The 60,948-nt window shown below is 37.7% G+C and overlaps 1 protein-coding gene across 1 annotated transcript; it reads right to left on the bottom strand.

Moving 5' to 3' along the window:
- Positions 1-9,236: 9,236 nt before the first annotated feature.
- RBBP8 (RB binding protein 8, endonuclease) lies at positions 9,237-42,749 on the bottom strand. The gene is made up of 19 exons (XM_041477665.1): positions 42,644-42,749; positions 39,856-40,076; positions 34,639-34,681; positions 32,175-32,270; positions 30,005-30,117; positions 28,380-28,455; positions 25,122-25,288; positions 23,599-23,700; positions 22,801-22,898; positions 22,046-22,173; positions 20,222-21,107; positions 20,009-20,135; positions 18,055-18,155; positions 17,557-17,662; positions 16,495-16,647; positions 15,828-15,897; positions 14,797-14,893; positions 11,298-11,439; positions 9,237-9,419 (listed from the first exon to the last, which is right to left on the bottom strand). Exons 2-19 carry the CDS (start codon positions 39,965-39,967, stop codon positions 9,322-9,324), a joined length of 2,715 nt encoding a protein of 904 aa, XP_041333599.1. The 5' UTR covers positions 39,968-40,076; positions 42,644-42,749; the 3' UTR covers positions 9,237-9,321.
- Positions 42,750-60,948: the final 18,199 nt, after the last annotated feature.

Genomic DNA, 60,948 nt, shown 5'->3' with positions numbered 1-60,948 from the left:
TATCTTACTTTTCTACACTCTGTCCTTGATATTTTTCCACTTGCATGATTGGCTACTATATGGCATAAATCTGTACAAAAGATGTAGGTCCCTTTGTCTGAGTGCTAAAACCATAGCAAATAGGCAATAGGATTCAAAATACAGTAAGCCAGTTTGAAGCATTTGATTCAACAGCCATCAGTTGGATGATGGCACAAGGAAAGTTACTAGAGTAGGTTTTTACAGAGGGGTGAGTTTTGAAAGTGGCAGTAGAGTAGGTCAGGATCTGACCAAAATGGTCTTGGAGCATCCTAAAGTTAACATGCTTCTTTGAGAAAATGAAATATTTTCACACAAAACTCCCTCCACATGAGTTGCCCTCTGCCAGTGCCCCAGCCTATATCCAAGCTTTCTGCAATGGGATGTGAATTACAGCACCTTGCTTTCTAATTGCTGAACTCCATCACATTTTAGGGCATCTTGAGTCCTTTGCCCTTTGAAATAAGGGCCCCTTTTTAAAACACTTCAAGTTAGTCTGAGCTGAAAGCCCGAATCCAGAACTGTGGGAGATGGGGAATTGTGAGGGAAAAGATTTCACCACCAGGAATGCAGGCCCTTGATGGTCCTTGGTTGGCATCATCGGTTTTGTTCCTGGAAATGGATGTACATCTAGAACTTGGAAGAGCAAAATAAAGCAGGGTGCTGACTCTAGGCAGCAAATTAGAGTGGCAGAAAGAAGAAATGTTTGGTTCTGGGAGTCTCGTGTGAGTCTCATAACTGCAAATTGAAGGCAGTTCCCTCCAGAATGTCTCAGTGTGTGCTACAGCTCATGGGTGTCCTTGCTGAGTGTAAAAGAGCTGCCATGGGTTTTGGGGACATGGGTGAGAGCCCCTAGAATAGGTCATGTCAAGTCTACAGACTCATTTGGAATAACAATTTGTAGCCTCTCTGGGTAACAAATGCCTTAAATCTTACTGTTCCTCTTCTCATGTCCTTCCCAGGTCAGTCCTAGGATAAGCAGATTCTGCAGAAGTTTTCTTCTGAGAAAGCCATGACAGCTATTTTTATATATACTGAGTTGGAAATTGTTGACATCGCAAAGGGAAACATATTTTAATAGCAATTGTTTCAGTGCCAGTTCACATTTGCTTTAACATAAATGCCTTTTTGTAAATGAACCCAGTTCTGTGAGAAAATCATACATGCAGTAACTTCAAAGAGCTGGCACTGCCTGGAAACCACCAGTCTCCACAGCACATACCTGTCTTTTAAAAGAAATATTGATCAGATTTAATGACTTGTGAAATGAGTCATATATTTCCGTATATATTTCCACAATACTGTATCAGAACAACATGGGCATTTAATGACTTGCAAAAAAAAAAGCCTCCTTTGCTTATCCTTGGGGTGAAGTGCCACCAATCCCAGAGCTCACTGGCTCAATGCTCTCTGTTAACCACAGCAGAAGATGGAACAGATGAGACATAAATGCAATTCTTTTCTTGGGAATGCATAATACTTTTCCAGGATTGCTGAGAAAATATTCTTTGTCAATACTCAGAGGCTGAGGAATAAAAAAGGCTTTCTCACACCCCCCCTGAACAGCTAACTCTTCCAACACAAGTTTGAGAAGAAGAGAATCATATTTCCAAAGATTTCATGTGTTTCTCTATTACTGACCAAAAAAGAAGTAGAAGGAAGTATGGCTAAAAAAATATTCTTTACAACATTTTACATTTATTTTTTTCCTTCCTGAAGTCAAATTATTAGGATTAAACTTCAAAAGTACCATTGGTTTCTCTGGATGGTTTGCCAAGCATTTACTGATCTATTAGAAATTAATAGAGTGTGCTTGGCAGGCTAGCAAGCTGGAAAGTATTCATTTCATATCCAGCAAGCAAAACACTTTAGAAACACATATAAAGAGCACAGTGAGGGTTGTCATGATGAGTTTGAGTTTCTTGCCGGCTTCTATTAATTTGACAGTAATGATATAAGTTCAGTTGCTAGGGCAGAGTGAAATACTTCAAGAAGTCTAATATTTCAAACCAAATTATTTTAGATTTCATTTAATGGAAAATTTTGCTGTTTTGTTCCAAAGTATAAGACTACTACAATTTGAGATGCAGGATATTTCCATGGAATAGAAATAGAATATTAGATTTTCTGACTTGCAGCTATAGCGTCTTGGTTCTAATTATATTCATCCTTACATTTGTGTGAGAGAGTACCTGTATTTTTGCAAACTGGCTTAAGTAAAAGAAAATTTGAATTAAAATAATTGCCTCTTCTAGGACATCTGTTCAACATTAAAAGAGTATCAACTCATTATCTGATACACATTATCCAAGATAATGTTAGCTTTTTTTTCATTTTATGCCTCTTTTCAATTGCAGCTTAAATTCCCAAGCTCTCTGAAATGGTGAGTCATTAGGAATGTAATTTCAAACACTGTATTTAATCTCTTTATCTTTTCCCACAACTGATTTACCCAAGGGCACAAGTAAAGCACACAAAACATATTCCTAAAGGCCCCTAAATTGTTATTTCTTTCTTATCTAGCTTTATTTTATTCTCACTTTATTTAAAACTGTTCTAAAAAGACTCAGAGTTGGTAATTTTGACTGTGAGGGAATTGTGTGGCTTTTATCACCATATGGATTTGAGCTGATGACTAGATCTGAATTTTGTCTCCTCTGCTTCTTGTTTAATGTGTGTTTGATCCACAGCACCGTCTCCTGTCTATTCCTATTGGCTCTGGAATACAGGCATGTAAAGGTTCTGTCCTTTGTATCACTACTTTTTTCTTAAAGCATTATCCACATGAAATTGTTGTCTTAAGTAGTAACCATGCCAAGTAAGTTAATAAGTAACTGAAAATAAATTAATTCAAAACAGTTGTTAAAATTAGTGACTATCAAAAGTAAAAAAAAAACCCCAAACCCAAACCAAAAATCTAACTGATCTCTTCTTTGAAGTTTAAAGGCCTGGGTAGACCACTCAGAAATAAAAAAGAGGGGGAAAGGGAGATCTTCTGTATTTCTAAATTGTTAATATTTTATTTCTTGTGGTACAGTACCTGAAATATATTAATGTGCATTATCACCACATGTGTGTAATATCTTTGTAGAAGACGTGGTGTAGAATAGAAGTACACATGGAACTCTTCCTGCAATTATTTCTGGGGATATTTTCCTCACTTTTCTTGTCTGAATGTCATGTATGTATAGCAGTTTGTATTGATAACTTTGTTGGTGCATCGGTTAGTTCCAAGTGTACTTACTTACCAGTGTAGCAAGTATGTACCAAATGTTAGCATCCTGATTTGGTAACATGCTCTAGTTTGAGGATGTCTTCCCAATAAATACACACTTTTAGCTTAAATCAGCTTTCCTATCTGTAATGAAAAAAACCTTTCTCCCATGTTGACTCTAACTAATTTTCCTAATGAGATGCTAAACAGGAGCCTTGGTTATAACTGAGGTTGATAAGCCTTGTTCATGGCTGCAGCTGGAATGCCAACAGAAGCCACCCAAGGACAAGCAGTCTTCAAATGTCCTTCTCGAAGTTCCTGCTGGGCAGGGTTATCTCCCACCATTGCTAAGTGTGGGAGACAGACCTCGCTGCCCTTGACTGGAGGCTCTCTTCACAATGAACGCAATACATGACTTCTCCCAGAGCCCAGGAAGTCCGTGTGGCTCTGCTGTGATGGTGCTTGCACCTCAGGCACTGTGCCCAGGATGCAAAATATCTAGCCACATATATATCTTAAAAAATATTCTAAAAAGAAGAACTAGCTTTTAAAGGAGTGCAGTGAGACAGAAGACAATTGCAATTCAGAAAAAACCTCATATTTATCATTGAGGGGAGATTGATGTGTATTTAGAGGAATCATAATTTGAACTTGATGATCAAAATGAATTGTATATTCTTATAGCACATCCTTGTTCTAAGACACAACAACCCAACCTGTGCTGTCACTTTGTAACCTGTAAAATAATTCACAGAGGACAATGCTGTTTTTATCATTTACAGTACATTATTTTTTGATACAGTGACATACAGTTTGCAATGCACAGACTAAAGAAGCAAGCTGAAATAAATCTGAGGAAAACACTCTACATTTTAGGTTTTACTGAAAAAAAACCTAAACCTAAAGTAAGGTCCATCTTCCAATGAGGTAAACCTTGGGTTTATTTCTGCAGTGTCTTGCTACCTTTTCTTTCATAATTAGGTGTCTGTATTTGTACACAGAGAACACTCCTGGAAACTTTATGCTCCGTGCAGGAGCACAACAAAGACAGATTATGTTGAGACCAAGGAGTCTTTCTAAGAGACACACGGGACAAAGGAAGTGGCAGCTTCTTCTTCCAAATGCTGCACAACTGATTTGTTTGAACACAGCAAACCCCTTCCCTTCAGGATCAGGGCTGATGTTTATTATTTCTAAAAACAAGAGTCCACTGATACCCCGTGATGTATCACCAACAAGAGCCTCATCATGCTCTTCTGCTCTCTCCTGTTTTTCCCTGGCCTATGATTTTTCTGCTCTTGTATTATTTTTCTTTTTTCTTTTTTTTTTAATTACCAGCACACAGACATAGTTTTCCTTCTGCTTCATTAGAGACAAGGCATTTTTCCTTTCTGCATGAGAAAGGCAAAGTTCAAAAGCACAACTAATTAAAAGCAACTAGCAGCCAAGTTGGTCTCATAGGCAGCACAGGAAACAGCTTGCCTGTGGACATTTTACCAGCAATTTGACTTCTGTGCTCCAAGCAGTCTAAAAAGCCTTTTTTTTTGATCAAAGGCTTCCTTCTCAGGCTGGGATTGTTTGCAGAGGGCACAGATAACACTTTGGAAGTGCTAAAGCCATGACTTTGCCATCTTTATGTTTTTGGGAATGACACTAAGCCACCAACATGAAGTTGTACAATTGTTGGGTCCACACCAGCATCTGAATGTCACAGGCTGGAATATATGCTAAGAATCACTAGGAATGTGTGTATTCCAGCAGGCCATAAGCTCAACTGGAAGAGGTTTACCTTGATCTAAGTTCAGAAAAATTCAGAAGTCCATTCCAATTTTCAACCCATTCCAGGGAGGGTGATTTTCGCTGTTGTCAAATGGATGAGTTCCTAGAGATTACTCTTTCTTTGGGGGCACTTCCTACATGAATGTCAAATCCTCAAGCTCTTGCAGTCATGACCAATATTATATCAGTATTTATTTACATAACTGCAAGATGCACAAATCCTAGCATTGATTACTAAGTTTTCCCTTATCTCATAAAATGAGAAGAGGCAGCATGAATCCTAAGATGTAGTCCCAGCCAAAGACAGGAAACTAGAAGGCAGTTGTGGCTATCCTGGCTGTTCTGCCAGGTGGTGGATGTATGACCCAATAGGCACTGCTCTTCAGAGATTCCCATCTGGATGCTCATACTTCAATACACCTGAAGAAATTTCTCCCACTGTCTCAACTTCTGAGTAATGCCTTCAGGTAAGAAGCCATTGAATATTTAGCTCACAAACATTGGTTTTAGCCCCAATCTCCTCCAAAGACAAAAACCTACTTCAGCTTATGGTTTTTTATCTGATTTTTTTTTTCCACTACCAACTGTGGAAAACCCCACAAATCTCAAAGAACACAGTCCACTCCTCTTGACAGCACAGCTGACTGCAATAACAATGTGCTGCCATGCCATAAAGAGGACAAATACAGCCAATATGTTTAAATGTAACAATATTTACAGTGATTCTTTTTAGCAGACTTTCCTTGCTGGCTCTGATTTGCTCTCTTTTTTTCTTCCATTCCTTCTGGGCAAAAGATGCTTATTATTCCAAGAGTGTCCTAAAAATGCAGGTTAGTCATAATTAGCAACTTCTGCAAATAGAAATATTTAACCAAATGTTTAAAATGTATAAATTCCAATAATTTTGGTATACAAAAGTTGCTTTGTATTTATTAGAAATACTTCAGATATTTCTGTATTCTTATTTTTGGAGGAGAAATCAGTCTGTTTCTCTTCTTTTTTCTTGATATTTACAATTGATTTCTTGCTTCTCAAGCTGAAGCAAAATAGTTTTTCTGGCGTTAGAAGAGCTAGACAAGAGATCTACAATTTTAAAATCAATATAAATTTTATAAAACTGGCCAATTATCAAAGGGTAAGAAAGAGTAATTCTTACACTGCTTTAAGCTCAAAAGCAGTTCCTTACTGTCCTCTAGTGGAGCAGTAATATCCCCATAGACACTATGTGCTCCTTTCTTCTTGTAACTAAACCTGCTGCCTTTGGAGAGCAATCCTTGCTCTTTTCTTTCCTCTTCATGACTTCATCAGCGTCCATCACATCCCTTCTTGTGTGTGAAGGGGTTCTGCTCTGCAATTTCTTCCTCTTCTATACCCCAGTTCCACTTGTTCAGTTAATAATTTAACAGATTTCTCCCATCACCCTTTCTCAAAACACAAATAGGCTGAATAAAATGGTACTTAGAATCCCACTGTAATGTCTTATGTACCTTTCAACAGGCATCCTCTAGGAGAGAACTTCTGCACCAAGACAACTTAGTTCTACTGTCAGATAAATCATATTTTGACATCTTCAAAGAATCTAAAAGGCCATCAGAATGGCAGCTGTAAAAAGTCATCCTTTCACATTGTATTTATAAAGGTCTGAAAATCTTCTTTGTTACACTGATGCGAATTAGCCCAGCTCCTGTGACTCCACAAAACTCACCAGGCTGCAGCCACACTGATCTCCTTGGAGTCTTCTTTAAAGCCTCCAGACAGGATTCTTACTTTGTTCTCCTTCGCCACCACAGCTGGTTTGACTGTCACGTTCCATGCTAGAGTGAGGGATTTAGGAGTTTCTTCTCTCACCTTCCAATCCATGGGAGCAGGCTCCAATCCTGTCCACTTGTCAACACCCACATCATTGATCTCTTCTGCCATTTCAGTTCCCAACAGCTCTGCCCACCCACCCTGCAAAGAAAGGCTCCCAGGCACTTCCATAATGAACATTGCTGTAAAAATCCCATCTGCTCTTGTCATCTTACCTTTAAATGTTCCCATTATTGTTTGACCTTTTACTTTACCTTTCACTTTATTTCTTTCAGAAATTGTCTCAAACTGATGCCTTGAGAGGCTACCTAGAACAGAGGCTAGACAGTGTTAAAGGAATAAAGTAGGTATTTATTAAAAGGCCTTCAAGGATACACCTTGGGCTGTACAAGAGCCCTGCCACGGCTCCAGCCAAGATGGATGGTGGGTCCTGAGTTTTCACACTTTTATAAGTTTTGGTCCATTTACATATTTGGGTGAATTGCCTAATTACAGCTTCAGGTTATGAAGTCCCATCCTCCCAGCTTGCTCTCCTCAATTTGCTGTTGTTTATACTTTTTGGGCCTGAAGCTGCAACAGTGTTGTCAAGCTGGAAAAGGATTGTTTTGTCTAACTAAGCTGTGAAGAGAACTTGCTAACACTTTATATGAAGTTCAGAGTTAAATACTAATGCAGTACAGAATCTGGAAAATATGAAAGCTAAAACTTAAGGCATCAAAACAGCCTACTTCATAGCAAAATTTACATTTGACAAGTTACAGTGTTCTACTTTTCTTTTGGTGAATGTAGCTTCTACTGTGTAAAGGCTCTCCCTAGTAAAAAGCAGTCTCCTACCCTATTGTTCTCGCTAAAACTTATTTTTCAATGGATAAATATTTATGCAGACCATGTAATAGTTGTTCTAAAACAATTTTCAAGATACCTGCAAGAATTCAATTTTTTTTTTTTCAATTAAAAAAAATTCCAGGAAACCAGACTTACCTTGGAACGAGTTCTTTGACTGTCTGTTCCAAGAAATGATATTACCGTGTTGTAAACATTTATTGTCAGCATGTTCTATGGGAAGGACTAAAGACTTTCGTTGTTATTTGGCTTTATGCCTTTGGCATTCCTTAGGATATACTCCTGTGAAATGCTGAAGTAAACCAACTAAGCAGGTAGGATGGGGACAGTGCCTCCTCTCACCCCTTCTTCTACTTTTCTGCAAGGCCTGTTACTTCAACCTTAAAGGATTTTGTGTCTCTTAGAGTTACAGTTAAATTGATCACATGTGATTTAGTTTTTTCTTGGGCCTATGCTATAACCTCTCCACCAGCAGAACCTGCCACCATTCCTATATAAATACAGCTGAATTTAAATGGTCCTATCCACCAAGTTTTTAAATATATTTTTATACCCATACATAAAGTATAAGAACAGAAATTACAGATACATTTTTATATATAAATATATATACAGATAAACCCCCAGATGTATCTGTACTTTCTATTGTTTTATTTTTATTTCAGGCATTTCAATAGTTGCTTGCTTTATGATCTCTTTTTAAAAGGGTTCTCAGTGCTTGAACCCAACTCTGATTATAGCTTCTTTATTCCTAAGGATCCTATGGTGATCTTTGGCTTGCCTACCTATGTAGGTATTATCCTGTCTCTGTGATACTGTATGATCTTACTTTCCCAATACAAGTATGGAAATATATCCCCTGCTACAAAAGATTAATTTAAAATATCTCAGGATAATCATTTGTAACCTAGGTGATGACAACTGCTGTCCACTAGGAGAACTCTGGGCAGAGCCGTCACCCAAATTTAGAAATAACAATGCTTATCTCTATCAATAAATGGGACACATATATGCAAAGACATTTCAAGGGAAAAATAAAAGGAATATTGGACATTCTAATTTAAACACTGAGGAAAACATGGTGCTATACATTTAACACCAGAATTGAAGAAAGACACTTAGACTTCCTGGTTTTCCAAACTATGAACAGTAGATACATTTCATATTTAATACAGCTTTATTCCAAGTAGATACAACCATTATTGCAACAAGAGAAAAGAAATACAAGAAAATCCAGAGCAAAATAAAAGCACCCTAGAAAATTGTTATTTCTGTTCCCATTGACAGACATTTACTCTTGCAAGAACAACTGATTTCAGTAACTTCAAAGCAGTTACTCACTGACACAAAGTTCAGACAGGAATTGCTGGAATTTCAGCTGTTGGCCTTAAAGAAAAAAAAAAGTAGGAGACTTCTCTGACAGGTGCAAAAACGAATACAAAATGTATTAACACAATATGAAACAAACATACATTAAATAGTTTTGTTTCCTGGTTCATCAGACTTGCAAATGAATTTTATAAAATTTACATATTCAATTAAACAATTTATCTATAATTGTGGAAAACACAGTTCTTTATTTCAAGTTTATATTAACTATAAATATCTACGGACAGGAGAGATCCACTTCAGGCTGGCACTTCTCACTTCCCCATCCTTTATGTCTTCTGCTCTTTTCCTTTTGGGGAAAACATCACTGCATAGGGCTGCCGCCTTTTTGGACGTTGACAGGGAGCAAGGTCCTCTTTAATGTAGCCTTAAAAAGAATAAACCTAGGGTAAGAAATACTATATAAAAACAGGCATAACTTTAGCTTTACTGTGTGTTTAGTGTCAAAAAATAACTTGTGAATTTTTTTCTCCTTTTGGGGCAAGTGGTTCTGACTTGACATAAAAGTTTTGAGATCCCACTGTGCAAATATTATTCATTAAAATACACAGCTGCTTTCTAGTAGGTGACTGCACAGTAATGCAATACAGACAGTTGACAATGAAAAACAGAATGGAAACTATGAATTGTTCATCTATTCAAAACAAAACTGCACTTCCATTTTCTTTTACCAAGGTATGCAAGAACTGCTAATTCAATTCACTAATAAAAATCACTTTTGAAAATGTAAATCCTAGTCATATAGAGGAAACTTCAGGCACGTGTGTTTTGTAGGTATAAACAGTACCTCCCTCTGTTTTAAGAGCACCCAGGTTTATTAAAGACTGGGGAAAGCTGAACATGAGCCTATAGATAAAACACTGTGAAAGCTCTCTGATAAGAAAAGTGAATAGAAAAATTCTATAACATGCTCAACGTAGCTAACGCTGACAGTGAACAGACGTTTTATGCAAATCAGTTTCAGCACCTGGCTTTTGTCAATTCCTTACTGTTGATCAGCAACAATATCCACCAAAATGAGAGCAGTAGATTTCCACTTCATAGTTAGAAAATTCTGTCTACATAACCCAGTTATTTAAAAAAACCCAAAACAACACAAACAGATGGTTCAAGATACCAATAAGGAGTAGAAAATACCTATGTTGTACCCCACTACACTGGAGTGGCAGGAGCAATTGCTCATCATGGGAACTCTCTCCTGTGTTTTAGTTCTCTTGCTGCACTGCTATAAAATATTTCCTTTTCCAAGGGTGGGTTGATCTAAATTCTGCCTCTGATATGCTGTTGAGACCATTAACTGGACAGCTCTTACTCCAGAAGAACAAGGAGAGAGCCAAGAAGCTAATTTTTAACGAGGCTGCAAGCAGATTCCAAATGGCTAGTAACAAGTTATATGGTCCATAAAAATCAAAGCTCCCTGTTGTGAAAGATTAAGGATGATACTGCAACACTATCACACAATACACATACACAATTCTGGCTACATTTTCCTATGCCTGACCGGACACTGTTACAGGAACAGATAAAAGCAAATGTTAATGTTTCACAGCTAATGCACAAGTAAAGATATAAGGAACTCAGAGAGTTCCTATAGGCCTCCTCACTCCAGCACTTCACCACTTCTGAAGAACTGTACATAGAGTATACTACAAACTCACCGTGTTTTAACATAATTTGTAAAACCTCATTTTTACACTAGGCTCTAAGATTTTGAAAAGTTATTTAGAAAGAACAAACTTCTATGTGAAGATGAGTTTAAAAAAAAACCCCAAAACCAAACACCACATCTTTTCATTGTCACTAACAAGCAGGGTATATGTATGAAAAACTGTTTCACTACACCATACCTGCAACATTTCCATTATCACCTGGTATAATGATACACTAAAAACACTGACAAAGGACATCAGTGCTGTCTCTCCTAAGTAAGTACAATCTCTTGGCCTTTACCTCTGAAAATCCAATTGCTGCTTATGGTCAAAAATATATAGGGTTTAAATTAAGTTCTACGAAAATCCCCATTATTTCTGCCTTCTCTATCTAGACTCTAAGAAATTCTCCTTATATTCCTTTCTTAGTAGTACAGGAACTGCTAAAGCCAGACAATGGTGGCTGCAGTGGCTGCTGATAAACAGACCTCAACAAGAATGGGTGAGAAAGGCTGCTATATGAACTAGAGATAATTTCAGGGAGAAAAAAAAAAAGAGCTTTAAAAAGGACTTTTCAAGCTTTTTTTGGCACAAACCTCTTTCCACACAGGTTTGGGTGGAAGGAAATCCAACCTCCCAGAAATTTTCAGGAGTATTTGGAGGAATGTAGCGAAATCTATGTCTTGAACAGGAAGCTAGTTTCTTCTCTCTCTCTTCTTCTGGAATGTCTGCATAATACTGAATGTAACGGGGGGAAAAAATCCCATTTAACAAATTTATACATAATAGAGCAACTGCTTTACACAATTGACATTATCAATCATTGTGTTTATTAACACAGTTATCTAAAAACAATGGTGAGGACAGCCAGAGTAGAGATTCATTATCCAAGTGACAAACACCTGGCAATTATCCTAAAAGCTTACTGAATTTACAGACTAAGTATAACAAATTTATCGTGGCAAATTTGTTAACCTTCTATCTTTTAACATACCATAAGTAACAAGGTTGAGGCACGTGTACAATTACTTATGTCAATAGTCTACTGACTCATTTTACAAAGCTAAGTAGCACAGGTGTTGAAAGAGATCTGAATTTTAAAATTTATTAAGTGTCAGCTTGCATCTAGAAATAAAAAAAAGGAAAAAAAACCCACTACAAACCCCATGCTGCAGAATTATTTCCAGTATCCAAATTTACAGCAGTAGCTGCAAACTTAAGTCAAAATGGTTCCTACTTACTTAGCCTCAAATCTGAAGTAAATAAAGAGTTAGTTTAAGTAGTGGACTGACACTGGGACTCCAGAAATTATCTGCCAGCTGAGCATTCTCTATAGTAAATGGGCTACACTCTTTCACCCCTGTCAGCTGTACTGGGGCCTGCAATGAGAAAAGTATATGCTCCCTCCAAACCTTTTACTGGGTGTTTCCCTGAGTAGCATCATAGAAAGTTAGAGTATATTTTCTTCCATGCAGTTTTCTACTGTTTTAATTTGTAATTCTAGTTGTATTTCCTAAAAATACAAATTTGGACCTTAGAGCAAACAGAGGGTCAAAATATTTTAAAAGTGAATGCACTGTTTGATTCAAGTGGTAAGGAACAGTTACAGCCACACAAGAAACCTGACCCTTGTGAAAATGGTGAAACAATTCTACTGAAATGGCAGTGTTACAATTCAAAAAGGCAAATTAAAGTTTATAACTCTTCAATCAGATGGAAAGTGACCTAGACTGGGGAATTCGGGAAGAGAACAGGATACCTCTGTCAAAAGAGATTATTTCATGCTCTCAGCTACTGGCATGATGTCAGAAAACCTACTTGGAATTGTAAAGTATGCTCATTCAACTTTTACTGACAGAAGTTAAGAACGAGGTGTTAAGTCAACAAAATTAACTATAAGAATTCTAGAGTGTCTGTATAAGAAAAATATTACTGAGTTTTAGTTAGGGATAATTAGCAGTGCTCCTTATTTTGTCCTGTAAATAGCCTGAAACTTTACAAATTAATTTACTAAAAGTTGCTAGTGTGTTGCATTTTTTTTTAATTAAACAATTTATGATTAGTAAGGAATATTTACAGATCCAACAATGAAAAATACAGTATAGTTTAACAGGAACAGAAAATAAGAACAATCAAAAATCAAGATAAACATGTTTTAAAAATAAATTAGAAAGAAACTTCTTCTTTGGCTTCTTTAGAAATCTATTACCGTTGACAGAGAATGAGAGTTAGACATGTCAGCTAAACAGCAAAAAGAACTCTCAGCTGTTTTCTAGATTGATCTCACTGTCCACAGCATTTTTAATCCACACAAAACATTCAGCTAGGCTTTTCCATGTGCCAAGATACTGCAATCTCATCCTGTCTTCCCTTTAAAAGAATTGTTTATAGAACTCTACAGTTTGCAGTTTCAGAAAGTAAACAAACCCTAAAAACATTCCTCCCATTAGTTTAGCAAAAAATTTACAGAGTAATTCCTGTAATCTAAACTCATATAAAAATACATCTGAGTGATCCTCCTACTCACTTAAGTGTAGCTACACTTAATAACCACACTAACAAATGTTACTTTTTTACAAGCTACTTGTAACTTCTGCCTACAATCTTTCTCTGATAGCATCACAAGGTCATAAAAAAACAAAATAAGACTTCTTATCAAAAGTTCTACACTGTAAAGTGAAGGAGATACTTCCACAAAGCTTTAAGATAAGCACTTATAAAGAACTTTAATATCAGTCTGCTGTGGCACGTGCAGAAGTTAAACCCCAGGTCTTCTCAGAGTGACAGTAAGTGACCCCACTGACACCACTTGCAGTACAGGGCCAGCATCAATTTACTGATCTCTATCCACTCCCTAAATATTCCCTTAGACTTTGGCAGCTTTTCAAACCCATATGGCTAATCAGCAAGCCAAGACTTTTCTAAAGCATCATTTATGCTTTATCCAATACTCCCTTCTTCCACAGCCATTTAATTCAAAGCTAGTTTTATTATTGTGCAATGACACAGCCAAGCATTCCAGACATTCCAAGACATTAATTTTGAATGGTGTAGACTTAAAAAAAAAAAAAAAGCCCAAAAAAGCCAAAACCAACAACAAACCCAAACTTTCCTAGCATTTAATGTAGAAACCTACTGTTACAAAACTGGAGCTGTGAATATTTCCAGACACTATAGTTATCACTCCAATTTGACAGAAAGCAACACAAATTGGATTTACAGAAGGAAGATCTGTAGCTTACAGAAACAGTAAATTAAAATGCTTAACACATGGCTCTGGAACCATGAAACAGACTGAAGGTTGGGGGCTGTTTTGTTTTCTTTCAAACTCTTTAAATCAAACATATTTTTAAAAATGGTATTTATAGTTGACTGTAAAAATTAAGTATTTGTATTTAATGAGTTCTACCAATATTTTTCAGAAAATATTTTCACGAAAAACATACTCTAATAAATTTCTTCAGCTAAGTAAACGGGACTTGACTATAAAGTGAATAGCAGGAGAATCTCTGAAAAATGTTGGTTCTATATACATGTGGAAATTAAGTGGAAAGATTCCAGAAAATTCACCATTGTTCAGTCATTAATCCACACTTCTACTGAGTCATCATTTATTAGATCATAACTCTATTAATGGCTAAATAAAATGTGTTCTTATTACACATGTAATTACATCAATATTTTATCTCTACACCAAGTATCTGTAACCAAAGCAGCTTAGTAAATACAAAGGGAGGAAAAAAATGTGTAATGTGAAATTGAAAGTTTCATACCTTTTAACAAGCATTAACATGTATTTTTTTTATTAACAGTAATCTCACTGGAACCATGATGCAAGAAGGTCTTCTGTCATGCAGATACACACAAATAAAATCAAACCCAAGTCTTTCCATGCTATATGTGGTTACTGCACTAAAATTAAACAAACCACCTGCAAATTTGGTTATCCAGCTTTGGTAAAGACTTACTTCCCAGCTACGGTAGGTAATGATGATGATGCAGCCAGATTAATAATTAAAAACAGCACTTTAGCACTTAAGATATTGTCTGGAGTTAGAAGAATGGAAGACTGACAAATTTTAAAGCTCTACTTACTATTTCACATTCCTTACAAGTGTGGCCAAGTAATTTTCTTCTTTCTTCTTTTTTTCGAATAACCTCAATATGAGGAAAATCTAACATAGTATTCTTTCTGAAAAACAAAAAGGTTTTCACAGAACGGTACGTTTATTTCTTCTACATGACTGGTATTTTCCATTCTTTTAGAACACAATGATCGACAGACAAAAAATTAATTCAGAAAACATCTACAAAACCCAAATCATACTGCCTTTCATAGTTGAATAGGGCAATTTCCATAAATAAAACAGTTTTCAAATGCAAAATGAACTTTTACATAACCAGAGATGTGTGTCTCATTATTATGGCTTTTCACAGTGTAAAAGTAATCACTATATAGAAATTACTCAAATAGAGATCTTCCATAGAATATTTTTGTCCAAGACAGAGTTGTGCTTGCAATGACTTCCACGAGAGGAACATATGCTGGGGTTCAAGATCAGTAGGTTCTTTTCAACTTAACTGCTTTCAAAACAGGAAACAAGTTTTCCCATACAAAGAAAACATGCACAGGTAAAATATAAGCTAACTGAAGGGCTTGGTATCATTATGAAAGGAAGGCTCAGACATCTAATTATGATTATACTGGAAGGCAACAGAGGAGGTGCAATTGTTGAACACCATTTATTGCCTAGAGAGCAAGGGACAAAAATACCAGAGAAGCAAAGGTTTTCATTTGTACAAGCAGCCCACAGGTCCTTGGCTCATAAATTCAGGCATGACCACACGCCTGTAAGAAACCACATAGATTACAAAATACTGCATTCACTAAAATTATAAAAAGCAGAGGAGGCAATCCCTTCTCTTCAGCAAATGTAATGGGCAACTCAACATTTTTTCCCTTACCCCAATTTTTATCTAAAGTCTTTTATCTAATGTAGTAGATCTTCTGCATCTTCAACTGCTAGGCTGTTACACACAAACACCTTTATTTTATGGAGGATCAAGTTTCCTATAGGGAAGATATAAAGAGCCTTAAAATGCCCATAGAGAACAAACTAAATTACCTCTCATCACTTTTGAAATAAGGCTCCACAAAAGCTTTCTGCTTGGCTTTATCTTGTTTATCCTCATGTTCTGTAAACAGACATGAAAAAGAAAATATAAGGTTATCAGACTGCGTGCAGAAATTTCTGTAAATTAACTAATTGTTAAGAAAATGCCATGTACATTTCAGTCTGAGACAACAGATTCAAATAGGTACAAAAAATAATAATACAGAACTGATAGAACGATCAATCAAGAAGCATTACTGGAGCAGAAGGAAAGCAGCAGTGACACAAGCAAAAAAGACAAGAAGAACATCAAAGGAAAAGCTGCTTAAAATACAAAATACTGTAAAATCTTCAACAGAACCTAGAATAGTGAAAAAAAAGGAAGTAAATAACTGTAGCCAAAACCTGGTGTTTCTTTTAAGAGTCAATTTAATGTTCTGCTGCTGTGCCAACTTCCACTATGCATTCCACATTTGTGTGGTGATAAATGAACGACCAAAAAAAAAAATTCATATTACTTTATGTTTTGTCCTTACAAGTAATCAACTTTACCACAAATTTATGCAAAAAGAACTGGTGGTTAATTTGGCGTATTTGTTCCTAAAGAACAGAGTCTGATTTCAAATCAACTCTTGTAGTTTGGGTAAGCTAATAAAGACAAAACCAAATTATATCCCACTCTTTAGTTTCTTGCTTGCTGCTGTTATTCCCATATCCTGCTCTTCATCATGAAGAGTTTCTTTTTCATCACATGCAGGAGGACTATCTTCTGGTAGGCAGGATTCATATTCTTCATGGGTCGTCTGATCAAATATATTTGTTATTTCTCCTCCTGTTATTAAAAGCACAAAGAACATCCAAATCAGTGTCTCAATAATTTTAGTCAAGAAATTGCATTTTGACTAAATGTGTATCAAAAGAATTAACATGTACTTACTGCTCCAGTACTCAAAACCAGCTACACCTCAATTCTTGCTGAAACTTCTCTGTCAATCTTTCAAATGTGGCCAATGCTCATTTATTTTTCAGATACCTTGGATCCCATTTCTAAAATCTGATTAACTGCTAAATCACCGTGAGGTACCTTTATCCTTAATACTGGATAGGTGAAATTTTTGTTCTTGTAATTATGGACTTATCCAAGCAAAAGGAAACACTTGCTGTGGGTAGGAAATAGTCACTGCTGTGCAGCCATGATTCACCACATACCATATGGTAAAAGTGATATAAACACATTTGGATTTATTTTAAACATACTAGTTCTATTTATATGTCATTAAAAATAAAATTAGTCTTCTCATACAAAGTCTGATGTGATTACATAGAAAACTTTCAAACCTGTTTACTGCAGGTGAGATCAGAACTGTTATATGGTTAAGTATCTCACCCTTTAAGCACCGTAAAATAATAGCTAGCTATTGGCTCTCTCAGCACAAATCCTGTATTTTTTCTTAAACTATGTTAAAAAAAAAAAAAAAACAATCTCAAAACCCACCACCAACTCTCTAGTAAACAGACTGACCCTGTGTAACCTATAAAAATTCATCATGACTTTTTTACTGTAAACCATTTTCTACTATCTAGCCATACAGAAAAAAAAAGAGCTCTTTTACTCTTTCCTCGTCCTCCTCAAAAAGCAACCAAACAAAAAAACTCCAACAAATCCCCAAACCTCCACCATACCACAAAAAAGCAAACCAAACTGAAGAGAAAAAAAAAAAAACAAAAAACAACAACTTACGTGGACTGCTTTCCCATTGATTTTTCATTTCTAATAGCACACTGTCACTAACATAAGTATAATCCATATCAACAACTTCCCCTCCAACTCTGGTCTGAGAACCACCCTAGGGAAAAAAAAAAGCAAGCATGACAATTGCACCCAAAAGCAACTGGTGTAGTCAGTGTCAGTGCTGTGTATCTGAAACACTTTCAAAGCAGTTAGTGGCTTCTTTTTGGACACTGATTTACTTTTTCTCCTGCAGGTTACAGCCTCGTTAGAAATCTCTCTCACAACTATTTGTCCACTTTCATACTGAGAATATGCCTGCTGAGTTTATGAAGTACAACTAAAGAGTGGACATGTTTTAGGATAACTATAGCATGATCAAACATCAAATGAGCCCAATTTCAAATTTTGTTAGAAAGTGGGTTTGGTCTGCCCAGAACAATGTTCATGATACTGCTTTGCAGGCGTTTCCAACATCATAGAACATGCAGATTTATTATAAAAGTTCACCTTTGTATCAATCACAGTAATGTCCATTTTGTACTGTGAAAGGTCAGCTCCTGGGTCTATGCTCCACTGGAAGTTTTCTAAAGAAGGTTTATCTTTCAGGTCTGTATGCACAGAATATGAGAAAAAAATGACAAATAATTAGAATCAAACTCTGCCAGAAGCATCTGATCCCCTGGCTGTTCTGTATGTGCTTTATGATGGTACTCAAGGTGATCTGGGATCAGCCTGGGTCAGGCTGATAGGCTTGTAGTTCCCTGGATCCTCACTCCAGCCCTTCTTGTAGACGGGTGTCACATTTGCTCACCTCCAGTCAAAAAGGACCTCCCTGGCTATCTGGGACTGCTGATAAATTATGGAAAGTGGCTCACTGAGCACTTCTGCCAACTGCCTCAGTACCCTCATGTGGATCCCATCTGGCCCCATGGATTCGTGTTTAAGTGGTGCAGGAGGTTACCGACAATTTCCCTTTGGACTACAGGGACTTCATTCTGCTCCCTATTCCAGTCTTCCCGCTCAGGGCCTGGGTACCCTGAGAATTACTATTAAGGATTTAGGCAAAAATGCACTAAGTACATCATTCTTTTCCTCATCCTTTGTCCCTATGTTTCCCCCAAATCCAATAAAGATTATTCTCCTCAGCCCTCCTTTTGTTGTTGATGGATTTACAGAAATATTTTTATGGCAGTAGCCAGATTAAGGTCTAGCTGGACTTTGGTCATTCTTATTTTTATCCTGTGTAACCTCACAACATCCTTCTAGCTCTCATGAAGCCGCCTGCCCCCTCTTCCAAAAGTCATAAACTCTTTATATCTGAGTTCTAGCCAATGCTCTCTGTTCAGTCAGGCTGGCCTTCCTTCCCATTAGCTCACCTTGCAGCACATGGGACAGCCGGCCCCTACACCTTTAAGATTCCCTCCTTCAAGAATGACCACACTTCTTGGACTCCTCTGCCCTTCAGAACCGCCTCCCAAGGGAGGACTATCAAGTGATCTCCTAAACAGGCCAAAGTCTGCCCTCCAAAAGTTCGAGGTAGCAGCTCTGCTACCTCCCACTTCTTACTTCTCTGAGAATGGAAAACTATCATTTTGTGACTGTCATACTCAAGATGGCCCCCAACCACCACTTTACCTATCAGTCCTTCTCTGATTACAAACAACATTTCCAGGGCGTGGCTTCCTCAGTTGGTTCACTATTGAACTTAGGTCCATGACAATATAAGTGTCACATCTAAGCAAAGAGTACAAAAGTGTCTGGTCGTTGCTCCAAAGATACCTCTTGATTTATCTCTGAGGGGAATACTTAGATTCCAAGCTACATGGCCATACCAACTACTGGCAAGTATCTTTTAAATTCATGATGCAAGTATTTCTAAATACAGCATGCAGAGTAACAGCTTGGCTGAGGAGTACAGAAGCTTTGATTCTAAAACACTAGCTCAAAAATTTAGTTTTCCAACTGGGAGCACTTAGGAGGAAAGAAGATACATGCTCTGGAAAGAATATATGACAGGCTGTGTTCATTATCAATGAAGGTACAAATTTCCTTACGAGATCATTAGGAATAATGAAAAATATTAAGAAAATTACTTATGCTTACTCTTGAGTAGTTTTCAAGTATTTGATATAGATAGTTTAAACTCAAACTTAATGAGATTTTGTTATTACACTGAAACAAATAACAATGCTAAACAAACAAGAAAGAACAAGATTCCTAGCCTGTTGAATGTACACCTGAATACCAATGATACATTTATTATACAGCAACAAAAGTATGCCAGGAAGATAGAGATACATGTTGGGGATGATCTTGAGAAATCCCAAATAGAATGTGACTGAGTTAGAAGCAGAACAAAGGGATTAAAGTAGAAGAAAGGAAGATAGGAAAAATTCTATTCAATCCGAGCACAGGCTGAGGGGGTAGGCAGGCAGTAAAAGGAACATTTTCATCAAGTTACCTTGCTCATTTTGCTGTGCTTTACTTTTTGATAGTCTACAAGGGTTTGGCTGAAGTACAGATGCTGGTTCAGACTCTCCATGTCCTGTCCTTGTTTTCTTTCTATTTGGTACATGGCCACTGGCAACCTAACAACATATTGCAATTTTACTATTACCCAAAACTTAAATAAAATACTTCAAAGGAGAAGAAAAAAAGAGTCAGAAAACCATACCTTTACATCATCAAAAAGTTCCTCTGTCTCTGCAGAACTTGGCAGTGGTGCAAATTTGAAGGGAGGAACTTCTTCTTTCATTGGGATCTGGTTTTTCCTGTCAGGGAATGTTTTTCCCAGTACTGCCTCTTGTACACAGGATTCCTCTTGTAAATCTCTGCCAAACAAACAGTTCTCATTGTTGGCATTTTGAATGGATGATGAACCTTCAGGAATCGTTTTCCCTATGTGTGAAAAAATGTCATGCAGAGTCACTTGCTTCAGTCTGTTTTTATACGTCTCCTCACTTCCTTGTTTTTTCTCTTGACCACGAACTGCAGAGAAGCGATCAGACAGATCCAAGGGCTTATCCCCTGCATGTTCCCCATTAACCTGCTGAACATCAGATCGAAAGGGCACAGAGTTCTCTTTGCTGAATGATGTTTTCTCACAGCTAACTGCATGATCATCTTCAGCTTTCTTCCTCTTAGCACACCTGCCTTCTAGCTGCTTCTGGTATACAAGAAGGACATCGCTCTTGATCACCTCATTTTTAGCTGTGCAGGTGTTTCCAACACAGGTTACAGCCTCAATAGAATTATTTTTCACAACCATTTGCCTATGGACAGAGCCCTGGCTGATAACTGAGTTGATTTCCGTCCCAAGATTCAGTGGTGCAACAAAAGCAACATCTTCAGATTTTGATCTACTTTTATGAGATCTGGAACTGGATGGATTGTTGAAGAGGTTGGTTTTGAGATGAGGCTTCAATCCTGAATCTAAAATACAAGGAGCATGAACTGTAGTTGAGCTGTTCTTCACACTGCTAGCAGCTCCAAAAACAGGAGAAGCTACCCGAGAATCCCAGTCATCACATGGTGGAGTGTTATGAGATGGATCTGAAATACTGAATACAATGAGACATGAGAGATTTTTCTGGTGTACAGAGGGAAAGAGAAAGAGATATAAAAAAATAGAATGTTTCCTATTGCTGATCTGCCTTAAAGCTGTGTGAGCTGCTAGTATTAACTGAAAACAGAAGGAAAAACAAAAATTAACCTATTCTAGGGATAGGTACTGTTGCACTTAGAGCTGTAGAAGCCCAACAAAATACAGATCTTGTCCTTGATTTTGGTGTATGGTGTGAAATTCTGTTCCACATTCAACTGAGAACCAAGGACAGAGTTAAGCTTGTCTAAGTTTCTCTTCTATCCAAGGACCCCCTACCTTTCAGTGCAATAAAAAGGAAGAAAGTGAGAATGGTTGCAATAGGAGTCTATTTAGGTTCTCATAAACATCTTAAAACCACAATGGATTCTCAAAGCTTCTGCAAGTGAAGGAAAAAAAGTGCAAGCTCCTTTCAGGGACTGTTTTTTGCCTGTCATCAACAAAACATAGATTCAAGACAACAAATAGGACCAAAAAAAATCAGTTTACACCTCAATATCCTGAGGAGAGTGGGAATGGCAACAGTCAATTGGTCTGACACTTAATCACAGCAACAGAATCTTTCTTTCATTCCAGCTCCATGCCCACTATCCACAGGATTATGGGTCTCAGAAGATATCTTGCAATAATGAGAAGTTAGGAAAGAAGGGACTATGTACACAAGATGCCCAAACCAGAAGTTCGTGAATTAAGTAAAAGCCTACAGTTTTGCATTCTATCAGTTTCTTTGCTTTTCATGTTATTTACTTGAAAGAAACCCCTCTGATACAAAAATACTTATTTCCATTTCTATACCTTTAAAGCAAAACGCTGCGTGGTTTGAAATTCTACAAAGACCCAAACTTCTGTAAGCCTGCTTAAAACAATTATAACTATTATAACTCAGTGGAAACACACCCTGAATTGTTGTCATCATTTCTTGATTCACAAGCTGGATGTTTTCTTGAGTCTTCAGACTGCATGCTCTCTGAGGCCTGGCTCAGAACTGTATTAGTGAGGGGAAGATTCAGTACACTCTGGGACTCCTTGCAAGTGGTGAAGGAAAACAAAGAAAAGAAGTGTGAGAAGATACAGGATTTAAAATTAGAAATATGCTCAGTTGGCACATAAATACTTTGAACACCCATTCAAATCAAAATATTCAAAACTCTGAAAAATCATAAAAGCTAAGAGATGAAATTTGGACCAGAAGCTTTAAAGAAATCTTATGGAAACTGAAAAAAAAAACCATTCACCTGCATGGACACAAAAATATTCTTCATAATATAATTTACATGGTAGTTACCAACCAAAACCATCAAATAATCTCACCTGAGTCACCAACCAGTCTCATAGCCAAGAAACATTTCTCAATGTCTTAGATTTGATTATTGCACAAAGGGAATTTATCAGACCCAAGGATTTAGATCACTGTACTAATAAAACTTGAAAGGAGGAACCATGTCTCCACCCTCCTCAACCTCCCCAAGACAGGTCAGCACAGTTATATCTCTTCATGCTCCAGTCAGCAAAGACTAAGCAAAAGCAAACCTAAGTGAGCTTACTGGAACTCAAAATACTTTTGCAGAATTTTAATGCAAAAGAGAAAAACACTGTTTTTGTAAACAACTGGCCCAAAAAGTTGATTATGAAAGAAATTTGGGAATACTTACAGATTCCTCTTCAACACTAAGTCCAATTGTTTCTGCAACGACCGCAGCCAAGTTAAAAGATGGCTTTGGAACAGGGTATCCTCCCACCCTTGGTTTATCTTTGTGAGTAGAAAGAAGATCACAGTAAGCTACATATGCATTATAGTCTCTTGCTCGACTCACAGAGATGGTACAAACACAGAACGAAAAGGATCACAAATTAAAACTGGCATTTATGGATATCGTTTGAACTCTGTCAGATGAAAGTTGTATTTGGAAGCAGTAAGTGGCAAAAGAACTTCCGATGAGAGCAAACTGCTGTGTCAGTTTGATACAGAGAAATATGTGTCCAGTTTGAATAATACAGCTCCCCAGAATTAAAAATCAATGTATATGTTTCTTTTCACGCTCCCAGTCCAGGGCACAAATAGTCTGACAAAAGAACGGAGATAATGTGCATTTATAATGCAATACTTGTCTTGCATATTTCCTAACTGACAGTAACCATCATTTTTTCATGTATTTTTATTAGGAAAACAGAGAGATGAGTTTCCCTTCTTTGAGGGGTTTAACATTACTCAGTTCATTAAACTGGGGCAAGATAGTAAGATTGGAAAGAACAAGAACAGCAACAACCACAGCCCTGACTTGCCACAGACCTGAATAATTCCATGTTGATTGTCAGTCATTAGAGTATTTAAAAAGGTTTGTGCTTTATTAAGTTTCTGTGTTAAAAAGGGTTAAACAGATGAAACCTCAGTTTTACAATTTTTGCCTTATTTTGAATGGAATTAGAACTAAATCTATTGATACACTTACTTGGCACAGGGGACAGTTGTGGATCACAGGTGTCTGTCACTAGTATCTCTCCTCCGTGGTGAGTGCTCACTTGTGTAGAAAAGAGTGGAATCTTTCCAAACTCTAGGAGATGTGGAAACATTTTCACATGGTGAAATTAGGTATCCTGTTGTGATAATTTTGCATAGATACAGACAATGACCCAGATCTTAAAAGCACTTAAATGCGAGATTTATTATTTCAGTAGATCTAGCAATGTAAGCACATCTGATCATTTGTGACAGTGATATGTCAGAATATAAATAAAATTATAAATATTTTATATTAATCCTTTTCCTCAAAAATATGAGTTCAGCCAGTCAGCCCTAAAACAATACTAACACAAAATGACACCACCATCTAGTCTGACCATATAAAAATAGTTATTAAAGCTGTATTTGACCTGTTAATAGGGCAATGAAATTATTGAAGAGTAAACCATCCAAGTCAACAATGTTCTGCATCAGCTAAGGTAATAAAAAGGTGAGAAACCTGAGATCTGAATCATGACAAACATATGCCATGTAATTCTTTCTACCTTGATGATCAACAGCTTTTCAAAGCCATTAACTGTGATATCTATTCATACTATTTCTTACTATTAAACTTTGGATTCATTTAGTAGCTCCATTTTTTATACAGAATATGGAGAGTGATAGGTATGTTTAGAAAGGAGAAAATACTCACAGCACTAAAAATTTCAAATGCAAAATAAAGGGCATGAACAACCAGCCCACCCTTTTCATCCCACAGTTATCCTATTTTTATTCTTGGGAAGAGGCTTTTAGTGAAGACTAATATTTAGTCATATTTATTCATACTTAAAATACCTTTTTAAAATACCACAAATTGACCTGGCTTATGATATTTCCTGTGTATCAATAAAATACAAGCAAAGTGTCTTATTTCACAAAAATACTTTTTGTAGACAAAATATATTAGAGTTATTTCTATGACACTACAGAACAAAGTCTGGAAATTAAATGCACACAATACTTCTGAACTTAAGACACAAAACAAGTGCAAACAGTGTGGAATACAGAGAGATCATGTAGATATCTACCAGTTTCAGTTACATTACTTCAGTTGCAGAATAATTTCAGAATGTGGCAAAACATCTGTTTCATGCTCCACTAGGTGGTGACATTGCTGCGTGCACAAGTCAAACCTGAACAGATGCTTTTTTAGCCAATTTGCAAGTAGAGAAGAAAAATAGGCTGGAAAACTTACATTTGCATGTACACATGGATGAATAAAAGTAGAAGGCTGAGATAAGTTCTGAGCATATCCCTAATGTAACAGTTACTGCTATAGACTTTCTTCCTTGGACTCATGCATTATCACACAAAAAGATAAAAGGTAGAGCAAAAAAAAGCACTAGGGTTTTTGTTTTTTTTTTTTTAGTTTTTGCCCTTTGCAATCAAGTTTATACACCATCTTTCTGTTTAGCCCTTAATTAATTACAAAAAAAATCCCAAAAAAACCAACAAAAAAAAACCTCTTACCACTGTTGCTTTCCCTAAGTTCCAAATCTGGAGGTGTATGTTCTGTGTATCGGACATGCCTATTCTCTTTTTTCCTTCTCATACGATTAACCACAGAAAACGAAGATGTTACAACTGGAGAATCTGGAATAACTTCTTCTGCCTCCACTGTTTGTTGCTTTTGCACCCTGGAGACCAAACCAAGTGGTAAAATAAAACCCCAAGTCAGCAAGATGAAGAGTTTTCACTTCAGCAAGCAGGACAATCACGCAGTACGAGAACCCAACAATTCTGGAAATACAGCCACCTCAGAAACATTACACTGTAAAAAAGTAATACTCAACCCAGTTTTTAGATACATTTAACAAAAGTTGACCATTGCTCCATCAAGCCCAAGAACAGCATACAACCCTAGCTCTTCATATTTGAAGTCAGCATACAACTGCACTATGGAAGCCCTTTTTCCCAGAAGAACCTAGGTACTGTAGAGGTTATAGCTTGTTCTCTGAAGCAGGTGCTTCTTTAACAAAAGAATGGTGAAATTGATGGATCAGTGTCTCCCCCTTGTATGGAAATCCCTGTACATCTTCACAGTTTATTACCCTGAGATTGGCCAAGTTGGCTAGAGCATGGTGCTGGATAACACCAAAATTCTGGGTTCAATCCCTGGATAGGCCACTTGCTTAAGAGTTGGACTTGCTGATCCTTGTTGGGTCCTTTCCAATTCAGAATATATTCAGTGATTAGAAATATTGCCTTAAATACAAAATAAAAGCTTTTGGACAATTTTAAATAGTACTGAATAGCACTGTATTCAAAGCAATCACCCTCCAAAGCATTGATGTTACCTCTAACTCAACCCAAAAAGGTCATCATGGAATAATGCAATAAAGCATGGAAAACAAGTAATGTAAAATGCAAGACAAGTTATGAAGACAAGTTACCTTCTGTCACACTGTCAGCTCTAGCTACCTGCTGGAGAGTCAGTATATAATAACTGGTGTAAAAAAATACATTGTCTTTTCAAAAACTCTATCTAAACATAGTGAGGAAATAACAACAAAAAAGGACTGATTTTGGATCTTTGAATTTAAATAGTTGGTTTAGTACTTCATAAGAGGCTATCTGCCCTATGGTGGTGGCAGTGAGACATGGAAGAGGCAGTAAAAAAAAAGCACACAGAAATCTAACACAGCCTTCTTCCTGCAGTTGCACTTTTCCTTACGATTCTCAAGAGAAAACACAGGCCAAAAGATAATTTCCTAACTGTAAAGAGAAGGATATAAGGTTTTGATTTAAGGGAAGAAGAGGAAATACAGATAAATTTTTGCTTGCATTGAAGCTGAACCACAACATGTTTTATAAAATAAGGTAATGGAAAACTTTAAAAAGCTGTCTGGCTTGAGACAAAAAGCATTTTTGCAGTTAGGCTTTTTACCACTACTAACTTTGAACACTTAATGACAAATACTGACGCACTGATATTCTCAAGTCTTGACGAATCCCTTGTGTGATTTTGTAATTCCTTTTTTCGAGCACATTTACAAAGAAAGCACTGGAAAACTGTATTATCTACTAGCAATATCTTAAGACACAAATTAAAAATAAACAACAGAGAAATATATTAATCAGTTTACTTTTCAAATTTAAGTTAGCTGTTAGAGTTCTCTTTAAATTTACTGGCACACATGGCCTTGTTTGACAAATGAACCTACTAAAAATAATACATTTTTCTGCACCTTACTTCTATATAAACCAAGAGGTAGTTTCTACATACCATCACAGAAAAAAAAAAACATCAAATGAAGCAGCTGCCATACATACTGTACATCATAACTACATAATAAATAACTTCTGAATCATGGATTTATCTGAGACCCCAGAAGAGGTTTTTGCAGGAATTTCCTTGCTCCTCCCAGCCAAGCATAATGAAATCTCAATGTCATAAAGCATCAGATAATACAATTTTTCTACACTTCCACTGACTTCTGATTTCTTTTATTTCCACTGATTTTATATGGAGAATTCTCAGATTTTTATCCCTATTATAACTTGGTTACAAAATACAGAAGACTGCAAAAATGTGATTTCATATCATACAGTAGAAAAAATCTGCTACTTTGCACCTACAATGTGATGATGTTATATCAATCTAAGTTGCTAATTCTAAATCAAGTACCATGATTATAGCTCAACCAAAACAACCAAATGCAGTGACTGTATTACAACAGCAGTACTATCCTTGTAAATTACTGTTTATCCACTCAACTCTGCACTTATTTCAATGATCACCTAACACGCAGAGCAAATAATGAATTGTTACATTGGTTATTGTCAGCTTTCCTGAATTGGCCAGACATTTTTAGTGGAAGCTGGGGCCATGAAGTATGTTACCCCAAGAAGATAAAATGCATACAGAAAAAAGAAAGGACAATGAAGGTGCAAAGATGGGAGACAAACCAAGAAATACAAAGGAATAGGACTACAGTCATTCTGTACTGAACTCTAGTTGTTTCACTCGCTACTGAAGTTGAATTCTGACAGAGACAAGAAATAAACCACATGCATAAACTTCTGTATCAAGTCCACACATCCTGTCCCATTTCTCCGAGGCATGTACACAACTTAGTCACAGATAGGGAAAAGTGAGATAAGTTTCAGATGATGTCAGACCACAACAAGAAATACTACCTCTGCCTTCCTTGCACAGTACAACCACATTCACATATTAACCACAACATTAGATGACACATTCTTATTACAGCAGATTAAAATTTCACAGTCAATTTGTAGCTCACCATTTCTATGTCTTGTTTTCAAAATTTACTATGGTATTTTTCTTTTACAATTGCAAAATTATAGTAAGTTTATTTTAAAAATGTATTGCAAGATCCTGGGACTTACTATCTAAATAACTACTTTTCTGAAATCTTAGCCTAGGAGGAAACAAAAGGTAAAGAGGTGACCAAGGAATAAAAGCATGAGACATAAGGCTTTGCTATACACTGTGATCAGAAATCAAGCAAAATTTCTATGATAAATTCACTTCTCCGAGTTTTACTCCCAGTTTAAAACAAGATGCACACAGATAAAAGAAAATAAAAATCTGCGCAATAGAAGGCAACTGGGCTTATGTTGTTATGTTGTGGCAGTAGGCTATCTCATCACACTATCTGTCACAAAGGGGAAACAAGATTTAAAGACTTAAAAGCTGATATTTATATTCCCAGACATTTCTACAGAGGAATGGGGGAATATCCCAAATGACCCAAAACTTACTCTAGCTCCTGCTGTAACTGCTGGAACTGTTCAGTTAACTTTTTATTCTCATCCTGTAAGTTGTTTTTTTCATTCACTGAAATTTATAGAAAAAAGTATTAAAAAATCAATATACACATGTTAACATGATAATCTTGTCAGGTCCTTGAAGGAAACAGAACCAATTGTAAAATGTAATACATACACCTTCTCTGTGGTTTACAAAAATTAAGTTTCAAGCTAGTAATTTAAAAAGTAGTAAAATGACATGTTAGAAAAGACAGAGGTGGCACAACTACTGTATCACAACATTAGTTCTACACAATCATTAATTACTTTTGTTCATGTACACACAAGTCAGACTGTGTTGTAAAGATGAGTAATTTTTCACTTGTCTCCATGGACAAAATTGCTACCTTAGGCTAAGGATAACCTATGAAATACAAAGCAATTTGAATTTGGTTTTAGCCACTAAAGCAACCATTAAGCCTTTCTTCCATGCTGTCTCAAACTAATGTAGTGATAGCTCCAATTCTTCAGTCCACTTTAATTTTTATGGTTTTGTTTTTATTTTGCTGCTGTCTGTTTTGCCTCTAGATTCCTCAAATGATCTTTTTCCATCATTACACAGACCCCAACCCAAACCCATGGGAGCCTACTGTTGTGTCACAGCTCAAGATTTGTACCTAACAGGTGCCACCTTGATTTTTAAGGTTCAGAGCTATATTTAGAGATTGGCTGTACCCTGTTTGCTGTTCATAATTAAACTCACAACTCAGAATAATTTTATATAAGTGCTCAATTGTAGAAGTCCTTGAAACACTGATGTGTTCTGTATTAGCATAGTATTTCCACAATTTAATATTTCCATAATTTAATTAAGCACCAAAAAGCTATTTTTGTCTGGCATTTCCCCTATTTAAATCTCATTTAATGTCTGCTTGTTCTCGACAAATAAAGTCAACTAAATGATACAAAATACTTAATGGTAAAGATAACATTAACATTCAAAAATTCTGTCTTTATTATTCTACGCTTTATACAATCAATCTTTCCAAACCCTCTTTATGAACATATTTCTGTCCTGCTTGTGTATCACCTGAAACAAACAGTTTAATTTGTGTTACATGTTCTATTTCTTGATTTCAAAATGAGCTGGCTACAAGCTGCCTGGTATAAAGCTATTTTTTGTGGCCTCAGTTGGTTATGAGACAGTTATGGGTTTACTGCATTTAAAGTCCAAGACCAACTACAGGACACAAGCTGGACCCACTTCTGTCTGAACTTGATACTTTGCAATCACCAATTCCTTTTGAAGTCAGGATTTTCTTAGGAAAGCTGGCAATCATTCTAGCTGTAGGAATAAACAGAAGCAGTCACATTTTATCTAAAGTAGCTACTTTACAGTGTAAGATTTTCCACGTCAGTTCACTTTCAGTATCAGCACTTCAATCTAAGAAGGTGGGTCAAATGACTAGTCACTGGTATGTTACATATTTTCAGACTGTACAGTTAAGTATCCCCTGACTGAACTTTTTGGGCTTACTAAACACACCACATATAAATTCTATCAAGTTACAGGAATTACTGGAGAACTAGTTTACAAAATAGCATGTTTTGTCTTCAGGCTTGGGGATAAAACTCACTAAGCTCAGTTATAAGTTTGAGATTCTGCTGCCGGATATTTTCAAACTCTTGCTGCTTCTTTCTCATATGTTCTTCGGTTACAGCACAGCGATCACATAACCCCGCTCTTAATCTACAATAAAATGAAGAGAAAAAGGTCCCTCTGTTAAAAAAATATTGCCATGCATGAAGCAGATACCAATGTTTAACAGACCTTTTCAACAATGAAAACCAGAAAACTTCTGACAACTATGCAGAACACCACTAAGTATTGTGGTTTTATATGTTCACATAGCAATGTTTTGAGATTTCTGAACAATCCAATACTATATGCACTAACATTTGCATAAATGATTGTAGGTACTGGATACTTCTAAAGCAACGTGCATTACTTTATATAATAAAGTGGAGCATGCTACACCTTTCCACTGAAATCCTTTGTAAGGCATCCTACTAAAAACACTGTCGGATATAAATCACCATTTTATGTAAAGTTCATTCAAGAAAATACAAATAAGCAAATCACTTCAGTAAATAGACATTTAAGAAGGATATGTACTGTCATTAAGCAAAATAATAAAATAAAAAGGACAAATTAGTAATTTCACTCTTAACAACTGCCAAGCGAATGTGAAACCCTTTATCTTTATCTAAGCACCCATAATTTGAAGTGGATCCAAAAGCTCATGAGAGGTGTTGACTCCACTGTCTCTAACAGTTTAGATTAGCTGTTTAAAACACATCCATGATCAGAAAAGGACTGATTAGAATCACTCCATCTTACCTGACACATTCATTCATGCAATGAAATATGTGTTCATTTTATAGTTGATAAACAGAATGTATTTATTTCTGCTACACAGCAAAAAGCTAACAGTATTACGAAAGTGAAAACCAGACTCTCTTTTGCCTGCTAAATAAGAAACCAGTTGGTCAAAAGTTCTGCACTGCTGATGCTACTACATCAAGTATTAAAAAATCCCAACTAAACAAACTATGTCACTTTCCAATTTCACAGCTGAATATTGGAAGTAAAAACCATACTTGTTTATTGGTGTTTTAATATTGTGGAATTATGGCAAGAGTAAAATACTGAAATGCCTTTTCATACTAGCTTATCTGAATGTGTAACAAACACAGAATTACAATCTTCTTGTATTCAATCAGTTGAAATACTTCTTTTGTTTTTCACAGTGTGAGCAATTGATCTGCCAAGGGATTAGAAAGGTCCATCCACATCATGAATGCCTCTCTACTTACATGGTATGAAAGTTTATTACCTGCATGGCTACAAGCTTATCCCTAATGCCTTTCACAGAGAAATGGAGTTGAAAGTAAAAGTAGAGTATCACAGCTCGAAATTTGAGGTAACACAGGAATAGTGGAAAACCATTTACTATGTAATGATCTCCTGCTCCCAGAAAGCTTCTGAGAGCCTATTAACAGCAAATTTAACATATACTTTCCAAAACGGGTATCATTTTTAAAGAAGAAAAAATGCACTGTAATTTCACGTATATTAGTTATGCTTTGCTGTACCAGATTAAACAGAAACAAATTAGGAAAAGGCAGAATAGATCAAAATGTGAGGAGATCACCTAAGTCCGAAAAAGGGGAACAGATGGAACCTGTGATCAAATTTAGGTAAAACAGACAATTGGTAAAAAAGATGCCCTCAAATCTGAAACATTTCCTAGTGAGTTATATCATTAGTTTCACAACATAGTATAGCCTTTGGGTTTGTACTTGTATTACATCTTGTATAAATATAGAATTGAACTCTACAAAGATGGATACAAAAGAACAAACCTTCAAATGTATGTTTGCCTTCCAAGCTGCTCTAGTCTAACTTCTACTGAAACTGAACTAAACAAGCTAAGCACTTTGAAAATAACAATACAACAGAAATTGTTATTTATTTATATTCACTACTGATTTTATAATTATATAGAAGAGATAAATATATATGTTATATATTTATTGATTGCTCTTCAGAAAAATGTAAATTCTACACCTTCTCTACAACACACTATTTGGATTGCATTAGAAAAGGACTGGCTTACTGAAAAAAAATTTTTAAAAATCAACAATCCCAGACCAAAACACAATAAACTCAACTTGCAAAGTATCCAGAGGTACTCTGCAAGAGCAAAATTCAGCAAACTCAAAAGCCAGAAGATACTACTTCACCTGTCTTCTAAAACCTTGATAGTGTCATGAAGTGCTTTTTGCTGTTCTCTGAGCTGTTGGTTTTTGGTATAGAACTCTTCAAGCCTCTCTGCATCCCTGAAAAGAAAAAGAGGAAAAATTAGTCCTAGCTTTAAATTGCAGTAATTACTTTTTCACTAAAGAATTTTCTCTGGCATGTTTCTTTCATATCATCGGGAAATGTGATTATCATCAGCACAAATATCATCTTGAAGATACATGAAGTTAGTGTTTCTGATTAATAATAATTTGCAAATGACAGAGGAAAGATGCAGCTAGTTTCTAATTCATAATACAGGTGATCTTCTCTTATGTCTGATTTTTGTTCAGGTAAAAACTAGAATTAATGACAGTCAAGACATAAAAGCTAACAATGTTCAAGCAACAATTTCAGAGAACAAACTCAAACACTTCTCTTACACCTTACTGTGTTGTGGAGCTGTGGGGAATCTAATGGGACTTTTCACAATCAGGTCATTTTGGTCTTGTCCTATCAGTGAATAAATTCTGCAGCATGGCAAACCACATTAGGTTTGGAAATCTCTGAAAAGTCTTTAGATCCATTAGAGCTTTACTTCCTCAAGAAGGAATTTTCTATAGAGCATGTATTCCCATAGTATGAATAAAGACAAAAGAAGTCTCTTTACAAAGCCCTCAGAAGCAGTTGATCTTGTGGAAAATACCTTCTCTAAAAACCAGAACTAATTAATTAACAAAGAATATTTTCTCCTTAAAAGAGCTAAGGAAAAATAGTAATGCTAACTTCTCAATTTTAGCTCCCTTTCAAGTTATTATCAGACCACAATATCTCTTCAAGTTGCAAACATGGTACGAGTGACAAGCACATGATTATTTTCTACAGGGATATTAATGTTCAATAAAAGCTAAACACCTGAATCTGTGCAACATGACAATGACTAACTTCTGAGAAATTCCCAGTTCTTCTTTCTATCATGGAATCCTTTGTATATATCCATGAAAGCAGTTGTTTGTTTTCAGTGTGCCTGAGATGGATTATTTGTGGAAGTCAAGAAATTAGCTCATGAAAAGCTGTTAAGCGCACACACACACCAGGAAATGAAAACATATTTACTAACTTGATACAGTTCTTTTACACAAACAAACTTTTAAATTGGCACTATCCCTTTAACATATGTTTAGTCAACCGCATTTTCATATTGCTGGCATTACAGTAGTACAAGAAACCAGCAATCACAGTGAATCATAAAGTGAATGAGACAGCTGGAAGATTCTACAGTGTACAATCACAAGCATATTTAATTAATCTTTAAATTTAAGTACAGATGCTTTATTTTTCTGTACTATCACACAGACTCATATAGGCCATTCCAACTGCATATTCAACCTATAAAACAGTTACATGCAAACAGCATGAGGAACCATTTAAGGCTTGTACTTTTACTTGGGGAACTCAAAATGTTAAAGTTCTCTTACCTTAGTTCACTAACCAAGTACAGCCAGCCATGGCAAAATTTGAAGTCTGACAAAAGCAAGCTGTATTTTCTTGATGTTTAGGACATTAAAAAATCCCTCCAACAAAAAACTAAAACCACAAAAAAAACCCTCATTTTTTCTGTTTATGCCACTTACAGGAGGCTTAAAATAGCAAATTTAAAAATTGTTTCTAGATAATTCTAAGTCATTATATAGCATTGTCATTTGCAATAAATAAGTAAGATATTAACGTACACTAACACTACATGCCTTTCACCCAAACCCTGTAAAATGCCCCATGAAGACAGTAAAAGGACAGAAGGAACTAGGCTCTTGGTTGGGTTTTCTTTCCTTAAAATTCCATTGTACCTGACAAACATGATAGACGTCTGGCTACAAAGGCACTGCATAATGGCCAGTCTCTGACCTAGGGTTTACAAGTCATTAGCTCCAACGCTGGAGTGGGAGACAAAATAAGGTGCTCATTGTCAGCTGATTACCAAGTATGAAATACTAAACCCCAGGTATTCAGATGCAGCAAGGAGAACAAGACCTCCTATGTAACAGTACTGTATCCACAATGTGGCAGCTGCAGAAAGATTCAGCAAACAATGACTAACCTATTTGGTATTTGTTCAGTCACAGCACTGATAATATTTCTCATCTAGAAAACTGACTGATCAATTTAAGATTCCAGAACATGGAAGCAACTTATGATACGGCAGGCTAAAATCAAAAGCAAGAGATAATTTAATCATTTCAGATTAAAAATGAGCAACTACTTAATTCATAAATTATACTTAAAAAATAACACACCCTGTAAAGAGGTACATCTTCAGACAACTTTAGCTGAATTATTAAAGTAAGCAGAGTTTTTTACACATCTAAAGGAAGAATCCATGAAACCTTAATTGATCTTACAAGAATTGCAGCTCATTAATGGGACTCAGACTCTCCTTTAATAAATTATATCATTAGGATGAGTACTTACAAGCATCTTTCCTTTTTCAACTTAGATATTTTCAGCTGTAAGCCTGAAAAGTGGAAAGAAGAAATTACATGTTACAGAATTCTGATTTTAAAAAATGAGTGAGACAATGAATTAACTCCCTGTTTGCCACTGTTATCTGCAAAGAGAGACAAAAAATGTCACTAATCTGGAGAGAAAAAGGTTCCTTCTGGGCTTTTTGAGTGTGTTCTACAGGATCTTGGAAACAAATATAGTCATTGTGATCTCCAGGAAATAAGGACTTCTTAAGCAAACACACAGATTTCCACTTACACAAGTAAACAAACACCTTTGTGAAATAACCACACATGAATAGCCAGCACTGTCAACATATTTTCATTGACTATGCCCACATAAGTAGCATAAAATATGTTCTGTGTGCACACAAATTCATAATGCAACACTGCATGAAGCATCCAATCACTGAACTGAGAAATGCTTTACAGTGTATATGCATAAATGAAACATTAAAAATATGTGATTCAAGGCTTTAAAGCAGAGAAGGAACACATCCTTCTTTGGAGATGTGCTACTACACTCTCTCAGTCAAAGCTTCCTTGGACTATCTGAAGGTGAATTGATGAATGATATTTCATCCATGGCCTTTCTTCCCCTAAGAGTTCCACGCTCCTAACTATATATTCTGAGCAGAAGGAAAAAGGTTTTCAAATATAACTGATGTTCTCAGCAGGAGGGGCCAGCTGACAGCCCAGGAGACAGAACACTGTCCAGCCAATCTGCTCGCAAGGCCTTGGGTGCATTTATATGTGCACAGAGGCAAGAAGATATTCATGCACAAAACAATTTAACAAGCGGGACACAGTGCTATGGAAATTTATGTGATATACACCCACACACAATCTGGCCACTCGTATTCCAAATAAACAGAAATAATCAGACCCCAATGACAGAACAGTTTCTTAAACAGAAATCCAAGAGAAATTTTCATATCACATCAGAAAATAACATCTCCTAGCATGGTTATTTTCTTCTAACTATGGAAGGTCTCTACCAACTTCAGGTTGAACATTAGGTGTCTTGTAAGCTCTCTTGAAAAAGAATTATGCATTTAGGATAGCAGGATAAACTTATAAAACCAGAACACTTGTAAGAAAACTTCAGACTACTTTGAATTTTAGCCTAAACACAGAGCTGATACTACATCTTACTATAGAAAATGTAGGTTAAGGCAGCTAACAGACTATTTTTTCTCCACTACCACACTGAACTAGGAACAGCTCTAAGGGAAAAATTAATTGCTTGAGAAGGTTCACTCCTCAGGCCACTTAAAATGTCAAGCCAGCCACAGACTCAGTGAACCCAAACTTGCTACAAGATGCCAGTGAGACAATGAGTTAAAAATGCAGACAGACTACTTAAAACATTCTTAGGAAATATAGCAAGATTTCTTTTATCTCCAAGTGTTCAGCACCTGTGAGAAGTTATGTTCTATCATGCAGATCAGCACAGAAAGAGGGTTTATTTTTTTAAGCAGTTGCTATTCATCAAGTCAATTAGGCATCTGCAATTAGAACCCCTATAAAGCTTGCTTTAAAGCTGCTCCACGCCCATCGGAAGGAATGAAGCTGCACAACAATGCATCTCCTGTATGAACAGGTAGTCTGTTCAGCAAGTATTTAGGATTGTAACTTTGGCAACCTGAGCAACCAATTGAAGAGGCAGGGCTCAAAAGGCCCAGTACTGTGCTACAGGTAACACTATCTCCCCTCTCACCTGAATTCAGGAGGAACTAAACTAGTTACTTAAAGGTTGCATTTTTTCTTAGTTCGAATGACTGCAATGAGAAGGCAGGAAACCAGCCTGCTCCATTTATCCAAGAGCCTTGAATTACTACATCTGCTGTAGTCTCTTCCTTTTGCTTTTCCAGAGCATTAAGAATTTTTAAGCATGCTCATTTAAGGAGCTTTGCTTTTTCAGGTTTCCTTATTTAACATAGGGAGCACATAAAACTCTGTGGAACTACACTTTGTCCCTTCCCAATTCAATTTCATCTTTTGCACAATATTTCTATGGAATAGACAAACTGCAGACTATATAAACCTACATTACCTAAAGCTTGTAAGTGCATTAGTAAATGACACTCTACACCTATTAAAGCAACAGAGACCATCTTTAAACTATCATTAGGCAGATTAATTAAACACTAATTTATGAAACTTGCTATTTCATTAGACTATATTGCTGTAATATTTCAATTAATGGCTATGATAATTTTTGTTCTGATGAATTTTCAAAAGCATTAAATGCACTTCCTTAAAGCTGACAGTGCCTGGGAAGACCACAGAATCATTATCACTGAAGATTTCTTGAAACAAGTTGGACAAGCTACTGTCAGCAATAACACAGACATAATCCTACCTCAAGGGTACAGAGATGGACTAGATGACCTTCTAAAGTCCCTTCCAGCTCTGTTTTCTATAATTATTTACTTTTGAGGAACTTCCAGCCACTTCCTTTCCTACAGCAATCTATCAATGAGATTGCTTTCCTCATAAAGTTTCTCTCCTTCTATGACTACAGTTTTTTGTCCATTGATATCTTCTGCTTTTCAGAGGTAAGCAATAATTTAAAAAACTAGGCTATTTCTCATACATAAAACAATGCTCACATTTCTATGCTGATGTATATTTTTAGTACAGAGTTTTAGATTTAAATTAATCCTCAGAAACCACCTTGATCCACATTCAGCACGCATCTATATAATTATTTCAAGCAAGAGGTAAGAATTGCCACCTGTAGAAATAAATCAGTTCACAAAAAGCATTATTAAATTCCTTTGACTCTTCTGGGCACTATGGAAGTATCCAACACATTCTACAGATAGGAAATAAAAGCAAATAGTTTTAATGACCATTATTCTGAGTTGTTGAGCACTTCTGAACTCCATGAAAAGTCAACTGACACTGACCATATCCAACATCTTGGGAAACTGGGATGTAGGTGTCCTACCCATTGTTTCATAATGAATTTAAGTTCAATAATAGGAATTTTGGCTGAAGAAGGCCAAAATTTGGATTTCTTTGGAAGTGATCAGTTTAAAAGAACAAGAAGCTGGATTTCTTCACATAATGGTGAAAAAACACACTCTTTACAATATAGTAATATCGAATTTCAATAAAATCCCTTTCAAACTGCATGAGTTTAAAGTATTCTTCAGTTTACATTCTATAGATATAACTTGTATAGCATGTCTGACCATGTCAAGTTCATGTGTCATAAATTCTTTTTACTGATTCTTTACATCTCTTTACATAAATTCTTTTTACACACTTTTCATGAATTTTAAATAAGAAGAATTCCACCATTTCAGTGTTCAGTACATTCTACATGCAAGAAGCTTTTTCAACAACTACTAACTTTCCCTTAATCCACCTTCTACCACCTTTAAAATAATTTTTGCTGACATTCAGATTGGAAACTCATGAGTCAATTTTAATTCTTATTTATAGACTTCAGAAACAAGCAAAGTCTAGGCAAGTCTGTGTTTGATGTTTCTAAAATATCTTCCAGTACCATTTTCTACAAGAGGATCCCCACCTTCTGAAAAAATTAACTATCCTTCAGGCATGTCTTTGATGTTATCATGGAAGACCTAATTTTACCTAACACAGTGTGGGACATACTGACAAAGGGCTAGGCATGAAAAAGACTGCCTGGTGGCAAAATTACCTGGCCACACCCTGCATGCATTCTAAAGAGTATCTTGCTTGCATAAAGAAAACCTAAACTTGAAAGTCACGTGCTGCATACCCCAAGAAACTAGAGAAAGGGTCACTTAACATAAGTCTCGACATCAGGGCTTTTTGTCTGTTAAGTTTTTGTTGTTCAGACATGCCATAGATTGCCAGATCCCATTCTGTCAGTACTTCCGCGTTTATCTGTGGTTGACATCACACCCACACCAAAAAGAACCATCAACAATTTAAAAAATAATTATTAAAAAAGTTAATTTTTTTGTGTTTTGGAACACAATATAAAATTATAGTCCATATGTTCATGTAAAGAAATGCTACTGTCTGCTATATTTTTTTCCAGTTGCCATGTTGGTATATGCTTTTTGGTTGCTTGTTTGGTCTGGTTCTTTTAATAATCGACAGCAAAGCGTCACGGCCTAGTGCTGCAAATAATTGAATCAAGACTTTCAGTAGGAGGCATGTAACAGCTATTAATTATAAAACAATCCCCAAGAGATTCTGAAACCAAGAAGTGATGGTATAACTGGCCAAAATGGATAGACCTGAAACTGTCTTGAGGCTGGTAGAAACAACCAAGGCCACTGAAATGTTCTGGGTAAAGATCCATTTGCACAACTACAGGTCTTAAATCACAAAAACTCACCCACTTTTATTCCAGTCTAATATAAACACTATTTCATACATAAGGATAACTTCTTAGAAGACACAGTCTAATACTGTTTTAATTCCATCCAAAAAGAATGGATCATGTGACTTTAGATTAGCAGAACAAAATATTAACTTATTTAATATTTTTAGCAAAAAACCCCTTATGAATACTCTTTGTAAAACAATATTACAATAACAATACATATAGTGCAATAATTCATCTTTTCTGAATTACTGAACAATGAACAGACACTAACAGCCAATCTGCAGTAAAATTGTTATTATGAGTCACATAATGTAAGAATAATCATATTATAAAAACATTACAGATTTTGCTGAGAAAATTTAGAACACTAAAATCTAAAGAAATAATTTTCACTTCAGTAACATTAATCTGCAGTGTGATTTTGCACAAGTTAGGGGAAATAAACAATGGAAATAATTTTAATGTATCTGAAACAACCAAAGCAAAAAGCAAAAGAAAAGAATCCATTGAATAACATGGTTTAGAAATTTGAATCATGATCCATTGAAGATAAAGTAACACATAGATATTTTGTAGGCAAGCAGAGACTCCAGGTAACATTGTGTTACTTTTTCTTCACTGACCTAGCAAATAATTTATCCGTGCTGATAGTTTAATCCTGTTAAACCAGGCTTAAGGTGGTCAGTCCCTAAGGATCATTTGTAATGATCATGCAGGCCCAACTTTCTGCATAACTGAAATCTTTAAAAATCTATTTAGTTCCATGCAGAGTATTTTGGTTCAAAGTTTTCCTGTGGTAACTGACAAACACCAACTTTAACCTGACAAACCCAACCTTCAGTGATTTACCTTGTACTTCTTTATCATGGCATTCTTTCAGTTTGGACCAGAGTTCTTTGAAGAAATCTCCTGTAGGTTCTGCAGAACTAGGGCTGCCACAGCTTCCTCCAGATGCATTCATCTTCCTTTTTTCTGCTCCCAGCTTCTTTGACTTGAAGAACTGGCTCACTCTCAAACTTTATATTTTAAATTACATAGTTAGGAAAATGTTTCTGAAGAGGGGTGTACATCTGTAATGACAGAATAACACATTTGGATTTATCAGAGCATAACTTGTAGCCATGGATGAAATGCAAAGTTTACTGTCTATCCTTGCTGAGGATATTTATTTACATACTTTCACACTGACAGTCACCCTGAAAGCTTGGACACTGCTAAGTATTTTGCTGCAGGTAATTACGAACTAACAGAATTTTCCTCCCCTTAAAAAGCTATCAACTTAAAATTAGAGTAAAACACTTAAGAGTCTTTTTTTCCTCTCTAAAGATAGAGTTATACCAAATTCCTGTTTTCCAAAAGTAAGCCATAGTGCCAAAATCTGGCTGTCAGCAAAAGCATTCGTCAAAAGTTTTATCAGAGACGGATTTGTCTATATACATCCTTTATATAAACTTGGATTCAAATGATACCCTTTTGCAAAGAAAACTCACATCCCCTCGAAGTGTTCATAATTCTATATTAAAATGATTCCCATTCCCTGATGAAAAAAAAAATGGAGAAAAATCTCCAAAGCATTAATATTTGAGAAGAATAATCAAAGTCAGATAGCTCTGTCTTGGAAGCTTGACTGCCTACAAAATTTAGGAAAATCTTACCCATAATTCCCACTTGTTTTGAAGGGTTTTTTACAGAGATGATGCCCTCAGGCAAACTACAGAGGCAGCATGGTACTCAGATCTGGCTCTGAGCCAAGGCAAGATTCAATTCTACTGGCACTGGGTATCCAATACTGAAATACTCCTGTAATCTCTGTCTTTCAGTTCCCTCTGTGTGAAACTGGACATTCTGAGTTTTCCCCATTTTTATGCAGTCAATTTTAAACAAACTTCTGAACGGGACTGTTATTACCAGACGGACATAGCTATCACTATGATCTTATATATAAAATGCAGTAAGGAAAAAAAAAAAAGCTAGGTATTATGTACTATTCCTAAATTAGCAACCTGAGCAAGCAAATTATCATGCCTATTCTGCCAAATGGAAGGAACAATTTGCTCTCAAATTTTTGAGGTATAAGTTATAGTTCAGATAATACAAGGTCTATGATTAGTCAAGAAGCTGCATTTCCTATCTTGAAAGCCTTCAAACAACTTAGAACATCTGAATGCTGGTTTAGCTGGTCCCCCAGATTCACCACAATAAAATGTTCAGTCCAGTGCTCAGTAACCAAGGGTAGGGCCTGGAGGCTTTGGTTCCACTCTCCTGTCTCATCTCTCTGTGCACAGTTTTAAGTCACCTTTTTTTTTCAGTCTGACTGTCTTTACAACGGACTAAAAAATAATGGAACAAAACATTCTCAACAGAAACACTCGAACTCATATAGAAAACTGTTTTCTATAGTATAAGGATATTTAACTGTTACAATAATGAAGCCAGCAGCTCCACATTTGCTTTAACCTGCTCTGTCCATAGCCTGTTTCAGGACATGGCTTCATTTTAGCAGATGTTGTCTTCAGAGAAATCCTTAATAGAAAAAAATTTACCCTTTGAAATTAGCAAGGCCTACAAGTGTTCAACAGAAGCTGAACAGTGATTTGCTTGCATCTTTGCAGCTGAAATGGTCCACCTTGTGTGCAGCCACATTAAGCCATCTTACGATGCTTCTTTGTGGAACCAACTGCCTAGTGAAATTAGGAAAGGGTTTTAAACTCTTGCTTTGCACCTTCAACAGATGTCTCAGGATCAAGCTTTTTCTCTATCAAGCACTAGGGCAGTGAAAACTACAAGCTTGCTTTCACTTACTGTTTCAGATTTAAGGATGCCAGATGACTCATCCCCATGGAAAAGTCACCTGACTCGAGACAGTAAATGGTGTCCGTGGTGTTTGTTTTGGGTTTTTTTCCCCCAAGATGACTGCAAGAAAAAAAAAAATGCACAAAACCCGCTCAAAGTTTCTGCAAATTATTAGTGCATCAACCGACTACAAATAGGGAAAAAAGAGCAAGGCATTTTCCCAAGCTGCATCTGCTTCAAGAACCCAAAATGATACATTGCTTCCTGCAGGTGTTCAACCTCCCTTAAAACACAGGGCCCGCAAGAAGCGTTCAAGTCGAGCCTTTGACAGGCCTGGGGAGCTGCACAGGTGTAAAAGTGATGGCTTAGTCTCCAGCCCTGAGGAAGTGTTTTCCAGTCCTAAGGGGGAAAAAAGAGCTGGATGTACGGACACTTGCAGCCAGGGACAGAACTGGAAGCTGCTCGGGGGTGGAAGCACAGTGCCAGCCCCTCTCCCGGATGTCCTGCTTTGCTGCTATCCTGCCGACTGCCGCTTTCATAGAACCACCTAAAAGCGCCCATTTCCCTCTTCTTCCACAAACCAGCTCCCTCCGGCACGGTCAGGCTTTCCACGGCTTCATCAGTGATTGCCTCCATGAATCCATCAGCACCGACAAACGCGCCGGGGCTGCTTATCGGTGTTGATACCTTCCCGCCGGGGACACACCGCCCCTCCGGGCTTCTGGGGAGCACACGGCGCCTTGATCCCCACCGGCGGCTCCTACAAACTCAACTCTCCCGCACTTCCCGGCGGTGAACTTTGTTCTCCTTTCCCTCTTGCACGAGCACCGCACAGAAAACTCACTCGATAGACACTCCGGGATGCTCTGGGAAATCCTGCCATGACCAACGTCTGGGAGCTTCCCGCCAGGCTCGGGTCACACCCCGCCGCCGGGACGCCAGAGGAGCGGTATGGCATGTCCCACACGCCGCTTCTCCCGAGCGGCGGGAGCCTCCCAAACGGCGAGAGCGGGGCTCCCTCGGGCAGGCGGGGCAGTGCCCGAGCAGCGCCCGGCGGGGGCCCGGGGCCGGAGGGGCTGCGGCCGGCCCGTCCCCGGGGCGGAGCGGGGGCGGCGCGCTGGCGGCCGCTCCCCGGCGGAGGATGAGGGGAGCGCGCGCCGTTACCTGGTTGGCTCCCGGCGGCTCCGCGCGCCAGCGGCGGGAAAAAAGGAAAAACCGCAGCGAGCGCCTGCCCTGCCTGGGGAGGCGGGGCCGCGGGGCCGCGGGTCGCTCTCGCGAGGCTTCCGCGCTGCTCTCGCGAGAGAGAGGGGAGCGTGAGGGTGTGAGTCCCCCGGCCCGGGAGGTCGCCGGGCAGTTCGGGTGGCAGGGGTGGCACAGTCACAGGGTCACGGGATGAACTGGGTTGGAAAAGACCGCTGAGATCATCGAGTCCAGCCTTTGACCTAACACCACCGTGTCAACTAGAACACGGCACTAAGTGCAACATCCAACCTTTCCTTGTCACCTCCAGCGCAGGTGGCTACCAGCTCCCTGGGCATTCCAATGAATTCTTTTCTGTGAAGAAGCTCTTCCTAATGTCCAAACTAAGCCACCTCTGGAACAATCTGAGACTACTTCTTTTTGTCCTGTCACTTGTTGCCTGGGAGAAAATGTTGACCGCCACCTGGCTGCACCTCCTTCTGGTGGTTGTCCAGCGCAATAAGGTCTCATCTGAGCCTCCCAGGCTGAACAGCCCCAGCTCCCTCAGCAGCTCCTCGTGGGACCTGTGCTCCAGACCCTTTAGCAGCTTTGCTGCCCTTCTCTGGACACACTCCAGCACCTCAATGTGCTTGAAGTGAGGGGCCCAAGCCTCATGGCCACACCAGTGCCAAGTACAGGATCCTGCTGGCCATGCTATTTCTGACACAGGCCAGGATGCCACCGGCCTTCTTGGCCGCCTGGGCACACTGCTGGCTCGTGTTTGTTCATCCACGTCACCAGGTGTTGTCTCAGCCCTCTCCTCCTCTGGCCCAGTACTTGGAGTTTCCACAGAGAGCTGCCAGAGGAAAGCCAAGGGGACAGCCAGGCCCTGGCTGGTGCCACAGCTCCCTGTCACAGAACACTCTGGAAAATCAAGGGTGTGTGCGAAAGCCTGCATTGAAACAAATGCTGCCCCTGCATTCCTGAAAGATGTTCTTGCTGGTTTAGATATAGAGGATAATCAGGGTGTACAACTGTGCCAGAAGCAGCCTTGCCTTTAAGGCTATGATGTTAATTCTATCTGTGCCCCAGGATTCGTATTCTGGGGCTTACACACAGAAGGATGGGGAGGGGGCTTCCCCCCACCCTCTTGATCTTAACAGTTTCCATGGCTCGTCATTTTATTGTGCAACAGAGCAGCCTAGGCGTATTTTTGTGTTTTATGTGAGTGTGGAAACCAGTAGGCACATATAATTAGTACAGTATAAGGCTGCTGAACTTTTTTGTCACTTCTCAATGTTTGGGGTTTTTTTTGGCCAAATTGCAGATTAATGTTCCTTCATTAACTGGGACCAGCCCTGCTGTCTGCAATGAGATAAACCCCTTGATTTTAGGTACTTCTTAATGATGACACAGAAACAAAACATGGTTTTTCACTATTACTATTCTGCCTTCACGTGATTCCACTGGACCATTCTGGTATGTATAGGAACTCTTGCAGAGACAGCTTGGTGGTATGACTAGAAGACATAATAGTGATCAGTTTGGAAGGGACAGTGCTGCAAACATATACTTTCTAGATTGTCAATAGCAATATTTAAAAAGTTAATGGTTCAGGTACTTCATAATTGTTAGTAGCTGTTCCATCTAATTCTTTTTACGTTACTCAGATCACTCAGGTTTCAAGAAAACATAAATAAGGAGCTACAGGATAATTAAAACTGAATCTGAAATACTATTTTAACATTTTTGAGGTAGTTTGAAATACTGTCAGACAGGAGATGACATATGATTCAAGCTTCAAATCTGTTGTTCCCCATTGTTGAAAATATTCTTGGTTTCCCATCAAGTATGTACCATGAATTCTGAAGTGTTTTGGAAAAATTGTGTACTTAACTTTTCTGCTCATTCCTCATCATTGTTTAACCACTTATTTTTTTACTTAAATAAAATGAAGATGTTGTTCAGGAGCTCAGCAGCAGATTACTTATTAATCAAAGATCAAATTGTAAGTTTGATGCATTATCAGATCAGTAGACATTTGGTAGAACTAAAATTAGCTAGGCATTTTGGAGGAAGCTGTCATGTCATAATAGGTTGTGATAGAAACTCCTTCTAAATAATGCTTGTTGGCAGCTTTTCATTCTACTTTTGAAACTTCTGTAATCTAAAAGTATGTGATGTAGGCAAGCAATCATTTCCTCATGTTAAGAGAAGCAGCTGTCTTAAATCTACGCACAGATCTGATAAGTAGCAATAAAATAGCCCTCTTGATGATTGATCAGATATTTTACCGTAAACTGTACCTTTCTTACTATTTATAGGAAGCACTCTGGCAAATAATTATGTCATTCCTTTTATTTCCCAATAAACTCTGAGCTGTTTGTTTGCATATTCTCTCACGTTGATCTTTACAGCAATATAAATCCACTGACTTCTACAGTGTTATCCTTATCTACTCCGCAGTAAGTGAAAACAGATTAACGTTAACGGTTGAACTTTACTTTTATCTCCCTTCCAGATTTATTTGATTTTATGTACTCCATAATCACTGAATAGATTCCTGGCTCATTGAATGTGCCAGAAAACTACTGGAGAGTCTGATATTCCACATTCACACACTGGGTGTCTTGAGATGACTAGTCTAACTGGAACTGCATCTCATTCACCTCGTAAGAGTAAACACACACACCTAGACAATAAAACTGTGGGAAAAATGCTTCACCGTTGCTGCGCTTGAACAGATATGAAACTTCCTGTGGTGTCATGGCTCGTGTCCAGATTTCAAAATAACCCTTACTGGGGCACATTGAACTAGGTGACAGAACACTTCTCCATGTCCAATTCTGCAAAGAGGGAATCTTATTTTGTCCTAGCCCGTTTTAGACCTGGATGGTCTGAAATGTTTAATCCTATAATAGTAGATGAAGCTTTCAATTTTCAGTTACAGTTTAATGGCAATGCCTTTCTTCTTGATGGCTGGACTATTTACCAGCAAGTCAGCTAATAACTGAACTTCTGTTGTAAGAGTACTGCAATATTTCAGCACAGATAAAATTAAAAATAGCCTTTAATTCACACACACCATTCTCCCTTTTTAAGGGGTAGTACAGAGGCTGCATCAGTGTTTCTAACCACTCAGGTAGCAGCAGATGACGTAGTTCACTGCATATGCATACAGAATAAGGCTAAAAGATATTAGCAGAGAGCTTACTTTTTTTTTGTTTCTGTTACTTTAAATTTAGATGCAAAGATTAAAACCAGATTTGAATTACAATGGGAAGTCAAATTTAAATATTTTATTTGCTTTATGACCAAAGTTAAATGTTTCATTCTTTGCATGTGTGTGTACGTGTGTGTGTATGTATAAAATAAATAGTGAGATCCTTATGTATCTGCATCAGATTTAATAGATCACACATACATGTACATGGCCAGTGTGCTCACAATCTCCTCGACTTGCAGATCTGCAACTGAAGGATAAATATATTGTTTTACTCTCTAGTCGTGTTCATTTAATGCACTTTATGTTGCAATTGCCAATAAAGACATCAAAGGAGCCAAACTTCAGATGCAGCAAATAAGAGTATGTGGCACGGTTCAGCTGCTACCTAAATGGGATTTGAACTGGAAGTGTTGGAACTGGAAGTGCTCTGAGTAGCATGATTTCGTACAGCTGGGAAGGCACACAGACAACAGACACCACCACTGCTGAGTGGCACAGGTGGTTGCTTTCTCTGGAAAAATAGGGAGGAGCCACTCCATCCCCTCACTAGCTGAATTTGATTCTTCTCAAGCTGCTTGCTTAGCCACATTTGAAACTGAGCCAAGATCAAATTCCCCGATGCCAGTAACACTGTTCGTTTTAAGGTAGCCCTCTTCTTTGAAGTGCTTTCACTGCTCCTCATCTATAGTCAGAAACTGCCAGGGGTTACTCAACTCAAACTCTCAGGTCTCTTAGGAAGGCTTGATGATGAGGAAAAAAAAAAAAAAAAAGACAATGTGAGGGATGCTGTTGCAGTACCCCAGTGCAGTATTCCTGGTCTTCAGGCTCTAAGCAGCAGCACCTATTTGTGTTAGCTGCATGTGGAAATGTTTTGTGCATACTGATGTTTCTCAGGCTAACTTGACCAGTCTGAGTAGTTATGCACATTTATCTCAGTTTTGGAAGGCTGAAGTAAAAGTTAACAGATCTGTGCAAAAAATTATGCCACCTACATTTTACTGTAGTGAACAACATGAATTAAGGGACAGAAAAGAAGGAACATATAGGAAGTAATATTTTACTTACCATTTGGGAAAAAGAAATCCCCAAACAATAGCCTGTGTGCTTCCAGCCCCCCTAAAAAAAAAAAGGTAGCTGAGGAAAACCCAAATAAAACAAAAACAAATAAAACAGAACACATAAACTGGAGAGGGGATGGCAGGAGCATTTTGAAAAAGTGGTTTATTTAGTTTGAATTTTAAATATATTCAACATGTTCTGTGTTAAAATCTTATAGCTTTAGAAATCAATGCTCTCTTGTAGCATTTTAGAGGCTCTACATAGAGTTCTTGTGCAAACCATACAGCTCAGCCAGCTGTAATTTTTCTTTGGAGAATGATTTATCCCTTAGCAAGTTTTCGTTACGTATTTGATAGCAGAATCAACTGAGAATATAAGAAAATTGAACTTTTTTTCCTGATGAATATTATCAGCCTCTGTGAGACTACAAAAATTTCCTATGTTCTTTTCTGTTTATCTACACTTAGAAGAAAAAACTTTATGCACACATACAGTGCTGCTAATGAGAAAGTGATTTCAGTTCATTGATTTTTTTTAAGAGGCTCAAGAGGCCTTTTTCTTGGCACTCTACAAAAGAATAATATTAATTTAAGCATCAGCCTAGAAATAGCTGGCAGTAAACATAATTGAAGCTTCCTGATGTGTGTGACTACATAAAATCTTACATAATCCAGTATAGATATTTTGTATCTAGTGGTTTGTATCCACTGATTGTGATATGGGTTTTTTCACATTGCAAAAGAGAATGATAACTGTTTTGCTTAAAGTTAGACAAAATCAAGAATTCCTGGGAGATGGAAGTAGCTATGTGAGGGTTTTTAAAAATGTAGCTACACAGATGTTGAGAAGATTCACATTTACTTAAGTTAAAGAGTTATTTTGTCCTAACAGGCATGACAAAACCTGTCTTCATTCCTTTCTATTCAGCTCAGCAAGTAGTTCTGTGCTCCAGTAGTTAATCAGTTACCAGATTCCACAGCTTTTGTTTTCACACTGTTTAATTTTTCTTATTTGACACAGAACCTGTGAATGGATTCAGCTGCAGATACAGGTACAACTTTCAGGTCAGCCTACTCTTTATGACTAGCACTGCTTTTTATTGCCATTACCACCACCGTTACTCATTCTAAACAGGTAAATTTCTAACAAGTATGTAGAAAGAAAGCAGTAAGAATGACAAGTAAGTTTCCTGTCATGAAATAGGTGAATCTAGGCTTAAGTAGCTCGCTCTATAAAATTGAACTATTAAAAAAGTTAGTCTGGCAAGAATTAATAACCACACAACTTACTGTAATGGCACTATACCTAATCACAACACTGCTGTTATATGACAGGGATTATAAAAATGCTGTAAAAAAGAGAAGCAATATAAGCAATACTTAAGTGAACTGTTCAAAACACCAAGTTGGCTGTGGAGTGTCTCTCACCCCTGTGCTAGGTCCATTGAACTGTCTCTGCAGTAAATACTCTGCAGACAGAGCAGATGATGTTGAGCTGCACACAGAAGGCTCAAACAGCTGCAATTACCAAAATCCTGTCAATGAGTGCCGTAGAGAATCGCAGTACTCAGACACATTAAGGAGATAGCCACGATACCACTTCAAGCATGAGAGAAATTTTTTGCTTAAGGTTATCTTAAATTAATTTTAAAAAAAGATTTTCAAAACTCACCCTTCTGTTTGAATTGTGAAAAGTTCTGTTCTTGGTCGGGGTGATAAATATTTACTATTGACTTCCCCTCCAGCTATAAACCTCAAGTGTAAGTGAGATGAGGAAGCCACTGTGGACCACACTAGAGAATGCCGAGAGGAGATCTGCTGCACCTAAGATATATACAATGTGCAATGGATAACCTAATATGCCTTTCATTTAACTGGCTGGGCAGGTTTCTGCATTCTGGAGAGCATGGAATCATACCAGAATTTGTTGGCATAACAGGCCCGTCAGACCGGTTCCCGGGGCACCCAGGAACCTGCCCAACCAGTCTGCATCAAAGGCTGGCCCAGCATGCTGCAGCTCAGCTCGGCTGGGGAGGCTTCTCCGCCACGAATTATTCACGCCTCTGTCAACTCCCAACATACTACTCTGAGAGAATGATGTAGCCTCCAGCAAAATAATTTACAGAGGGGTGGGGGAATGATACATCCTTGTTAAGTGTAGCAAGATCTTATTGTTATAAATTTTGTTTCATTTTGTATGCACATGAACTGGGCTAGAGGTCTGCCCAGCATAAGTGCAAAGAGAAACAGAGAAGAAAATGCCCTTTTTTATAACACTAACAGTACAGACTTATTATAATGTAACACCAAATCTTTAGTGGGACCATTTATAATGTAACACCAAATCTTTAAAACCCCCTGAAATTATGCACTAATTCAGATTTATTTCCAGTGCAAAGTATATTTACTGTGTGCATAGGATTCAGCATATCTTTGTTACCACATGAAAGACAGCTCACTGGAAGCTTACACGTGGAATAATATCCACGTTGTGACTCTGGTGGAGCCCTAGGTCTGTGCAAGCTGACCCTGAGTTACTGCACAGCCTGTTTCAAGGTGAAACAGGTCAGAGAACATGGCACATTTGGGCCATGCTTCCCTAACTGTGAAGAACTACAGCAGTTGCCCTGCTACAATCGCACATGGGCTGCAATAGCTGCTGCACTGCTTCTTGTTCACGGCTGTGGGGCAAGAATACTTGCACAGCAGTCCTGCAGATTGTATAGTTATTCAGGCTGTAGGCAGAGATCAGCATGTGCCCTGACAGAAGCCTGCATCTGTGTAAACTTAGTACTCTTTTTTTTTTTTTTTTCAGATACAAATATAGTCCATAATTTTCAGATCCCCTGCTGTGATTGTCAGAGATGTTAAGTAAAATCAGTAAGAGCTGTAATTAACACTTCTGGAAATGTGATCATGGGTACATATACAATCAGTTGTCTAAATGTGTTCTTCTTTTTTGTTTAGGCACCTGGAATTTAAACACTCAGGCTTGAAAAGGTTTGCTGTATTGAATGTTATCAAAGGCTGTGAGTAACTGTAGAAAGCTGTGTTTGTTCATAAAATGATCCCACAGTGATATTTATCATTTTTTTAGATCATCTTTTCTTACTTACCGATTTTAATAATAATTACTAGACAACCTGTGATTATAGCAGTAAGTTACCACCAAATTCAAACAGTACTGTGTAGGATAGGCAATGATGTTTTCACCATTGACCTGAATATGAAAGATAAGCTGATATTTGAATATACTCAGATGATTTTACTACAGGAGAGTAACCCTTCCTATAAAACTGCATCTTATGACTGCCTTGAAAGGAAGGCTTTTTCCTGAAGAAGGCAGCTAACTGAGCTGAAATGCCAGATGTATGCTGTTTGTGCTTGCAGTCACACCACCTTAGGCTATGATTGCGTACAGCTAAGCAGGGCTGGGCTGGGTCAGTACTTGGATAAGGGATTTACAGAGAAAAATATTGCAGGAAGTGGTTTTGGTGATTCAGGAGGCTATACTGAATAATCGGGCATCACTGCCAAATGTGGTGGAGACATTGGGTTCTGGGTATGCCCCAGTCTTGGTGACATATTAAATGGACATTTTAAAAACTCCAAAGCTCTTTCCACAAACTCTTAATCTTGAACTGTAAATCTCTATCCAATGTGAATGTACTGTTGTCTGCCTACGATTTGGTTTTATGAGTGTCACATAATTGGATAAACTGTGTAACTGATTAACACAAGTAAATTACCACCCAAAATAGCTGTAAGATTGTACAATGTGGCTAAGGTTCTGTTTGTGTACTAGACTTAAGGAGGACTGGTGTGCTTACTTCAGAGCTGGTCTACTTCCAACTATGTCAGCTGGTCTCATGGAAGATATAGTCTGAAATGTTCCTTTCTGCATTCCGAACTCATCATTACACTTGGAGTATTATAGTGAACCTGACAGTGGGTCTTTAAAGGCATTGTAGTCTTTACTGGACTCTGGAAAGCCTAGGGGAAAAGGGATGTTTATTACCTCTTCCTTTGATTTGAGAGCTTTTAAGGAGCTTGTTGTTTCCAGACTCTTGTTCCCCCCCAAACAAAACCCACCATGTACACACCTTAGAGATTCAGCAGGGGCTTTTCCTTAGTTAGGCTTTCTCATACAGAGTTGCTGTCAGGATTGAGATTTTAAGTTATGCTTTTCTATTCATTTCCACAAATTACAGAAATTTAATTTTTCATATGTAAAAGTGTAAGATAAGGAAGTTATTGTATGTATCAACACATATTTTGACATCAGTTGACTTGTTCTCAGCCTCACAACTCATAGCAGTGCTAAATGTAGACTTACCACAGACATAAATATTGTAGTTTCAGGCTTCCTTGGAGTTCTCTGTGAGAGAGATCATTTTTTCCCCTGAAGAAGGCAATATAATTATCTGAAGGACCTATTTCTCTCTTATTTCAAATATAATTTGCATTAAATGGATTTCATAGAAGAATTCTCTTCAAAATCAAACCTACCGTTACATGCTTTTCCAGTTGAGAATAAAGTATATGTTGTTTGTCATCTCCAGCTTCCATCAAGAAAAGTCTTGTAATGCTTATCTGTGAACTCTACCAATTTATACAGTGATCGCATAGAATCTTCTTCAGGAGAGAAGTCCCAGAGAGGTGCAATTCTGAAAAGTAAGACAATATAAATGGTGCAGGCTTCAACTTGTTCTTATAGTGAAGGTATGCACAAACATTCATGTCTACAAGTATTCATTATGGAGAGTTTACAACATACCTCCCTGTAGCTATCAAGAGCTGTTCAGTACATTCACAAGCAAATTCAGATAACACACATGCCCCCACCCCTTATCACAGTTAGATAATATTTCTTTCCTCTTGACTAGTTGTGTAGCAGTGTAAGGGCAGGAGACTGTTGGTTCATAAAGGGCATAATGAGAAGTAGGCCAAGTCCGACCTTGGAAAAGGAAGAGAGGGAGCAAAGTTACTTTCTGACCTAGAGGCTAACCAGAGAAAAATGCCTTAAAGTGAGCCAAGGGATGCAACCTAAAGCATTTTTGATGCTTTCCTGAGCAAAAGCAAGTTTAGAACTGGTTGCAACTAATTTGTTGATGACAACAGTTTCTCCTTTACCTCGTCTGAGACAGCAGGATATAAACTTCACACTATAAAAGTAAGCCTGATACAAAATCTTGCAATTTTTCTCTGAGAGGAAAAAGCCTTGAAATGTCATTATTTTTTGGTGTCTTACAGATATTTAGAACTGCTTTGCCTTTTTTTCATGAAGATTAATCATTACAGAAGCATGAGTATTTGCTGTAAAAAGAGTTATAAAGCAGGAACCAGAAGAGGAATTGCTGTCATTGTTTGAGTGTCTGAATAATAAACACTTTTTTGTTATTAGTCTTCTTTTTCAAATGATACTGTATTAAGGAAAAGGCTTTCTGTATGAAGACATGAAACCATGGGATATCATGGACCTCACAGTTATTTTTACACATGCTGAAATCAGATATTTTATTTTTCTGTTTTGTCATCTAGGCCTTCAGTTATTTTAAATTTGAGAACTACTTTCCCATCCTTTAATCTGTACTTATGGTATCCTCTGCAGGCCTTGGTCAAAGACCTTAGAAAATCCAAGTAGATTGTCTACTACTCATTTGTCTTCTGTTTTACTAATACACCAGATAGTTTTGTTAAGGAGATACAATTTCTATTGTAGGAGTCTTGCTGAAATATTCTTAGCACATTAGATCTATCTTTGTGTCTCATATGCAAAATGGAAAAATAGTTTAAATCGAGCTGTTACTGAAGAAAGACTCACTGAAATTTTCAGTAGGTCTGTGTTTTAAAAAAGAATATGTTGTTTGTTGCTTTCTGGTTCATTGAGTGAGAAAATATACTTTTTGTTTGAAACCTAATGTTACTGAGACAATATAATTTGTTAGAAACTTAAAATGCCACTTTGGTATTAAGTATCTTCAGAATTCAGAACATTGAGGGAAACCCAACCACTCTTACGTTCTGTTGCTTTATTCAGCAGTCCTGCTGCACAATTTTTTCTTCCAATACCTGAAGCTTTGTTGGTCTCTCCTGGTTCTTGTACTTACAGACAGCAAGAGGAAGAGGGTATTAGGAAAACACTAGATGAATGTAAATGTATGTTCCAACTTACCAAAAGCAAAGCTTTTGACTTTTGCAATTAATGTCTTTCACAGAAAATGTCAAGCTTCCAAAGTTAGGAGCTATTGCTATTGACCTTACTGAAGCCAGATTTTTAATCCTCTTTTGTTATTTTTCTTGTATGATAAAATAATTTTGAAAAAATTACTGTTCCAGTGTATGTTTTCTAGCTTGAGCTGTTAGGGGACCTACTCACTTTTTGAAGCAAGGGGAAATATAAACTTAGGCACCATTTCTCTATGGTGCTAGTCCATACACAGTATACAGAACCAGACTTTATTGTGACTCAAGATTCCCTTCCTGGCCATGCATGATAAAAATGGAAAATCAAGTCAGACCCTTCAAGCCTCCACCTTTGACGTTCAGCCTGTGACTTAAACCACAAGTATGCTTGTATCAGTTCAGCACATCACCCAGCAGATCACTAGCTCTCCATCCTCTCCCTCTCTCGCTTCTTCAGCTTCTGTTGTCTATGATCAGTTGTTTAACTCAGCAGTTACAACAGTCACACTGTTTAGCCTGTTGTCAGCTCTCTTAGGACTTTAAAAGGAAGGAGTTCACACCAGTCTTGCAGCATTATTGAAATTGCATTAATAGAGTGTCTTGTTTTTATGCCTTATTCAGTATTTCTTCTTTATCCTGTTTCAGATTAGCTACCTCCGGGAAGAGATATCTTGTGGCAGAAGGACGGGAAGAGCAGTAGGAAAGGTGTGGCAGTGCCTTTCGCCAACACAGGTCTTTGAAGAGCTTCTGTCCACCTTCCTCTGAGACACACATCTGAAGCCCTGACATTCACAAATGGCAAAGAGGCTGTCACTCACCCAACACAGGTCTTCGAAGAGCTTCTGTCCACCTTCCTCTGACACACATCTGAAGCCCTGACATTCACAAATGGCAAAGAGGCTGTCACTCACCTTCTTGATTTTTCCAGAAGCCAACTTTTGTCTCCAAAATATTCCAATGGAAGTGTTGGTGGGCTTTCTTGGTGGAGGGTATCAGTGAAATAGTCTGGTTTAAAATTTTTATACTTAAACAAAAGGAATTTTAAAACCACAATTATTAAATAAATACAATAGCACAACCCCACAAAATCTGTATCAGGATAGCTGAAGTACTGGCAAACCTTGGCAGGGCAGACAAACGTGGTGGGCTCACAGGATTATTTTTTAAAGCAAAACATGTTTCATTTTGAAACAAAGTGGTAGCATGTATGAGGGGCACATGCTCCAAACTTTTCAATATATGAAAGAGATCAAACTTTTGCAAAATTGGCACATGCACATGCACAGTGACCAAAAACTTTACTTAATATGATATGACTGCTGTTAAAGGCCTTAAAATTTCATGAGGAAACTGTATAATGAACTGACAGCTGCAGTATGAGCACATTACTGGACTAAGTCTAGAAATGATACTATTGCTCATTTCCACCTGCTTTATCACTAAAGAGGTGGGATCAACTGAAAAAACCCACAAAAAAACAAACACAGAAAAGTTAATGGTGATTTAACAGTATCTTTTGTATTAGCGTTATTTTCCTCCCTCAGGAAAACTGCATGGCTAAAACATAAACTTTTCATCTGCACAGGAAATATATGAACTTTGAAGTGATTCTTCGTTACATGATGCCGGTCAGATTTCATTTGGCACTGTGTTTACTGTTCTGAGCATAGCACCACAGCTTTTTCAATGCCCTAGTGATCAAAAAAAAAAAAAAAAACCCAAAAAAACCCCCCAAAAAAAAACAGTACCATGCAGACACAGTGTAAGTATTGTTGTTTCCTAAACTACTAATGAACTTCTGAAAATTCCAAGGGAAGTGGTAATTTGCCTTAAGGAAAGTGTATTTTTTTTTTTTCTGGTGCTTCCGTAAGCTCCTGACAGAAGGCAGGATTGTCAGGACTGATGGCTCAGGTTGCCTTTGTCTGGGCCTCCACCTAAGGCAAGGTCAGAATCCAGCTGATAGCTAAGGATTGAGTCATGTTGTCTGAGAAAACAGATACTGCAGGATTTTAGTATAGAAGAGTTTTTTCGGATGATTCACTTAAGCTAGACCAAATTAATCTGAAGCCACTTACTTTGATTTCCACTCCAAATCAGCTAAGCTAAGACAGGAAGTCTGGTTTTGAAGGTGAATTTCAGTGATCAGACAACTTTTTGGATTTGCTCAGTGTAATCAGTTTAAAATCTCTTCTTTCATCACTGTGTTTGACATAGGCAGATTAGAGAGAAGTAAGCTAAGGTGTGAATTTACAGCACTCTGGATACCTTGCCCTAGTCCCTTCTGAACAAATTCTGGTAGGAAGTGTCAATATATCCTACTGTCAAAGTGGACTAACCAGTGAATTCTGATGGTGTTCCCTAATCCTTTTGGCAGTGGTTACCTTTTGTAGCTGGGACTTAATCCACTGAAGCTTGCTCATATCCCACTCACGAGATTAATTTGTATTCCTCTATGATAAGCAAAAGGTGGGCAGCAAACTCAGTAAGGCTGACCTGGAGCATGTCCTCTAAATTGGTGCTTATACAGGTAAAGTGTGTAATTTAATTGGGTGCTTTGTAATTCAATTATCTAAAAGGAATTGTCCTAATCATCCTTTGAGCAGGTTCTTGCAGTATGGTCTTCTTTAGGAAATAAATGTTTTAGCAGATGCTTTTTTGAAAGTAAAATAATTTGAATTTGATCTAGAGTTTAAAAAAGTGACTTACTCATACAGTGTGGAGGCCTTGTGTGTTTCTATTTGCAAATCAGCAAGGTGTTTTTCTTATGTAAGTATCTAGAAACGCAAAATCAGAACACAGTGCTGAAACCATTCTTTCCTAGGCACAACACCTGGAAAAATCACTCTGATGCACCCTCTAGAATTAACACTACTTTTCTGCAGACACCTACCCCATGCTCCTCAATAAACTACTTCTAGTCAAAACTAACTGGGAAACAGCTATTGCTCTCCTCACTTGGCCCAAACACTAATTCTCCACCTACCTTCTTAAAACTGGGCTGACTCATATGCAGTCAGGATCAGACAGCATGTTCTGTAAAATGGCAGCAACTAGGAAACTAAAAGAAAGCAAAGAATAATGACCAACAAATGGTTTTTTTTTTAATTCAGTAAATGAAAATGTGTGAGCTAAATGGGAGAACACTTTTATCCACCCCAGCAATTTAATAAATGTATGGGAGAGTGAATAGTGTATTTGTACCTTTGATCATATATTTTTTTTCTGACACTCAGGTCTGTAGTTCATTACTTTCTGGCTTGTATTCAAGCAAATTTAGGAATATAATTAATTCTAGGAACAAATATCAGGGATTCATATTTGAGTTATGCTTTAAAAGGCAGTGAAAAAAAAGCATAAAGTGTCAAACCACATCTAAGGTATTGATCTAGGCTCTGCTACTGTTAAAGCAGGCTTCTGTCTTAGGAATTAAGGGATTGTTATTTCATTAAGGAAGTGCATAAAATAATTTTTTATCCTGAAATGGATGATCTCAGTGTAGGTGCTTGAGGAAATTGTCCAGTTGTGCTTTCTCCTTTCACTAATTTGCTGCTTTTTAGGATTTGTGTTTTAGGACTCTTCAGAGGCTTGTCTCAGTTTAGTCTGGGGGGGCACACAGAACCAAGGAATGGGTCCCCCTGTTTCATAAACTGGGCTGGCAAGGATTCTGCTGCCTGACTGCCTGTGCATCTGCATCCTCTGTGCAGCCAGCTATCCAGCTGCTCCTCAGTAAAACAGATGAATGGTGACTATTTTGGGATGAGAGCAGAGCAGAAGGAGGAGTGATTGTTCTTTGCAGGAGCAATCTGTTGCTTCTGCTTTCTTCACTGCCACAGCTTCTGCTTTCTACACTGCAGCAGCAGGGGTTAAACCCTCTGTTCCTGAGTTTTGTCAGCACATGTGAATTATGTTAACCTGTTCTTAGGGTGTTAAGATCTCATCTTCCCTACATGTTGAGAAGTCCAGGGACAGTCCAGTGTCAGCAATACTGTTTTCTAAGAATTCTGCACCCTTATATACTTACTTCTCAGATGATATCTTTATTGTTTTTCCAATCATGCTACTTATACTTTTAAACACAAAGCAGTAGAAGGATTAATGGAGTTGGAATGTGCAGACTGGAACGTGGCCTGTTTGTTACAGGAAACCTGTGTCACGCGTTACTGACAATCTGACATAGGCTCGATTGTCTGCACTGCAGCGTAAAACGGGAAACTTACCTTTGGGGAAGTAGAAACCATTTATCAATGGCTAATCTCCAGGTTGTTTTCTTAACATCAATGAGAAACAATAATTCAGTGACAGAGGGAAGTTGTTTTTTTGTCATAAGTACTCTACCTGGATCAGCAACCACATCAGTTTCTTTAGAAAATAATTTTTTCATTTTTACATTTTCGCAGTGCTAAACCAGAGGAATAGCGCACACACACACACAAAAAAATATGTTCTGGTCTCAGCAAATTTCAAGACACATTGGGCTGATTTCAACCAGTACTGCAGCTGGTTTAAAAACTGTTCACACTTGCTTTGGTTTCCCTCTCTCATCTTATTTAAAGTTTTCAAATCATGTTTTGTCCATTTCTGGGCTGTGTAGAACCTGAAAGGTGAAGTGTGCCCTGGCCCTCTACCACCTTGTTGGCTTGAAAACAAAGCAGGGTCCAGCCCAGCCTCTGTCATTCAGATCAAAATACCCTTTTCAACCTAAAAAGGATTTTATTGGTAGGACAAAGGTCAAGTAATTGAATTGCCTTGCAAAGTTCCTTTTGAGGGACACCTGAAAGACTGAAAATTCAAATAATATTCAGCTTCAGTAAAACTGTAGGAGTTTCTGTCAGCCACAGGCATGACATAAAGGTTAGACTGAGCTCCTGTGGGTGAGTAATATCAGGAGTGATCAAGGGCAGGAAGGCTGGACAGGGTGCTGAATTTTGTTTTGCTTCAGGCTTATGGCAGCCCTATTGCACTGGAGATGTGGCATCCTTTTTTTTTTTTTTTTTCCAGTTGTTGTAGGAAGAGGGGAAAGTTACTGAAAATCCATGTGGGATCACAGAGCATACTCCAAAGCACTTGGCTGGTGACCTGCAGCCTGTACAGCAGCCCTGTGTGGTGTAGTTGTTAAGTCTTGTTGGAGAAGGCAGCAGCTGACAGCAGTTGTTGAAAATAAGAGAAGGAGGGCATGGGAACAGCAAGGATGATAGCTGACACAGCAGTAGAAGTATGGACCAGAATACAGGCGAGGAGAAGGAATCCCAACTGCTTATGAAGCAGTTCATTAGTCCTCGTCAGAGGCTACCTGCATATTAATTTTCTGGAGAGAAATTAATCTTATTTATGTGGAGAAAGTGATTTGCATCTTTGATAAGCATATTGCTATCCAGAAACCAGACAATTCCAACATCTGAAAAACAGTAACATGAATATTAAAACAGATTTCCAGTCATCTGGCATTTTCAGTGGTATCAATCAAGCAAAAGAAATCAAGAAAACATCTTTGTCCAAGCAACTTTCTCCCATTTATATTCCGGTTCATATTTTCCTCTGATTCAACTCCAGAATAACCACATTATGGCAATGGTTAGCAAGGCTGGAAGAGTTAAACCAGGGTGAATATGGCTCTTTTGTTTGTGCTATCTGTACTTTTTGTACTCTAAAGCCCAGGGTGACACTTGATATTGTACTTAGTCAAAGCCTTTCAAATGGTGCTCTCTGTATCAGATTAATGATGCTCTGAGTTACACAGGCAGCAAATCAACCAAATCAATACACATACAATAGTTCAGATGGTTGGTTTTTGTTTTTTTTTTTTTTCCCAAAAGAATTAAGGACTTGCTGTGGCAACAACACTGGAAAGATAGAAATATGTGGGCAGATGGCAGGAGGGCCTCGTTTGGACAAGTGAACAGTCTGAACTAGTGTCATCTCACCTGCTATGTGACCTGAGAGAATTTGGCTCTGAGTTCTTTCCTCCCTTTTGCATGCCCTTTGTTCATTGTCTTTCAGCAGTGGCTGATGTTTGAAGTACATATGCTACTGCTGCTCACAGAGCTCTAGCACCTGAGGAAAGCCCTGTTCCCTAAACCTGAGCTTTAGGGACGCTTTAAAAGCAAAAGAACATAACATCTCTCTTGGCACAGCTGGTTAGTCTGGTCTCTTTATAAAGTTTTGCCACTGAGAACAGGGCAGTTGCCTAATTTTGAACTGCCATTACCTTACTTTTACTTTGAGGGGACACTCAGCTCAGCTGGGATCTCTGTACTTCCATCAGGGCTGCCTCAGTACCTAAGTGAAAGCTGTTGTGTGAAATATTCTTTTTAAAAAATCTAGATCCTGTAGGAAAAAAAGAGATAAAACTGCCCATTTTGTGCAAATGTTTGGGTCAGAACAAGAAAAATAACTCAACCTGAGGTGTTTGCCTCTACAAGATCAGACTACAAGCCTTCCAGAGAAATTGCAATGAGATTGTTGTTACACATGCTAAAATGGCTTTTCTGTTCCTTTCCTTCCTTTCCTTTTTTTTTTTTTTTCTTGTTTGTTTTTTTGGGTTTTGTTTGTTTGTTTGTTTTTGGGTTTTGGTTTTTTTGGTCAGGTTACCTTGTTTTATCATTCAGAAAGATCAAAAGACACACAAACATTATGAAAGAAAATTGGGAAAAGATGCAAGTGCAAAGAACCTGGCAAAAGACTGCCAGGTGGGTGGCGTTGAGGAGACTGAGCTGGCTTCTGGCTGGGTCTGAGATTCCAGAATTAAATTGAACAAGGTATATGCACTGGCCACTTAGGAAAGGCAAATGTAATACAAGTGGAATTTTATTTCTGTACTTCATATTCCTTTGTAACTGGAAGACAGCTAATAGCAGGAATGCTGTTGTCTCAGATCTGTACTGGAAGGGAGAATTTCTTAAGGCAGAGTATATGTGAGGAAAGAAGTTGGCTTCTTATTCAGTAGTATTTTCCCCAGTTTGTTACACAGCATGACAAATAGAACAACACTTCCATGATGTTTATATGCTTTATAATACATCCTAGCAGTAGAATCAAGACCAAGTGCCAAGATAGTTAATTAATTCCACTTTTCCTGAATAACCCATAAGGTTTAAGTTATGTATGGCAATTACCTCCTTTAAATTATTAAGCGTGCAGAGGGTGGTTATTGCCTGCTGTCTTTCTGTCTGCGCTGTGGCAGGGACAGTGAACCTTGCTGTGTGTGTTCTTGTGGTGACACAGGAGTGCCACACGCCCTGCTGCTGCTGGTGGAGCCGTGACGATCTGCCCTGGTGGCCCCGCAGTGCCAGGCTGTGCTCCTGCAAGCAGCTGCCAGCAACTTGCTTCCTGTGGAGCTCCTGTTCCAGGAGGTGAGGCAGGAAAGGGTAAGGCAGCAATGCATCATCATTGTGGCTGTAATGTGAAGGAGGAGAAAAGACACAGAGAGTTGAAGTGATAAGTCCAAGGTTGCCCTGAGGAGCTGGAGTTACTGTAAGGAACCAAATTCCCTTCTTAACCTGT

This window comes from Pyrgilauda ruficollis, unplaced genomic scaffold (assembly GCF_017590135.1).
Source record: "Pyrgilauda ruficollis isolate IOZ18807 unplaced genomic scaffold, ASM1759013v1 scaffold41, whole genome shotgun sequence".
Lineage (NCBI taxonomy): Eukaryota > Metazoa > Chordata > Aves > Passeriformes > Passeridae > Pyrgilauda > Pyrgilauda ruficollis.
Note: the sequence above shows the minus strand (reverse complement) of the source record. Positions and strands in the feature narration are given on the sequence as shown.

Coding starts and splice junctions, on each gene's coding strand:
- RBBP8 (XM_041477665.1), bottom strand. CDS start 39,967: ATGAATGCATCTGGAGGAAGCTGTGGCAGCCCTAGTTCTGCAGAACCT. Junction 32,271..34,638: donor TTGAAAAAGGAAAGATGCTT/GTAAGTACTCAT, acceptor TTTTCTTTTCAG/GGATGCAGAGAGGCTTGAAG. Junction 16,648..17,556: donor TCAATGGGAAAGCAGTCCAC/GTAAGTTGTTGT, acceptor TTTTAATAACAG/GAGGAGAAATAACAAATATA.